Source organism: Oncorhynchus tshawytscha, unplaced genomic scaffold (assembly GCF_018296145.1).
Source record: "Oncorhynchus tshawytscha isolate Ot180627B unplaced genomic scaffold, Otsh_v2.0 Un_contig_2211_pilon_pilon, whole genome shotgun sequence".
Lineage (NCBI taxonomy): Eukaryota > Metazoa > Chordata > Actinopteri > Salmoniformes > Salmonidae > Oncorhynchus > Oncorhynchus tshawytscha.
In genome coordinates, this window is record NW_024608882.1 from 6219 (window position 1) to 72500 (window position 66282).

At 42.1% G+C, this 66282-nt stretch overlaps 2 protein-coding genes across 2 annotated transcripts; both read right to left on the reverse strand.

Moving 5' to 3' along the window:
• Nucleotides 1–11344: 11344 nt before the first annotated feature.
• On the reverse strand, nt 11345–11860 carry LOC121843919 (stonustoxin subunit beta-like; the record flags this gene model as incomplete). Its single annotated transcript, XM_042313793.1, has 1 exon — nt 11345–11860. A coding segment is annotated over one exon (516 nt), but the record flags the coding sequence as incomplete, so codon positions are not given.
• A 19089-nt stretch (nt 11861–30949) lies between these two features.
• On the reverse strand, nt 30950–53271 carry LOC121843920 (NLR family CARD domain-containing protein 3-like). The gene is made up of 10 exons (XM_042313794.1): nt 53219–53271; nt 43040–43156; nt 42682–42766; nt 42324–42552; nt 40161–41952; nt 39701–39874; nt 38432–38605; nt 32792–32965; nt 31864–31910; nt 30950–31510 (listed from the first exon to the last, which is right to left on the reverse strand). Exons 1-10 carry the CDS (start codon nt 53254–53256, stop codon nt 30972–30974), a joined length of 3369 nt encoding a protein of 1122 aa, XP_042169728.1. The 5' UTR covers nt 53257–53271; the 3' UTR covers nt 30950–30971.
• Nucleotides 53272–66282: the final 13011 nt, after the last annotated feature.

Sequence of the window (66282 nt, forward strand, 5' to 3'; positions counted from 1 at the left end):
TCAGTACATGAAGAGATGGGAGCATCTATACATGAAGAGATCAAATATTACATGAAGAGATGGGAGCATCTAGTACATAAAGAGATGGGAGCATCTAGTACATGAAGAGATGGGAGCATCTAGTACATGAAGAGATGGGAGCATCTAGTACATGAAGAGATGGGAGCATCTAGTACATGAAGAGATGGGAGCATCTAGTACATGAAGAGATGGGAGCATCTAGTACATGAAGAGATGGGAGCATCTAGTACATAAAGAGATGGGAGCATCTAGTACATGAAGAGATGGGAGCATCTAGTACATGAAGAGATGGGAGCATCTAGTACATGAAGAGATGGGAGCATCTAGTACATGAAGAGATGGGAGCATCTAGTACATGAAGAGATGGGAGCATCTAGTACATGAAGAGATGGGAGCATCTAGTACATGAAGAGATGGGAGCATCTAGTACATGAAGAGATGGGAGCATCTAGTACATGAAGAGATGGGAGCATCTAGTACATGAAGAGATGGGAGCATCTAGTACATGAAGAGATGGGAGCATCTAGTACATGAAGAGATGGGAGCATCTAGTACATGAAGAGATGGGAGCATCTAGTACATGAAGAGATGGGAGCATCTAGTACATGAAGAGATGGGAGCATCTAGTACATGAAGAGATGGGAGCATCTAGTACATGAAGAGATGGGAGCATCTTGCAGTGAAAGGATCATCTCTTTATCAAATCCTCCTTCAGAGTCACAAACAGTTAAACCTTGTGATTTCTATATAATACTGTATCAGAGTTTAAACATTGTGGTTTCTATATAATACTGTATCTGAGATCAGATTCTGCAGGTTAAACATTGTGATTTCTATATAATACTGTATCTGAGATCAGATTCTGCAGGTTAAACATTGTGATTTCTATATAATACTGTATCAGAGGTTAAACATTGTGGTTTCTATATAATACTGTATCAGAGATCAGATTCTGCAGGTTAAACATTGTGGTTTCTATATAATACTGTATCAGAGATAAGATTCTGATTTCTATATAATACTGTATCAAATAACTCTCAACATTCAGGAGGTGCAGCTTTATTTCCAAGGTTAAACATTTTTTCTATAACATTCTGTTGTCCAGGTATTTATCAGATTCTGCAGCAGCAGTTATCAACATTGTGTTATTCCAGGTATTTATCACAGGACCCCTGCAGCAGCAGTATTGATCAACATCCGTGTTGTCCAGATATTTATCACAGGACCCCTGCAGCAGCAGCATTGATCAACATCCGTGTTGTCCAGGTATTTATCACAGGACCCCTGCAGCAGCAGTATTGATCAACATCCGTGTTGTCCAGATATTTATCACAGGACCCCTGCAGCAGCAGCATTGATCAACATTCGTGTTGTCCAGGTATTTATCACAGGACCCCTGCAGCAGCAGCATTGATCAACATCCGTGTTGTCCAGGTATTTATCACAGGACCCCTGCAGCAGCAGTATTGATCAACATCCGTGTTGTCCAGATATTTATCACAGGACCACTGCAGCAGCAGTATTGATCAACATCCGTGTTGTCCAGATATTTATCACAGGACCCCTGCAGCAGCAGTATTGATCAACATCCGTGTTGTCCAGGTATTTATCACAGGACCCCTGCAGCAGCAGTATTGATCAACATCCGTGTTGTCCAGATATTTATCACAGGACCACTGCAGCAGCAGTATTGATCAACATCCGTGTTGTCCAGGTATTTATCACAGGACCCCTGCAGCAGCAGCATTGATCAACATCCGTGTTGTCCAGGTATTAATCACAGGACCCCTGCAGCAGCAGCATTGATCAACATCCGTGTTGTCCAGGTATTAATCACAGGACCCCTGCAGCAGCAGTATTGATCAACATCCGTGTTGTCCAGGTATTTATCACAGGACCCCTGCAGCAGCAGCATTGATCTGCAACTAAGCAGAAACTAGTACCACATCAAATTAAAATCTGATATTCTGTCGTCAATGGATGAATGGCCAATAGAAACCAGATAGAAACTGATAATAGTGCATGTGACTTCAGTTCTGGTTAGCCACAGACTTGCTGAATGTCTTTCCATGTCTGGGGAAAGATGAAACCAGGCCAGTGGTGGTTGAGTGTCTGAGACTGTGGTTTTGAGTCATGTGGAGCCTGACATGGACAAAGGCAGACATGTGACCATGGACAACATCTTCACATCAATTTCCCTGTCAGACAAGTTGATTGCAAACAAGACTAGCCTGCTATGAACAGTGAACACACAAACAAGACTAGCCTGCTATGAACAGTGAACACACAAACAAGACTAGCCTAGCCAGGTGATTACAGTTTATACAGTATCTCTACCATATACAGACAGCAACTAGTATCCCCTTTATGATATAGCCAGGTCATTACAGTTTATACAGTATCTCTACCATATACAGACAGCAACTAGTATCCCCTTTATGATATAGCCAGGTCATTACAGTTTATACAGTATCTCTACCATATACAGACACCAACTAGTATCCCCTTTATGATATAGCCAGGTCATTACAGTATATACAGTATCTCTACCATATACAGACACCAACTAGTATCCCCTTTATGATATAGCCAGGTCATTACAGTTTATACAGTATCTCTACCATATACAGACACCAACTAGTATCCCCTTTATGATCTAGCCAGGTCATTACAGTATATACAGTATCTCTACCATATACAGACACCAACTAGTATCCCCTTTTATTATGGAAATAGGCTGAAATGACTGGTAGATGGGTGTTCTGATAGGCTGAAAGACCAGGTGGTTCTAGTGTTAATGACTGGTAGATGGGTGTTCTGATAGGCTGAAAGACCAGGTGGTTCTAGTGTTATTAAGGACTGGTAGATGGGTGTACCTATTCATACTACCTATACCCATTCATACTACCTATACCCATTCATACTACCTATACCCATTCATACTACCTATACCTATTCATACTACCTATACCTATTCATACTACCTATACCTTTTCATACTACCTATACCTATTCATACTACCTATACCCATTCATACTACCTATACCTATTCATACTACCTATACCTATTCATACTACCTATACCTATTCATAGTACCTATATCATTGTCTGCACTGATGGCCAGTCCAGTGTGATTCTTTAAGATGGCAGGTAGGTCTGTCATTGTCTGCACTGATGACCAGTCCAGTGTGATTCTTTAAGATGGCAGGTAGGTCTGTCATTGTCTGCACTGATGACCAGTCCAGTGTGATTCTTTAAGATGGCAGGTAGGTCTGTGTCTTCATGTGTCATTGTCTGCACTGATGGCCAGTCCAGTGTGATTCTTTAAGATGGCAGGTCGGTCTGTCATTGTCTGCACTGATGGCCAGTCCAGTGTGATTCTTTAAGATGGCAGGTCGTGTCCTTACCTCAGCATGTAGAAGGCTGATGTCCCACCTTGCCACAGGCTGGATCATGTCCTTACACCAGCATGTAGAAGCCTGATGTCCCACCTTGCCACAGTGGAAGCATGTGACTTGATTTCCTGTCTCCGATTTTCAGTTGAAACACTGTGCACTTCTATTTTTTTGTGATCAACTTAATATTTATTTGAAAGGAAAACAGATAAGAACAAATAGCAGCAGGAATGGTTATACATCTAGAGACACAATACTGTTAATATATATATCAGAACAAATAGCAGCAGGAATGGTTAACCAGCTAGAGACACAATACTGTTAATATATATATCAGAACAAATAGCAGCAGGAATGGTTAACCAGCTAGAGACACAATACTGTTAATATATATATATATATATATATATGTATGTTTATATATACAGTGGGGCAAAAAAGTATTTAGTCAGCCACCAATTGTGCATGTTCTCCCACTTAAAAAGATGAGAGAGGCCTGTAATTTTCATCATAAGTACACTTCGACTATGACAGACAAAATGAGAAACAAAAATCCAGAAAATCACATTGTATATTTTTAATGAATTTATTTGCAAATTATGGTGGAAAATAAGTACTGGGAACACTCCAACCCTACTGGGACCACCCCAACCCACCCAACCATTAAATTAAATACTAAATGAAGTTGTGATAAAATCAGTAAGGCCACATTTGGACTAAAATTATAATGAAGGTCAATATGTTGAATAAAAACACACTTTATGGTTTCAGCTGCAGAGAACCAGCTGGCAATTGTTGTTTGGCCCCAAAGATCCTAACAGTGGAAGGTTGTTAATAAATTATATCTATAAAGGTGCTGATCCAATGAGGTGTGGTGGTAGACCCATGGATCCTAACAGTTTTCTGATCATGAGGTGTGGTGGTGGACCCATGGACAACAGTGGAAAATGCTGAAATGAGGTGGTAAAATCTAACAGAAAATCACAATGATAGGTTTTTAACAGTGGATAAAGTTTGCAATGAGGTGTGGTGGAAAATGGATCCTAACAGTGGATAAAGGTGCTGATCCAATGAGGTGTGGTGGAGACCCATGGATCCTAACAGTGTATAAAGTGCTGATCCAGACCCATGGATCCTAACAGTGTATAAAGTGCTGATCCAATGAGGTGTTGTGATAGACCCATGGATCCTAGCAGATATATAAAGTGCTGATCCAATGAGGTGTGGTGGTAGACCCATGGATCCTAGCCAATTTGGACTAAACAGTGTATAAAGTGCTGTCAATATGTGGTGAATAAACCCATGGACCTAATGGTTTCAGCTGCAGAGAACCAGCTGGCAAGTGTGTGTTTGGCCCCAAAGATCCTAACAGTGGAAGGTTGTTCCAAATTATATCTATAAAGGTGCTGATCCAATGAGGTGTGGTGGTAGACCCATGGATCCTAACAGTGTATAAAGTGCTGATCCAATGAGGTGTGGTGGTAGACCCATGGATCCTAACAGTGTATAAAGTGCTGATCCAATGAGGTGTGGTGGTAGACCCATGGATCCTAACAGTGTATAAAGTGCTGATCCAATGAGGTGTGGTGGTAGACCCATGGATCCTAACAGTGTATAAAGTGCTGATCCAATGAGGTGTGGTGGTAGACCCATGGATCCTAACAGTGTATGAAGTGCTGATCCAATGAGGTGTGGTGGTAGACCCATGGATCCTAACAGTGTATAAAGGTGCTGATACAATGAGGTGTGGTGGTAGACCCATGGATCCTAACAGTGGATAAAGTGCTGATCCAATGAGGTTGTAATCATCTTAGTTCCAACATATTTTTAGTTGCTGTCAAACCTGACAACATGAAAGCTATTTTCTGTAATGATAGTGGTGAATGATCATTACGTGATAACAGTTTGGGGGAACAAGGTATGATGACATTCACTACAGCAGATAAGACAGAGGGAACCTCTTTCCAAAACATGTCCCCTGGTCACTCCCAGTACATATGTCCCCTGGTCACTCCAAGGCACCTTGATTACATAGATCACACAGAGAAGAGGTTATGATTTTCATTAAATTATGTTTTCTAGGTGGAAGGTGAACCCTGTTTCATGAGATTACAATGTATCAGCTGGTGATTAGGCTTGTTAGATGAACCCACTAAGTTCCTGATGAACTCAACTGGTTGAGCCTCTTCAGCAGCTAGTTCCATGAACACAGTGATTTCAATGTCCTTCACCAAGGTCAGATGACTTTCAGTCAACAGTCTCTTTGGTGCATCTTCACTCCGTAGCCACATTCTAGTCCGTCTCTTATGATGTCATTTAGAACACCATTCAACTCAGTGTTCTGATAGTTTCTTTACTGCAGCAGCAAACATTGGTACTGATTCTCCCTCTTCCTGATGTCTCCTGTGGAACCTGAACCTTTCAGCATTAACTAGTGGTTCTGGTAAAAAATGTCCTTTAAGTATCTCCACAATATCCCCATACGTCTTATTACCTGTTCTGTCTGGATGTAACAGGCTGACTAGTAAATTACATGTCTTTGGCCCCATTACACTAAAACCAGTAAGCACAATGTTGTCCTCAACCATGTAATTTACAAGAATAAAATATTCAAACTGTTCTGTATATGAGGTCCCCTGCTCAATACTTTCATCAAACTGTCCTATGTTTCCAACAATTAGAGACATGTTTCATTTCTCAATAGGATCCTGATTGTCACTCACTTCAGTATTGTCCTCAACCACAGCAATATTTTCCTCAGTCACGTGATCTTCATTCACTTCGCTCATTTATCAGTTTTTTATTCCTAAATTCGTCTTCACAGTTGAATAAATGTCCTTTCCTTTAATCAATATATACTGCTTAAACAACACAATGTAACTCCAAGTCAATCACACTTCTGTGAAATCAAACTGTCCACTTAGGAAGCAACACTGATTGACAATAAATTTCACATGCTGTTGTGCAAATGGAATAGACAACAGGTGGAAATTATAGGCAATTAGCAAGACACCCCCAATGAAGGAGTGATTCTGGAGGTGGTGACCACAGACCACTTCTCAGTTCCTATGCTTCCTGGCTGATGTTTTGGTCACTTTTGAATGCTGGCGGTGCTTTCACTCTAGTGGTAGCATGAGACGGAGTCTACAACCCACACAAGTGGCTCAGGTAGTGCAGCTCATCCAGGATGGCACATCAATGCGAGCTGTGGCAAGAAGGTTTGCTGTGTCTGTCAGCGTAGTGTCCAGAGCATGGAGGCGCTACCAGGAGACAGGCCAGTACATCAGGAGACGTGGAGGAGGCTGTGGGAGGGCAACAACCCAGCAGCAGGACCGCTACCTCCGCCTTTGTGCAAATTCACCACTGGTGCCCTGTGCTCTTCACAGATGAAAGCAGGTTCACACTGAGCACGTGACAGACGTGACAGAGTCTGGAGACGCCGTGAAGAACGTTCTGCTGCCTGCAACATCCTCCAGCATGACCGGTTTGATGGTGGGTCAATCATGGTGTGGGGTGGCATTTCTTTGGGGGCGCACAACCTTCCATGTGCTCGCCAGAGGTAGCCTGACTGCCATTAGGTACCGAGATGAGACCATATGTGAGACCATATGCTGGTGCGGTTGGCCCTGGGTTCCTCCTAATGCAAGACAATGCTAGACCTCATGTGGCTGGAGTGTGTCAGCAGTTCCTGCAAGAGGAAGGCATTGATGCTATGGACTGGCCCGCCCGTTCCCCAGACCTGAATCCAATTGAGCACATCTGGGACATCATGTCTCGCTCCATCCACCAACACCACGTTGCACCACAGACTGTCCAGGAGTTGGCGGATGCTTAAGTCCAGGTCTGGGAGGAGATTCCTCAGGAGACGATCCGCCACCTCATCAGGAGCATGCCCAGGCGTTGTAAGGAGGTCATACAGGCACGTGGAGGCCACACACACTACTGAGCCTCATTTTGACTTGTTTTAAGGACATTACATCAAAGTTGGATCAGCCTGTAGTGTGGTTTTCCACTTTAATTTCGAGTATGACTCCAAATTCAGACCTCCATGGGTTGATAAATTTGATTTCCATTGATAATTTTTGTGTGATTTTGTTGTCAGCACATTCAACTATGTAAAGAAAAAAGTATTTAAGAAGAATATTTCATTCATTCAGATCTAGGATGTGTTAGTGTTCCCTTTATTTATTTTAATCACTGTACATTCCTCCCTTTTTAATCACGTTGTTTTCCCGCTCCGACATCCATCTCGAATCCTTTTCTGCCCTTCATGACGATGTTAACTCTCTCTGTTAGCTACACTTCCCTTCATGATGATGTTAACTCTCTCTGTTAGCTCCACTTCCCTCCATGATGATGTTAACTCTCTCTGTTAGCTCCACTTCCCTCCATGATGATGTTAACTCTCTCTGTTAGCTCCACTTCCCTCCATGATGATGTTAACTCTCTCTGTTAGCTCCACTTCCCTTCATGATGATGTTAACTCTCTCTGTTAGCTCCACTTCCCTTCATGATGATGTTAACTCTCTCTGTTAGCTCCACTTCCCTCCATGATGATGTTAACTCTCTCTGTTAGCTCCACTTCCCTTCATGATGATGTTAACTCTCTCTGTTAGCTCCACTATGCACTTCCCTCCATGATGATGTTAACTCTCTCTGTTAGCTCCACTTCCCTCCATGATGATGTTAACTCTCTCTGTTAGCTCCACTATGCACTTCCCTTAGATGATGTTAACTCTCTCTGTTAGCTCCACTTCCCTCCATGATGATGTTAACTCTCTCTGTTAGCTCCACTTCCCTCCATGATGATGTTAACTCTCTCTGTTAGCTCCACTTCCCTCCATGATGATGTTAACTCTCTCTGTTAGCTCCACTTCCCTCCATGATGATGTTAACTCTCTGATGTTAACTCTCTCTGTTAGCTCCACTTCCCTCCATGATGATGTTAACTCTCCCTCTGATGTTAACTCTCTCTGTTAGCTCCACCACTTCCCTCCATGATGATGTTAACTCTCTCTGTTAGCTCCACTTCCCTCATGATGATGTTAACTCTCTCTGTTAGCTCCACTTCCCTTCATGATGATGTTAACTCTCTCTGTTAGCTCCACTTCCCTCCATGATGATGTTAACTCTCTCTGTTAGCTCCACTTCCCTCCATGATGATGTTAACTCTCTCTGTTAGCTCCACTATGCACTTCCCTCCATGATGATGTTAACTCTCTCTGTTAGCTCCACTTCCCTCCATGATGATGTTAACTCTCTCTGTTAGCTCCACTTCCCTCCATGATGATGTTAACTCTCTCTGTTAGCTCCACTTCCCTCCATGATGATGTTAACTCTCTCTGTTAGCTCCACTATGCACTTCCCTCCATGATGATGTTAACTCTCTCTGTTAGCTCCACTTCCCTCCATGATGATGTTAACTCTCTCTGTTAGCTCCACTATGCACTTCCCTCCATGATGATGTTAACTCTCTCTGTTAGCTCCACTTCCCTCCATGATGATGTTAACTCTCTCTGTTAGCTCCACTTCCCTCCATGATGATGTTAACTCTCTCTGTTAGCTCCACTTCCCTCCATGATGATGTTAACTCTCTCTGTTAGCTCCACTTCCCTCCATGATGATGTTAACTCTCTCTGTTAGCTCCACTTCCCTCCATGATGATGTTAACTCTCTCTGTTAGCTCCACTTCCCTCCATGATGATGTTAACTCTCTGTTAGCTCCACTTCCCTCCATGATGATGTTAACTCTCTCTGTTAGCTCCACTTCCTTCATGATGATGTTAACTCTCTCTGTTGCTCCACTTCCATGATGATGTTAACTCTCTCTGTTAGCTCCACTTCCCCATGATGATGTTAACTCTCTCTGTTAGCTCCACTTCCCTCCATGATGATGTTAACTCTCTCTGTTAGCTCCACTTCCCTCCATGATGATGTTAACTAGCTCCACTTCCCTCCATGATGATGTTAACTCTCTCTGTTAGCTCCACTTCCCTCCATGATGATGTTAACTCTCTCTGTTAGCTCCACTATGCACTTGCCTCTGCTAGTAACACACTGTGTTAACTAGCCTGGACTGAACTTCCCTCCATGATGATGTTAACTCTCTCAGTTAGCTCCACTTCCCTCCATGATGATGTTAACTCTCTCTGTTAGCTCCACTTCCAGACCATGATGATGTTAACTTTCTGTTAGCTCCACTTCCCTCCATGAGGTCTGTTAACTTCAATCTGTTAGCTCCACTTCCCTTCATGATGATGTTAACTCTCTCTGTTAGCTCCATTTCCCTCTGATGATGCTAGCCACTTCCCTCCATGATGATCTCTGTTAGCTCCACTCCCTCATGATGATGTTAACTCTCTCTGTTAGCTCCACTTCCCTTCATGATGATGTTAACTCTCTCTGTTAGCTCCACTTCCCTCCATGATGATGTTAACTCTCTCTGTTAGCTCCACTTCCCTCCATGATGATGTTAACTCTCTCTGCTCCACTTCCATCATGATAGTTAACTCTCTCTCTCCACTTCCCTTCCTTAGAGGATTTAAATGTTCAGTTCTGATGATGTTAACAGGGTCAGAAAGCTCACTTATAACCTCCATGATGATGTCATTTAACCACTTCCCTAGAACCTGATGTTAAAGCTCCACTTATCATGATGATGTTAGGGCCTCTCTGTTAGCTCCATTCTGCACAGTGAAGTGCCATGGGACCTCTGCTAGTCATTATAACACTGTGTTAACATGGGACAGGGTTAGCCTAGTGACTGAACCACAGAAAATAACCGTTTTAAAAGTTGTTAAAACATACTTCTTCCAGACAGAATAGTTCCTGTAGATTCAGACTCATCGCCAATCTTTTGTTATGTTTTGTGGGTTTCATAACCAGGTCTGTATAACAATTCAATAATGATGAGACGGGAGACAGGAATCAGTTCAACCATTTTATCTGGAACGTGATCATCTCAACACATACAAACCCCCATGATGCTCTGCGGCACAACCCCAATACACATCAAATTCATACGTAAATGGACACTAAGCAAAACTCAGAGGACTTTAAATGTTCAGTTCTAGAAAGTAGGACCATGGGACAGGGTCAGAAAGGTCAGTATGTTTGATACCTGGTTACAGAGGTGACATAACAAGCATAAGGTCCATTATAACACAGTGAAGTAGAGGTGGGAGCTGAAAGCAGACATGGACAGTGAGACGGTGTGAGGAGGTCAGTGGTCAAACACTAGATCAGGACAGGTAGAAATGGCAGGGCTGGAAATAGACAGAGACACATTCTGATCATGGCTCAGACCTGAACTGAGACACCCAATCAGAAGATGTCATAACAAAGTCCTGACCTGAGACACCCAATCAGAAGATGTCATAATAAAGTCCTGACCTGAGACACCCAATCAGAAGATGTCATAACAAAGTCCTGACCTGAGACACCCAATCAGAAGATGTCATAACAAAGTCCTGACCTGAGACACCCAATCAGAAGATGCCATAACAAAGTCCTGACCTGAGACACCCAATCAGAAGATGTCATAACAAAGTCCTGACCTGAGACACCCAATCAGAAGATGTCATAACAAAGTCCTGACCTGAGACACCCAATCAGAAGATGCCATAACAAAGTCTTGGCCAGTAGGCTTTATGGGAGTGTGTTTCCAGTGTGTGTGTGTGTGTGTTTGTCATCAAACTGTTCTGTGTGTGTGTCCAGTGTGGGTGTTGGTGTGTGTGACCACACACACCATTGTGTGTGTCTGAACATTTAAATGAGTCATCTGTTTCAATAAAAAGTGTGTGGAATGTGTGTGTGTTACTTTAGTCCAGTGTGTGTTTCCAGTTTAGTTGTTGTGTCCAGTGTGCATGTGTCACTGTCCAGTGAGTAGTGTTACTAGGTGTGATTCAGTGTGTGTGTGTCAGGTCATTATTTACAGGGACAAAGGAGTCCATGAACATGAAACCCTGGATAGAGGGGCTCAGTGAATGTGGAGGTGAATGTGTACAGGTGGGTCAGTGTGTCAGAGGAGACTCTGTAGAAGGATAGAGTGCCGGCTGGCCAGTCCAGATACACTCCTACTCTGTGGGAGCTGGAGGAGGGGACGTCTATGGTAGTGGGATTATTATTGTGACAGGCAGTGTAACTGTTGTCATAGCAGAAAAGAGTCCAGGACTTGTCATTAAATCCAATCAGACAGTCCTCAGCCCCTCCTCTCCTGCTGATTCCTTTATATGTCACTCCTATGCCAGCCCCCATTATCCCACTCCACTCTACCTCCCAGTAACAGCGCCCAGTCAGACCCTCTCTACACAGCACCTGTCCCCAGTCCTCAAATCTCTCTGGGTGATCAGGATACGGCTGCTCCTCTGTCCTCCATGTCACCTTTCTGTTCTCCTCAGACAGAGAGAGGTGTCTGTCTACTGTGTTTGGGTCCAGTGTGAGATCACAGACATCTGATGGATGAAACCAGACACAATATTAGAAATCATCATCATTCACATTAGAATGTTAACTCACTTTTCACTAATTCATTTAATGTAGATGTTTCTAGGTATCAAAAGGAGAAGTTAAGGTAACTTGAGACTTGTTGAATGATCATATGTTATACTGGTAATATAAAGCACATTTATTCCCATCACACACACACACACACACACACACACACACACACACACACACACACACACACACACAAATCCAATCAACTCTTTGTAAACCTTGGTGTCCCTGATTTCTGCTTCTGTAGAACTACAGCTGATATTTAATATGACCAAGTAAGTAATGATGGTGGTCTTTGACTTTGACTTAACTTGAATTAAGACTTATTCTTAGTCATATTCTTCACAGCAGTCAACACTCACATTTTCTAAGCCCAGGTTTCATTCTGTTCTCTCCACCATGTTCCACACTGTAGCGGTAAGCAGAAGAACAGACAGTCAGTGTTTCACACTGACAGGACACACACACTGAACACACAGGACACACACACACACATGACACACATTGTGTGTGTCCACACAGGACACACACACACAGGATACACTGGACACACACACACACACACACAGGACACATACACATACACACAGGACACACACAGGACACACACAGGACACACACACAGTCAGCATATAACTTTGTCCAAGTGGTGGTAAGAATGTTTGTCTTAACTAGCCTGATAAGTCAAACATGTCTGATATGAACATTGACATAAACCCTCTACATACTTGAGTTTCTCCAGTCTGCAGTGTGGATCCTCCAGTCCAGCAGAGAGCAGTCTGACTCCTGAGTCTCCTGGGTGATTGTAGCTCAGGTCCAGCTCTCTCAGGTGTGAGGGGTTTGACCTCAGAGCTGAGACCAGAGAAGCACAGCCTTCCTCTGTGACTAGACAGCCTGACAGCCTGCAGAGAGTCAAATCATATTAAAATCACACTGCTATTCTTTGGTGGTGAAAATAGTGACAGTATATTTTTCAACATATTCAGATACTTCCGTATCCTGAAACCTGCCATATATATTCATAAATTAATGAATGCATCATTATTATAAATTATCATAATATTGTTGTAGAGAGAAAAATGTATAGTACAATTATTTGAGTAGACTGACCAGACCAGTTTGAAAAGCAGTATCAGTCAAAAGACAGACAGTGAGGTATCAGATTTAGATTGTATTGAGTATACAGTCCACACCATAACTATTTAGACAGTGAGGTATCAGATTTAGATTGTATTGAGTATACAGTCCACCATATCTATTTAGACAGTGAGGTATCAGATTTAGATTGTATTGAGTATACAGTCCACACCATATATATTTAGACAGTGAGGTATCAGATTTAGATTGTATTGAGTATACAGTCCACACCATATCTATTTAGACAGTGAGGTATCAGATTTAGATTGTATTGAGTATACAGTCCACACCATATATATTTAGACAGTGAGGTATCAGATTTAGATTGTATTGAGTATACAGTCCACACCACATCTATTTAGACAGTGAGGAATCAGATTTAGATTGTATTGAGTATACAGTCCACACCATAACTATTTAGACAGTGAAGCTAACATTTTAAATGTGTCTCTATACTCCAACATTTTTCGATTTGGGATGAAATGTTTTATATGAGGTGACAGTATTTAATGTCAATGTTTATTTGAGGGTATTTTAATACATTTCTGTTTCATGTTAAGAAATAAAAGCACTTTACGTATTCAGTCCCCCTTTTGAAGAAGTCAGAAGTATTTTGACAAACTCACTCACGATGTATGAAAGTAGTCAGAAGTTCAGAATTTGGTCCAATTTTCCTTGAACGCAATGACGACATCAAGCTTGTGAATCAAACTTGTTGATTGTATTTGCAGTATGTTTTGGGTTACGATTTGCCCAATATTAAAATGGTGGATAAACGGTTACAGGAGTTAAGGTTTTCTTTTTTTTTTTCAGTTAAAGAACAAATTCTTATTTTCAATGACGGTCTAGGAACAGTGGGTTAACTGGTCTAGGAACAGTGGGTTAACAGGTCTAGGAACAGTGGGTTAACTGGTCTAGGAACAGTGGGTTAACTGGTCTAGGAACAGTGGGTTATATACCTTCCTCCTTTAACCATTACCTTCTGGTGTAGACCCTCTACTATATACCCTCCTACCTCAGATAACCATTAACTTCTGGTGTAGACCCTCCAACTGTATACCTTCCTCCTATAACCCTTACCTTCTGGTGTAGACCCTCCACTATATACCTTCCTGCTACAGAAACCCATTACCTTCTGGTGTAGACCCCCACCATATACCTTCCTCCAACAGAAACCCATTAACGTCTGGTGAAGACACTCCACTATTTACCTTCCTCCTACAGATTCCCATTAACTTCTGGTGTAGACCCTCCACTATATACCTTCCTCCTACAGATACCCATTAACTTCTGGTGTAGACCCTCCACTATATACCTTCCTCCTATAGACACCCATTACCTTCTGGTGTAGACCCTCCACTATATGCCTTCCTCCTATAACCATTTACTTCTGGTGTAGACCCTCCACTATATACCTTCCTCCTTTAACCATTACCTTCTGGTGTAGACCCTCCACTATATACCTTCCTCCTATAACCATTAATTTCTGGTGTAGACCCTCCACTATATACCTTCCCCCTCTAACCATTACCTTCTGGTTTAGACTCTCCACTATATACCCTCCTCCTATAACCATTAACTTCTGGTGTAGACCCTCCACTGTATACCTTCCTCCTACAGATACCCATTACCTTCTGGTGTAGACCCTCCACTATATACCATCCTCCTATACCCATTACCTTCTGGTGTAGACCCTCCACTGTATATTTTCCTCCTACAGATACCCATTACCTTCTGGTGTAGACCCTCCACTATATACCTTCCTCCTATACCCATTACCTTCTGGTGTAGACCCTCCACTATATACCATCATCCTCTACCCATTACCTTCTGGTGTAGACCCTCCACTGTATATTTTCCTCCTACAGATACCCATTACCTTCTGGTGTAGACCCTCCACTATATACCTTCCTCCTATAACCATTAACTTCTGGTGTAGACCCTCCACTATATACCTTCCTCCTACAGATACCCATTACCTTCTGGTGTAGACCCTCCACTATATACCTTCCTCCTACAGATACACATTACCTTCTGGTGTAGACCCTCCACGATATACCTTCCTCCTATACCCATTACCTTCTGGTGTATAACCCTCCACTATATACCTTCCTCCTACAGATACCATTACCTTCTGGTGTAGACCCTCCACTATATACCTTCTCCTACAGATACCCATTACCTTCTGGTGTAGACCCTCCACTATATACCTTCCTCCTATAACCATTACCTTCTGGTGTAGACCCTCCACTATATACCTTCCTCCTATAACCATTACCTTCTGGTGTAGACCCTGCACTATATACCTTCCTCCTATAACCATTACCTTCTGGTGTAGACCCTCCACTATATACCTTCCTCCTATAACCATTACCTTCTGGTGTAGACCCTCCACTATATACCTTCCTCCTACAGATACCCATTACCTTCTGGTGAAGACCCTCCACTATATACCTTCCTCCTACAGATACCCATTACCTTCTGGTGAAGACCCTCCACTATATACCTTCCTCCTTTAACCATCACCTTCTGGTGTAGACCCCCCACTATATACCTTCCTCCTACCACCCTTAACGTCTGGTGTAGACCCTCCAGTATATACCTTCCTCCTACAGATACGCATTACCTTCTGGTGGAGACCCTCCACTATATACCCTCCTACCTCCTATAACCCTTACCTTCTGGTGTAGACCCTCCACTATATACCTTCCTCCTACAGATACCCATTACCTTCTGGTGTAGACCCTCCGCTATATACCTTCCTCCTTTACTCATTACCTTCTGGTGTAGACCCTCCACTATATACCTTCCTCCTATAGATACCCATTACCTTCTGGTGTAGACCCTCCACTATATACCTTCCCCCAACAGAAACCCATTAACATCTGGTGAAGACACTCCACTATTTACCTTCCTCCTACAGATTCCCATTAACTTCTGGTGTAGACCCTCCACTATATACCTTCCTCCTACAGATACCCATTAACTTCTGGTGTAGACCCTCCACTATATACCTTCCTCCTATAGACACCCATTACCTTCTGGTGTAGACCCTCCACTGTATACCTTCCTCCTATAACCATTACCTTCTGGTGTAGACCCTCCACTATATACCTTCCTCCTTTAACCATTACCTTCTGGTGTAGACCCTCCACTATATACCTTCCTCCTTTAACCATTACCTTCGGGTGTAGACCCTCCACTATATACCTTCCTCCTATAACCATTAATTTCTGTTGTAGACCCTCCACTATATACATTCCCCCTCTAACCATTACCTTCTGGTTTAGACCCTCTACTATATACCCTCCTCCTATAACCATTAACTTCTGGTGTAGACCCTCCACTGTATACCTTCCTCCTACAGATACCCATTACCTTCTGGTGTAGACCCTCCACTATATACCTTCCTCCTATACCCATTAACTTCTGGGTGTAGACCCTCCACTATATACCTTCCTCCTACAGATACCCATTACCTTCTGGTGTAGACCCTCCACTATATACCTTCCTCCTACAGATACCCACTACCTTCTGGTGTAGACCCTCCACGATATACCTTCCTCCTATACCCATTACCTTCTGGTGTATAACCCTCCACTATATACCTTCCTCCTACAGATACCCATTACCTTGTGGTGTAGACCCTCCACTATATACCTTCCTCCTACAGATACCCATTACCTTCTGGTGTAGACCCTCCACGATATACCTTCCTCCTATACCCATTACCTTCTGGTGTATAACCCTCCACTATATACCTTCCTCCTACAGATACCCATTAACTTCTGGTGTAGACCCTCCACTATATACCTTCCTCCTATAGACACCCATTACCTTCTGGTGTAGACCCTCCACTGTATACCTTCCTCCTATAACCATTACCTTCTGGTGTAGACCCTCCACTATATACCTTCCTCCTTTAACCATTACCTTCTGGTGTAGACCCTCCACTATATACCTTCCTCCTTTAACCATTACCTTCTGGTGTAGACCCTCCACTATATACCTTCCTCCTATAACCATTAATTTCTGTTGTAGACCCTCCACTATATACATTCCCCCTCTAACCATTACCTTCTGGTTTAGACCCTCTACTATATACCCTCCTCCTATAACCATTAACTTCTGGTGTAGACCCTCCACTGTATACCTTCCTCCTACAGATACCCATTACCTTCTGGTGTAGACCCTCCACTATATACCTTCCTCCTATACCCATTAACTTCTGGTGTAGACCCTCCACTATATACCTTCCTCCTACAGATACCCATTACCTTCTGGTGTAGACCCTCCACTATATACCTTCCTCCTACAGATACCCACTACCTTCTGGTGTAGACCCTCCACGATATACCTTCCTCCTATACCCATTACCTTCTGGTGTATAACCCTCCACTATATACCTTCCTCCTACAGATACCCATTACCTTCTGGTGTAGACCCTCCACTATATACCTTCCTCCTACAGATACCCATTACCTTCTGGTGTAGACCCTCCACTATATACCTTCCTCCTACAGATACCCATTACCTTCTGGTGTAGACCCTCCACTATATACCTTCCTCCTATAACCATTACCTTCTCGTGTAGACCCTCCACTATATACCTTCCTCCTATAACCATTACCTTCTGGTGTAGACCCTGCACTATATACCTTCCTCCTATAACCATTACCTTCTGGTGTAGACCCTCCACTATATACCTTCCTCCTATAACCATTACCTTCTGTTGTAGACCCTCCACTATATACCTTCCTCCTACAGATACCCATTACCTTCTGTTGAAGACCCTCCACTATATACCTTCCTCCTTTAACCATTACCTTCTGGTGTAGACCCCCACTATATACCTTCCTCCTACCACCCTTAACATCTGGTGTAGACCCTCCAGTATATACCTTCCTCCTACAGATACCCATTACCTTCTGGTGTATAACCCTCCGCTATATACCTTCCTCCTATACCCATTACCTTCTGGTGTAGACCCTCCACGATATACCTTCCTCCTATACCCATTACCTTCTGGTGTATAACCCTCCACTATATACCTTCCTCCTACAGATACCCATTACCTTCTGGTGTAGACCCTCCACTATATACCTTCCTCCTACAGATACCCATTACCTTCTGGTGTAGACCCTCCACGATATACCTTCCTCCTATACCCATTACCTTCTGGTGTATAACCCTTCACTATATACCTTCCTCCTACAGATACCCATTACCTTCTGGTGTAGACCCTCCACTATATACCTTCCTCCTATAACCATTACCTTCTGTTGTAGACCCTCCACTATATACCTTCCTCCTACAGATACCCATTACCTTCTGTTGAAGACCCTCCACTATATACCTTCCTCCTTTAACCATTACCTTCTGGTGTAGACCCCCCACTATATACCTTCCTCCTACCACCCTTAACATCTGGTGTAGACCCTCCACTATATACCTTCCTCCTACAGATACCCATTACCTTCTGGTGTAGACCCTCCACTATATACCTTCCTCCTACAGATACCCATTACCTTCTGGTGTAGACCCTCCACTATATACCTTCCTCCTATAACCATTACCTTCTCGTGTAGACCCTCCACTATATACCTTCCTCCTATAACCATTACCTTCTGGTGTAGACCCTGCACTATATACCTTCCTCCTATAACCATTACCTTCTGGTGTAGACCCTCCACTATATACCTTCCTCCTATAACCATTACCTTCTGTTGTAGACCCTCCACTATATACCTTCCTCCTACAGATACCCATTACCTTCTGTTGAAGACCCTCCACTATATACCTTCCTCCTTTAACCATTACCTTCTGGTGTAGACCCCCACTATATACCTTCCTCCTACCACCCTTAACATCTGGTGTAGACCCTCCAGTATATACCTTCCTCCTACAGATACCCATTACCTTCTGGTGTATAACCCTCCGCTATATACCTTCCTCCTATACCCATTACCTTCTGGTGTAGACCCTCCACTATATACCTTACTCCTATAACCCATTACCTTCTGGTGTAGACCCCCACTATATACCTTCCTCCTACAGATACCATTAACGTCTGGTGTAGACCCCCACTATATACCTTCCTCCTACAACCCTTAACGTCTGGAGTAGACCCGCCACTATATACCTTCCTCCTACAATTACCTATTACCTTCTGGTGTAGACCCTCCTCTATATACCTTCCTCCTACAGATACCCATTACCTTCTGTTGTAGACGCTCCACTATATACCTTCCTGCTACAGATACCCATTACCTTCTGGTGTAGACCCTCCACTATATACCTTCCTCCTACAGATACCAATTACCTTCTGGTGTAGACCCTCCACTATATACCTTACTCCTATAACCATTACCTTCTGGTGTAGACCCTCCACTATATACCTTCGTCATATAACCATTAACTTCTGGTGTAGACCCTCCACAATATACCTTCCTCCTAAAGATATCCATTAACTTCTGGTGTTGACACTCCACTATATACCTTCCTCCTATACCCATTACCTTCTGGTGTAGACCCTCCACAATATACCTTCCTGCTACAGAAACCCATTACCTTCTGGTGTAGACCCTCCGCTATATACCTTCCTCCTATAACCCATTACCTTCTGGTGTAGACCCCCACTATATACCTTCCTCCTACAGATACCCATTACCTTCTGGTGTAGACCCTCCACTATATACCTTCCTCCTATAACCATTACCTTTTGATTTATGATTTGTAACTTTCAAACTCACCATTTTTCGTGAATGATTTTTGGTTTGTATTAATATTCATCAGGACAGAATATTGCTCCGTTCATCATCCACCATTAAATTGGGCAAAACATAACCTAAACAAACTGAAAATGCACAAATACATTTACAACCAAATACTAAACTTTTGACTACTTTAATACACTTTGAGTGAATTGGTCAAAATACTTATGACTTCTTCAAATAGGGGAACTGGATAAAATGCTTTTATTTTTCTAAATGGTGAAACAGATATGTATTCACATATCCTCAAATTAAAAGTGACATTATATACTGTCACCTCATATGAAACATTTGATCTGAAATCCAAACCGTTGGAGTAGAGAGACACATTTAAAATGTTAGCTTCACTGTCTAAATATATTTGGTGTGGACTGTATACTCAATACAATCTAAATCTGATACCTCACTGTCTAAATAGATATGGTGTGGACTGTTTTCTCAATACAATCTAAATCTGATACCTCACTGTCTAAATAGATATGGTGTGGACTGTATACTCAATACAATCTAAATCTGATACCTCACTGTCTGTCTTTTGACTGATTCTGCTTTTTAAACTGGTCTGGTCTGTCTACTCAAATAATTGTACTATACATTTTTCTCTCTGCAGGCAATACTTTGATGATTTGTCATTTCTAATAGTGAAACATTAATTTATGAATAGATATGGCAGGTTTCAGGATACTGATGTATCTGAACATTTAGAAAAATATGATATGATAATATTAATATGATTTGACTCTTTGCAGGCTGTCAGGCTGTCTAGTCACAGAGGAAGGCTGTGCTTCTCTGGTCTCAGCTCTGAGTCAAACCCCTCACACCTGAGAGAACTGGACCTGAGCTACAATCACCCAGGAGACTCAGGAGTCAGACTGCTCTCTGCTGGACTGGAGGATCCACACTGCAGACTGGAGAAACTCAAGTATGTAGAGGGTTTATGTCAATATTCATATCAGACATGTTTGACTTTAACATTCTTACCATCACTTGGACAAAGTTATATGCTGACCGTGTGTGTGAGTTCAGGTGTATCCCTCAATGACTGTCTGTTCTTCTGCTTACCGCTACAGTGTGGAACATGGTGGAGAGAACAGAATGAAACCTGGGCTTAGAAAATATGAGTGTTGACTGCTGTGAAGAATATGACTTAAAACCTCTTGGCAGTATTTTAATTTTTGGGAAAAAAACGTTCCCGTTTTAAACGGGATATTTTGTCAGGAAAAGATGCTAGAATATGCTCACTGTTCTGCAAGGCCCCAGAGTCTACAACACCACTAAGCAAAGGACACCATGAAGACCAAGGAGCTCTCCAAACAGGTCAGGGACAGAGTTGTGGAGAAGTACAGATCAGGGTTATAAAAAAATATCTGAAACTTTGAAAATCTCCTGGAGCACCATTAAATCCATTATTAAAAAATGGAAAGAATATGACACCACAACAAACCTGCCAAGAGAGGGCCGCCCACCAAAACTCATTGACCAGGCAGGAAAAGATGCTAGAATATGCATATAATTGACAGCTTTTGATAGAAAACACTCTAATGTTTCCAAAACTGTAAAGGTATTGTCTGTGAGTATAACAGAACTGATGTTGCAGGCGAAAGCCTGAGAAAAATCCAATCCGGAAGTACCCCAGGTTTTGAAAGTGCTGCGTTCCAATGACTCCCTATTCAGCTGTGAATGTACCATCAACGAGCTTACGCTTTCTACGTATTCCCCAAGGTGTCTACAGCATTGTGACGTAATTTTACGCATTTCTGTTGAAGAAGAGCCATAGGCGGCCACATTGCGTAAGTGGTCACATGGTGGCTCCGAGAGAGATTCTCTCGTAAAATACAGAGGTAGCCATTATTCCAATTGGTCCTAGTGAAAAACGAATTGTCCCAACGGATATATTATCGAATAGATATTAGAAAAACACCTTGAGGATGGATTCTAAACAACGTTTGCCATGTTTCTGTCGATATTATGGAGCTAATTTGGAATATTTTTCGGCATTGTGGTGACCGCAATTTCGGGCGATTTCTCAGCCAAACGTGAAGAACAAACGGAGCTATTTCGCCTACAAAAATAATATTTGGGGAAAAAATGAACTTTGGCTGTCTATCTGGGAGTCTCGTGAGTGAAAACATTCAAAGTTCATCAAAGGTAAACGATTTAATTTGATTGCTTTCTGATTTCCGTGACAAGGTTGCCTGCTGCTAGCAAGGCATAATGCTATGCTAGGCTATCGATAAACTTACACAAATGCTTGTCTTGCTTTGGCTGTAAAGCATAATTTCAAAATCTGAGATGACAGGGTGATCAACAAAAGGCTAAGCTGTGTTTCAATATATTTCACTTGTGATTTTCATGAATAGGAAGATTTATGTCCGTTGCGTTATGCTAATTAGTGTCAGATGATGACAACGGTCCCGTGCACGGGATGGGGTGTCACTACAGGTTAATTCAAGTTAAGTCAAAGTCAAAGACCACCATCATTACTTACTTGGTCATATTAAATATCAGCTGTAGTTCTACAGAAGCAGAAATCAGGGAGTGTGTTTTATGTTATCACATATGATCATTCAACAAGTCTCAAGTTACCTTAACTTAACTTCTCCTTTTGATACCTAGAAACATCTACATTAAATGAATTAGTGAAAAGTGAGTTAACATTCTAATGTGAATGATGATTAATAATATTGTGTCTGGTTTCATCCATCAGATGTCTGTGATCTCACACTGGACCCAAACACAGCACACAGACTCCTCTCTCTGTCTGAGGAGAACAGAAAGGTGACATGGAGGAGAAAGAAGCAACAGCCGTATCCTGATCACCCAGAGAGATTTAAGGACTGGCAGCAGGTGCTGTGTAGAGAGGGTCTGACTGGGCGCTGTTACTGGGAGGTAGAGTGGAGTGGGAGAGGTGCTGTTATAGGAGTGACATATAAAGGAATCAGCATGAGACGAGGGGTTAATGACTGTTGTTTTGGATACAATGACAAGTCCTGGAGTCTGGACTGCTATGACAACAGTTACACTGCCTGGCACAATAATAATTACACTACCATAGACGTCCCCTACTCCAGCCCCCACAGAGTAGGAGTGTATCTGGACTGGCCAACCGGCACTCTGTCCTTCTATAGAGCCTCCTCTGACACACTGACCCACCTGTACACATTCACCTCCACATTCACTGAACCCCTCTATCCAGGGTTTTATGTTTGGTATGTTGACTCTTCAGTGTCCCTGGAAATAATAACCTGACACACACACACACACTGGACACACACACACACTGGACACACACACACACACACACACACACACTGGACACATATACACACACATTGGATACACAATCACACAATGGACACACACACACACACACACACACTGGACACATATACACACACATTGGATACACAATCACACAATGGACACACACACACACACTGGACACATATACACACACATTGGATACACAATCACACAATGGACACACACACACACACACACACTGGACACACACAATAAAACTGGACACACACACACTGGACTCTGGACACACAGACACTGGACACACTCACACACACACACACACACACACACACACACACACAAACAAACACAATATTGTAAAGCTAATCATGTGGGAACATACAATTCAGTCCCATTCAAAATCCTATTTTCCCTTACCCTAAACCTAACCCTAACCCATATCCTTACCTTAACGCTAACCCTAAACCTTAGCCCCTAACCCTAAACATGTGCTTAATGTGCCCCAGCTGTGGGCCAAGATGTGACAAATTGGGCTGGAGGGAAATTTGAACCCGTACCTCACCTCGGTACCTCTTTGTCCATCAAAGGGCCATGGCTCAACGTGTAGTACACAAGCCTCATCTGCCAACCCAGGTTTGATCCCCACCTAGGATATCCCCAAGGTGTAAGGTTGGACATAGTCTCTGGAGCAAAAGTTCAAGTTTGGACTATGTCCAGCCTGTGCACCTGGTGATTGTACGGGTTACCAGGCGCACATTTTTAAAATGTTTTTTTTTAATGCCTTTAGGGGGTTCCAGGGCTCCATGCCTGGGTAGGGAATCCCCCAACCGGGATTGTCCACAAGGAGGTGCCACTTGCCATTTTAAGCCGTTTTTAATCACTAATGTACAGTGGGGCAAAAAAGTATTTAGTCAGCCACCAATTGTGCAAGTTCTCCCACTTAAAAAGATGAGAGGCCTGTAATTTTCATCATAGGTACACTTCGACTATGACAGACAAAATGAGAAAAAAAATCCAGAAAATCACATTGTAGGATTTTTTATGAATTTATTTGCAAATTATGGTGGAAAATAAGTATTTGGTCACCTACAAACAAGCAAGATTTCTGGCTCTCACAGACCTGTAACTTCTTCTATAAGAAGAGAGAGAGAGACACACACACATTGGACACACACACACTGGGACACACACACACTGGAGACACACACATTGGACACACACACACACACACACTGGAGACACACACACACACTGGACACACAGAGACTGTAAATTAAAATGTTAATTGTATGTGTCCACATAACTGAGTATTAGACTAACCTTGTGAAACTGTCATGTTATAATCTCCTGTTCTTCTGAGTATAATTCTGTGTTGCAAACCAGTTTGCTCCTGTGTCCTGGTATAGAATAAAAGGGAACAGAGTTCCTCCCAACAATAGGAACTATAAAGATATGTGCTGATCAATGTTTCTGAATTCAGACTGTCTACACTGTGGAACTCTGTTATTCTCTCTGAGATCACAATGCTTCTGAATTCAGACTGTCTACACTTTGTATTCTTTCTGAGCTCAGAAATAAATATTCTTGGTTTGACTTGGACTCCAGGAGATCCTCATTTTTATATATCCATGACAACACACACACACATACACCTTAGACACACAAACACATACACTGAACACACACAAAACACACACTGGACACACACACAAACACACACACTAGACACACACACTAGACACACACACACCAGTTTGAGTTTATTCCTGTAAATACTAGAATAGAAAGGCAACATGTAAAGTGTTGGTCCCGTGTTCCATGAGCTGAAATTAAAGATTCACAGAAATGTTCCATTAGGCACAAAAAGCGTATAAGTTTTACATTAGTGAGCATTTCTCCTTTACCAAGATAATCCATCCACCTGACAGGTGTTGCATATCAAGAAGCTGATTAAACAGCATGATCATTACAAAGGTGCACCTTGTGCTGGGGACAATAAAAGGCCAATCTAAAATGTGCAGTTTTGTCACAGAACACAATGCCAGATGTCTCACGTTTTGAGGGATTGTGCAATTTGCATGCTGACTGCAGGAATGTCCAACAGAGCTGTTGCTAGAGAATTGAATGTTCATTTCCCTAAACCACCTTGAATGTTGTTTTAGAGAATTTGGCAGTACGTCCAACCGGCCTAAAAACCGCAGACCACATGTATGGAGTCATTTGCTGATGTAAATGTTGTGAAGAGTTGCCCCATGGTGGCAGTGGAGTTATGTTATGGGCATTAGCTACGGACAATGAACACAAGTGCATTTTATCGATGGCAATTTGAATGCACAGAGATACCGTGATAAGATCCCATTGTGGTGCCATTCATCTGCTGCCATCACCTCATGTTTCAGCATGATAATGCACAGAGATACCGTGATAAGATCCCATTGTGGTGCCATTCATCTGCTGCCATCAGCTCATGTTTCAGCATGATAATGCACAGAGATACCGTGATAAGATCCCATTGTCGTGCCATTCATCTGCTGCCATCAGCTCATGTTTCAGCATGATAATGCACAGAGATACCGTGATAAGATCCCATTGTGGTGCCATTCATCTGCTGCCATCACCTCATGTTTCAGCATGATAATGCACGGCCCGATGTGGCAAGGATCTGTACACAATTTCTGGGAGCTGAAAAAACACAGTTCTTCCATGACCTGTATACTAACCAGACATGTCACCCATTGAGCATGTTTGGGATGCTCTGGATAGACATGTCACCTATTGAGCATGTTTGGGATGCTCTGGATAGACATGTCACCCATTGAGCATGTTTGGGATGCTCTGGATAGACATGTCACCTATTGAGCATGTTTGGGATGCTCTGGATAGACATGTCACCTATTGAGCATGTTTGGGATGCTCTGGATAAACATGTACAACAGCATGTTCCAATTCCCGCCAATATCCAGAAACGTTGAACAGACATTGAAGAGGACTTTCCCTCTGTTCTGACTCTCTACCCTCCCTCTCTCTCTCTTTCCCTCTGTTCTGACTCTCTACCCTCCCTCACTCTCTCTTTCACTCTGTTCTGACTCTCTACCCTCCCTCTCTCTCTTTCCCTCTGTTCTGACTCTCTACCCTCCCTCTCTCTCTCTTTCACTCTGTTCTGACTCTGTTCTGAATCTCTACCCTCCCTCTATCTCTCTCTCTTTCCCTCTGTTCTGACTCTCTACCCTCCCTCTCTCTCTCTTTCCCTCTGTTCTGACTCTCTACCCTCCCCTCTCTCTCTCTTTCCCTCTGTTCTGACTCTCTACCCTCCCTCACTCTCTCTTTCACTCTGTTCTGACTCTCTACCCTCCCTCTCTCTCTTTCCCTCTGTTCTGACTCTCTACCCTCCCTCTCTCTCTCTTTCCCTCTGTTCTGACTCTCTACCCTCCCCTCTCTCTCTTTCCCTCTGTTCTGACTCTCTACCCTCCCTCTCTCTCTCTTTCCCTCTGTTCTGACTCTCTACCCTCCCTCTCTCTCTCTTTCCCTCTGTTCTGACTCTCTACCCTCCCTCTCTCTCTCTTTCCCTCTGTTCTGACTCTCTACCCTCCCTCTCTCTCTTTCCCTCTGTTCTGACTCTCTCCCCTCCCTCTCTCTCTCTTTCCCTCTGTTCTGACTCTCTACCCTCCCTCTCTCTCTCTTTCCCTCTGTTCTGACTCTCTACCCTCCCTCTCTCTCTCTTTCCCTCTGTTCTGACTCTCTACCCTCCCTCTCTCTCTTTCCCTCTGTTCTGACTCTCTACCCTCCTCTCTCTCTCTTTCCCTCTGTTCTGACTCTCTACCCTCCCTCTCTCTCTCTTTCCCTCTGTTCTGACTCTCTACCCTCCCTCACTCTCTCTTTCACTCTGTTCTGACTCTCTACCCTCCCTCTCTCTCTTTCCCTCTGTTCTGACTCTCTACCCTCCCTCTCTCTCTCTTTCCCTCTGTTCTGACTCTGTTCTGAATCTCTACCCTCCCTCCCCCTCAGGGCTCCAGATCCTCTATCAGTTCTGACTCTCTACCCTCCCTGGACAACAGGACTGGACAGGACTGGACAACAGGACAGGATCACAGGACAATGATCCTAAGCCCGGACTTGAACCTGATCGAACATCTCTGGAGAGACCTGAAAATGTGTAGCTGTGTAGCGACGCTCCCCTCCAACCTGACAGAGCTTGAGAGGATCTGCAGAGAAGAATGGGAGAAACTCCCCAAATACAGGTGTTCCAAGCTTGTAGCCTCAAACCCAAGATGACTCAAGGTTGTAATCACTGCCAAAGGTGCTTCAACAAAGTACTGAGCAAAGGGTCTGAATACTTATGTCAATGTGATATCTAATTATTAATTAATTAATCTATGTTTTTTTAAAATATACATTTGCACACCTAAAATAAACAGTTTTTGCTTCGTAATTATGGGTTATTGTGTGTAGATTGATGAGGGAAAAATAACAATTTAATCCATTTTAGAATAAGTCTGTAACGTGACAAAATGTGGAAAAAGTAAAGGGGTCTGAATACTTTCTGAATACCCTGTATATCAGTATATTAGACTCTCTCTCTCTCTCTCTCTCTGCAGTGATGTTGTTTTCATCACTTCTGGTTTAACACTGACATCAAGTGGTGATTGTCCAAACTGCACCCCTGTTAAGATACAAAAAGCAAGACAGATTGGAGGAGAGAGATAGAGAGAGAGCGCAGAAGAGAGAGAGAGAGCACAGAGAGAGAGAGAGAGAGAGAGTAGAGAGAGAGCGAGAGAGCAGAGAGAGAGAGCGAGAGAGCAGAGAGAGCAGAGAGAGAGCAGAGAGAGCAGAGAGAGAAAAATCAGAGAGAGAAAATCAGAGAGAGCAGAGAGAAAGAGCAGAGCAGAGAGAGCAGGGAGAGAGAGAGAGCAGAGAGATAGAGAGCAGAGAGACAGAGAGAGACAGAGAGACAGAGCAGAGAGAGAGCAGAGACAGAGCAGAGAGAGAGCAGAGAGAGACAGAGCAGAAAGAGAGCAGAGACAGAGCAGATAGAGAGCAGAGAGAGACAGAGACAGAGCAGAGAGAGCAGAGAGAGAGCAGAGAGAGCAGAGAGAGACAGAGACAGAGACAGAGCAGAAAGAGAGCAGAGAGAGAGAGAGACAGAGAGAGAGCAGAGAGAGAGACAGAGAGAGAGCAGAGAGAGAGCAGAGAGAGAGCAGAGAGAGAGCAGAAAGAGAGCAGAGAGAGAGCAGAGAGAGAGCAGAGAGAGAGCAGAGAGAGAGCAGAGAGAGAGCAGAGAGAGAGCAGAGAGAGAAGAGAGAGAGAAAGCAGAGCAGAGACAGCAACACATTCTCTGTCTCCCCTCCCTCTCTCTCTTTCCCTCCGTGACATGCATTAAGACACTATGTTGCTACAGCATCACACCATTCTGTTGCTATAGCGACCTTGCATTACAACACTCTGTTGCTATAGTCACCCTGCATTACAACACTATGTTGTACAAAGGCAACGTAAAATCAATAACCAAACTGTTTTCACAAATAACCTCAAAACAAGTTTCTCCCTCCCTCTCTCGCTCTTCCTTGTTCTGACTCTCTACTCTCCCTCTGTTCTGACCTTCCTCTGTTGCTATAGTAACCCTGCATCACAACACTCTCCCTCTATTCTGACCTTCCTCTGTTGCTATAGTAACCCTGCATCACAACACTCTCCCTCTATTCTGACCTTCTGTTGTACTAATTGTACAATTTGTTTAATTCTATTCCACATATTTCATTGTTTTGTATTTCATTTCATATTTGTTTCATGTTTCAACCAGTCGCAGGTTAACATCAACCTGACAGAGGAAACGTAAAATCAATAAACAAACTGTTTTCACAATTAACATGCTTTTCTTGTTTCAAGTATGTTTTATTATGAAAAGTACAATATATCCTTGTATACTTGTACAACTATGGAGCGTATGTCCATATATAATTATATAATTGTACAATTTGTTATGTGTGTTTGTCCAGTGAGTGTGTGTTTGTCCAGTGTGTCAGTGTGTGTGTGTGTGTGTCCTGTGTGTGTGCCCACTGTGTTTGTGTGTGTGTTTGTTTGTCTAGTGTGTGTCCAGTGTGTGTCTGTGAGTGCATTGTGTGTGTGTGTCCAGTGTTTGTCCAGTGTTTGTGAGTGTGTGTGTGTCCAGTGTGAGTGTGTGTGTGTCCAATGTGAGTCCAGTGTGTTTGTCCAGTGTGTGTGTTTTTGTCCATTGTGAATGTGTGTGTTTGTCCAGTGTGAATGTGTGTGTTTGTCCAGTGTGTGTGTGTGTGTGTGTGTTTATCCAGTGTTTGTGTGTGTAATGTGTGTGTGAGTTCAGTGTGTGTTTGTTTGTCCAGTGTGTGTCCAGTGTGTGTCTGTGAGTGCATTGTGTGTGTGTGTCCAGTGTTTGTCCAGTGTTTGTGAGTGTGTGTGTGTCCAGTGTGAGTGTGTGTGTGTCCAATGTGAGTCCAGTGTGTTTGTCCAGTGTGAGTGTGTGTGTGTCCAATGTGAGTCCAGTGTGTTTGTCCAGTGTGTGTGTTTTTGTCCAGTGTGAATGTGTGTGTTTGTCCAGTGTGAATGTGTGTGTTTGTCCAGTGTGTGTGTGTGTGTGTGTGTTTATCCAGTGTTTGTGTGTGTAATGTGTGTGTGAGTTCAGTGTGTGTGTGTGAGTCCAGTGTGTGTGAGTGTGTCCAGTGTGTGTGTGTGTGTGTGTGTGTTTGTCCAGTGTGAATGTATGTGTGTGTGTTTATCCAGTGTTTGTGTGTGTAATGTGTGTGTGAGTTCAGTGTGTGTGTGTGAGTCCAGTGTGTGTGTGTGTCCAGTGTGTGTGTGTGTGAGTTCAGTGTGTGTGTGTTCAGTATGTTGTGTGTGTTTGTCCAGTGAGTGTGTGTTTGTCCAGTGTGTCAGTGTGTGTGTGTGTGTGTCCTGTGTGTGTGTCCTGTGTGTGTGCCCACTGTGTTTGTGTGTGTGTTTGTTTGTCTAGTGTGTGTCCAGTGTGTGTCTGTGAGTGCATTGTGTGTGTGTGTCCAGTGTTTGTCCAGTGTTTGTGAGTGTGTGTGTGTCCAGTGTGAGTGTGTGTGTGTCCAATGTGAGTCCAGTGTGTTTGTCCAGTGTGTGTGTGTTTGTCCAGTGTGAATGTGTGTGTTTGTCCAGTGTGAATGTGTGTGTTTGTCCAGTGTGTGTGTGTGTGTGTGTGTGTGTGTTTATCCAGTGTTTGTGTGTGTAATGTGTGTGTGAGTTCAGTGTGTGTTTGTTTGTCCAGTGTGTGTCCAGTGTGTGTCTGTGAGTGCATGTGTGTGTGTGTGTCCAGTGTTTGTCCAGTGTTTGTGAGTGTGTGTGTGTCCAGTGTGAGTGTGTGTGTGTCCAATGTGAGTCCAGTGTGTTTGTCCAGTGTGAGTGTGTGTGTGTCCAATGTGAGTCCAGTGTGTTTGTCCAGTGTGTGTGTTTTTGTCCAGTGTGAATGTGTGTGTTTGTCCAGTGTGAATGTGTGTGTTTGTCCAGTGTGTGTGTGTGTGTGTGTGTGTTTATCCAGTGTTTGTGTGTGTAATGTGTGTGTGAGTTCAGTGTGTGTGTGTGAGTCCAGTGTGTGTGAGTGTGTCCAGTGTGTGTGTGTGTGTGTGTTTGTCCAGTGTGAATGTATGTGTGTGTGTTTATCCAGTGTTTGTGTGTGTAATGTGTGTGTGAGTTCAGTGTGTGTGTGTGAGTGTGTGTGTGTGTGTGTGTGTATCCAGTGTGTGTGTGTGTGAGTTCAGTGTGTGTGTTTATCCAGTGTTTGTGTGTGTAATGTGTGTGTGAGTTCAGTGTGTGTGTGTGAGTCCAGTGTGTGTGTGTGTGTATCCAGTGTGTGTGTGTCCAGTGTGTGTGTTTGTTCTGTGTGTGTATCACTGACAGAGAGACACTGAGTCACCATCATTAAACCAAACCCCAAACCCTGGATAGAGGGACTCAGTGAATGTGGAGGTGAATGTGATCAGGTGGGTCAGTGTGTCAGAGGAGGCTCTATAGAAGGACAGAGTGCCGGCTGGCCAGTCCAGATACACTCCTACTCTGTGGGATCTGGAGGAGGGGACGTCTATGGTAGTCCGATTATTATTGTGCCAGGCAGTGTAACGGTTGTCAGTGCAGAACAGACTCCAGGACATGTCATTGTATCCAAGATAACAGTCATCACCCCTTCCTCTCCTACTGATTCCTTTATATGTCACTCCTATAATAGCCCCCATTATCCCCCTCCACTCTACCTCCCAGTAACAGCGCCCAGTCAGACCCTCTCTACACAGCACCTGTTCACAGCCCTCAAATCTCTCTGGGTGATCAGGATACGGCTGCTCCTCTCTCCTACATGTCACCTTTCTGTTCTCCTCAGACAGAGAGAGGAGTCTGTTTACTGTGTTTAGGTCCAGTGTGAGATCACAGACATCTGATGGATGAAACCAGACACAATATTAGAAATCATCATTCACATTAGAATGTTAACTCACTTTCCACTAATTCATTTAATGTAGATGTTTCTAGGTATCAAAAGGAGAAGTTAATGTAACCTGAGACTTGTAGAATGATCATATCTAATACTGTATGGTAATATAAAACACACAAATACACACATTGTCAAATCAACTCTTTGTAAACTTTGGTGTCCCTGATTTCTGCTTCTGTAGAACTACAGCTGATATTTAATATGACCAAGTAAGTAATGATGGTGGTCTTTGACTTTGACTTAACTTGAATTAAGACTTATTCTTAGTCATATTCTTCACAGCAGTCAACACTCACATTTTCTAGGCCCAGGTTTCATTCTGTTCTCTCCACCATGTTCCACACTGTAGCGGTAAGCAGAAGAACAGACAGTCATTGAGGGATACACCTGAACTCACACACACACACACACACACACACACACACACACACACACACACACAGGAGACACTCACACAGTGGTGACACACACACACACACACTGGAGACCACACACACACACACACACACACACACACAGGAGACACACACACACTGGAGACACACACACACACACACACTGGAGACACACACACAGAGACACTGGAGACACACACACACTGGAGACAGACACACACACAGGAGACACACACACACACACTGGAGACACACACACACACACACACACTGGAGACACACACACAGAGACACTGGAGACACACACACACTGGAGACAGACACACACACACGAGACGCACACACACACAGGAGACATTCACACACTGGAGACACACACACACTTGAGACTGGAGACACACACACAGGAGTCACACACACACACACCAGATGCTGGAGACACTAACACACACACACTGGAGAGGCACACACACTCGAGACTGGAGACACACACACACACACACACACACTGGAGATACACACACACACACACACTGGAGACACACACACTGGAGATACACACACTGGAGACACACACACACACACACACAGGAGACACACACTGGTGACACAAACACACACTGGAGACACACACACACACACAGATGCTGGAGACACACACACACTCGAGACTGGAGACACACAAACACACACACACACAAACACACTGGAGACACACACACACAGTCAGCATATAACTTTGTCCAATCGGTGGTAAGAATGTTTGTCTTAACTAGCTTGATAAGTCCAACATGTCTGATATGAACATTGACATAAACCCTCTACATACTTGAGTTTCTCCAGTCTGCAGTGTGGATCCTCCAGTCCATCAGAGAGCAGTCTGACTCCTGAGTCTCCTGGGTAATTGTAGCTCAGATCCAGCTCTCTCAGGTGTGAGGGGTTTGACCTCAGAGCTGAGACCAGAGAAGTACAGCCTTCCTCTGTGACTAAACAGCCTGACAGCCTGCAAAGAGTCACATCATATTAAAATCACACTGATATTCTTTGGTGGTGAAAATAGTGGCAGTATATTTTTTCAACATTTTCAGATACAACAGTGTCCTTAAACCTGCCATATCTATTCATAAATGAATGGAATTATTATAAATAACAAATGATCAAAGTATTGCCTGCAGATAGAAACATGTATAGTACAAATATTATAGTAGACTGACCAGACCAGTTTAAAAAGCAGTATCAGTCAGAAGACAGACAGTGAGGAATCAGATTTAGATTTTATTGAGTATACAGTCCACACCATATCTATTTAGACAGTGAGGTATCAGATTTAGATTGTATTGAGTATACAGTCCACACCATATCTATTTAGACAGTGAGGTATCATTTTAAATGTTTCCAAGATTTTGTATTGAGTATACAGTCCACACCATATCTATTTTGACAGTGATATAACATTTTAAATGTGGCTCTATACCATATCATATTTCAACATTACCAATACAGAGAACAAAACATGTTCTCATATAACAGAGGTACAGTAATAATGTCACCTTTTATTTGAGGGTATTTTAATACATTTCTGTTTCAACATTACCAATAACAGAGGCTACAAAAAAACAACAAAACAGGCTACAACAAAACATGCTAACCATTCTCAGAGGCTACAACAAAACCATTACCCAATAACAGAGGCTATAACAAAACAGGCTAACCTCTCACTATTACCAATAACAGAGACTACAACAACATGCTAACCTCTCACCATTACCAATAACAGAGACTACAACAACATGATAACCTCTCACCATTACCAATAACAGAGGCTACAACAACATGATAACCTCTCACCATTACCAATAACAGAGGCTACAACAAAACCTGCTAACCTCTCACCATTACCAATAACAGAGGCTACAACAAAACATGCTAACCTCTCACCATTACCAATAACAGAGGATACAACAACATACTAACCTCTCACCATTACCAATAACAGAGGCTACAACAAGACATGCTAACCTCTCACCATTACCAATAACAGAGGCTACAACAAAACATGCTAACCTCTCACCATTACCAATAACAGAGGCTACAACAAAACATGCTAACCTCTCACCATTACCAATAACAGAGGCTACAACAAAACATGCTAACCTCTCACCATTACCAATAACAGAGACTACAACAAAACATGCTAACCTCTCACCATTACCAATAACAGAGGCTACAACAAAAACATGCTAACCTCTCACCATTACCAATAACAGAGACTACAACAAAACATGCTAACCTCTCACCATTACCAATAACAGAGGCTACAACAAAACATACTAACCTCTCACCATTACCAATAACAGAGGCTACAACAAAACATGCTAACCTCTCACCATTACCAATAACAGAGACTACAACTAAACATGCTAACCTCTCACCATTACCAATAACAGACGCTACAACAAAACATGCTAACCTCTCACCATAACCAATAACAGGGGAGGTCAGCATTTATTCTGATCTTTGTGCCTCAGTAAGTTTCTCATTTATCATCATTCAAGACTCATTCATTATTATTCATAATCATGGTAGCATCCACATGAATGTAGAAGTGTTCAGAAACATCTTCTATTCTTACTGACAATACAAGTGAAGTGACTCCAAAATGACAGGACACTATTCACCATTCAGTTTCTATGGTGAAAAACACCCAAAACACAACCAAGACAAACTGCAAATTAATTCAACAAGTTAGTAGAATCACAAGCTTGATGTAATCACTACAGGCATGGAATATGGTCCCAACACTAAACGTTTGACTAAATTAATTAGTCCAAATAATTAAGACTTCTTCAAATGGGAGAACTCAACTCAGCAAAAAAAAGAAACGTCCTCTCACTGTCATTTGCGTTTATTTTCAGGAAACTTAACATGTGGAAATATTTGTATGAACATAACATTCAACAACTGACACATAAACTGAACAAGTTCCACAGACATGTGACTAACAGAAATGGAATAATGTGTCCCTGAACAAAGGGGGGTCAAAATCAAAAGTAAGTCAGTATCTGGTGTGGACACCAACTGCATTAAGTACTGCAGGGCATCTCCTCCTCATGGACTGTACCAGATTTGCCAGTTCTTGCTGTGAGATGTTACTCCACTCTTCCACAAAGGCACCTGCAAGTTCCCGGACATTTTTGGGGGGAATGGCCCTAGCCCTCACCCTCCGATCCAACAGGTCCCAGATGTGCTCAATGGGATTGATAACCGGGCTCTTCGCTGGCCATGGCAGAACACTGACATTCCTGTCTTGCAGGAAATCACACACAGAATGAGCAGTATGGCTGGTGGCATTGTCATGCTGGAGGGTCATGTCAGGATGAGCCTGCAGGAAGGGTACCACATGAGGGAGGAAGATGTCTTCCCTGTAACGCACAGCGTTGAGATTGCCTGCAATGACAACAAGCTCAGTCCGATGATACTGACACACCGCCCCAGACCATGACGGATCCTCCACCTCCAAATCGATCCCGCTCCAGAGTACAGGTCTCGGTGTAACGCTCATTCCTTCGACGATACATGCGAATACGACCATCACCCCTGGTGAGACAAAACCGTGACTCGTCAGTGAAGAGCACTTTTTCCCAGTCCTGTCTGGTCCAGTGACAGTGGGTTTGTGCCCACCTGCTTTACACCAGGCAAGCCCTCACAGTTGTTGCCACTGATGATGTCTCGGGCAGGGGAGTACCTGCAGGTGTGATGTTTACACCAGGTCTGCCACAACCCTCAGTCCAGCTCTGTCTTAGGCATCTCAGCAGACATCACAATTTATTTCCATGGACAATCTATCTTTCTTTCTGTGTATCTTTCTTTCTGTTTTTCAGAGTCAGTGGAAAGACCTCTTTAGTGTCCTAAGTTTTTATAACTGTGACCTTAATTGCCTACGGTCTGTAAGCTGTTAGTGTCTAAACGACCGTCCCACAGCTGCATGTTCATTCATTGTTTATGGTTCATTGAACAAGCAGGGAAACAGTGCTTCAACCCTTTTCAATATAGATCTGTGAAGTTATTTGGATTTTTACAAATTATCTTTGAAAGACAGGGTCCTGAAAAAAAGGGATGTTTCTTTTTTTGATGAGTTTAGATACATAAAGTGCTTTCATATCTAAACGGTAAAATATACAGTCGTGGACAAAAGTTTTGAGAATGACACAAATATTAATATTCACAAAGCCTGATGCCTCAGTTTGTATGATGGCAATTTGTGTATACTCTAGAATGTTATGAAGAGTGATCAGATGAATTGCAATTAATTGCAAAGTCCCTCTTTGCCATGCAAATGAACTGAATCCTCCCAAAACATTTCCACTGCATTTCAGCCCTGCCACAAAAGGACCAGCTGACATCATATCAGTGATTCTCTTGCTAACACAGGTGTGAGTGTTGACAAGGACAAGGCTGGAGATAACTCTGTCATGCTGATTGAGTTTGAATAACAGACTGGAAGTTTCAAAAGGGGGGTGGTCCTTGGAATCACTGTTCTTCCTCTGTCAAACACGGTTACCAGCAAGGAAACACGTGCCATCATCATTGCTTTGCACAAAAAGGGCTTCACAGGCAAGGATATTGCTGCCAGTAAGATTGCACCTAAATCAACCATTTATAGGATCATCAAGAACTTCAAGGAGAGTGGTTCAATTGTTGTGAAGAAGGCTTCAGGGTGCCCAAGAAAGTCCAGCAAACACCAGGACGATCTCCTAAAGTTGATTCAGCTGCGGGATCGCGGCACCACCAGTACAGAGCTTGCTCAGGAATGGCAGCAGGCAGGTGTGAGTGCATCTGCATGCACAGTGAGGCAAAGACTTTTGGAGGATGGCCTGGTGTCAAGAAGGGCAGCAAAGAAGCCACTTCTCTCCAGGAACAACATCAGGGACAGACTGATATTCTCCAAAATGTACAGGGATTGGACTGCTGAGGACTGGGGTAAAGTCATTTTCTCTGATGAATCCCCTTTCCGATTGTTTGGGGCATCTGGAAAAAAGCTTGTCCGGAGAAGACAAGGTGAGCACTACCATCAGTCCTGTGTCATGCCAACAGTAAAGCATCCTGAGACCAATCATGTGTGGGGTTGCTTCTCAGCCAAGGGAGTGGGCTCACTCACAATTGTTCCTAAGAACACAGCCATGATTAAAGAATGGTACTAACACATCCTCCAAGAGTAACTTCTCCCAACCATCCAGGAACAGTTTGGTGATGAACAATGCTTTTTCCAGCATGATGGAGCACCTTGCCAGAAGGCAAAAGTGAAAACTATGTGGCTCGGGGAACAAAACATCGATATTTTGGGTCCAGGGCCAGGAAACTCCCCAGACCTTAATCCCATTGAGAATTTGTGGTCAATCCTCAAGAGGCAGGTGGATAAACAAAAACCCACATATTCTGACAAACTCCAAGCATTGATTATGCAAGAATGGGCTGCCATCAGTCAGGATGTGGCCCAGAAGTTAATTGACAGCATGCCATCAGTCAGGATGTGGCCCAGAAGGTAATTGACAGCATGCCATCAGTCAGGATGTGGCCCAGAAGTTAATTGACAGCATGCCATCAGTCAGGATGTGGCCCAGAAGTTAATTGACAGCATGCCATCAGTCAGGATGTGGCCCAGAAGGTAATTGACAGCATGCCATCAGTCAGGATGTGGCCCAGAAGGTAATTGACAGCATGCCATCAGTCAGGATGTGGCCCATGCCATCAAGATGTAATTGACAGCATGCCATCAGTCAGGATGTGGCCCAGAAGGTAATTGACAGCATGCCATCAGTCAGGATGTGGCCCAGAAGTTAATTGACAGCATGCCATCAGTCAGGATGTGGCCCAGAAGTTAATTGACAGCATGCCATCAGTCAGGATGTGGCCCAGAAGGTAATTGACAGCATGCCATCAGTCAGGATGTGGCCCAGAAGGTAATTGACAGCATGCCAGCAGTCAGGATGTGGCCCAGAAGTTAATTGACAGCATGCCATCAGTCAGGATGTGGCCCAGAAGTTAATTGACAGCATGCCAGGGCAAATAGACACTTTGCATCAACTTCATGTAATTATCAATAAAAGCCTTTGACACTTATGAAATGCTTGTAATTATACTTCAGGATTCCATTGTAACATCTGACAAAAATATCTAAAGACACTGAAGCAGCAAACTTTGTGGAAATTACTATTTGTGTCATTCTCAAAACTTTTGGCCACGACTGTATATGGATGAATACCTTTAAATAAAAGGTGACATTCTGTACTGTCACCTAATATGAAACATTATATTATATCTCAAATCCTAAATGCTGGAGCATAGTGACAAATTTAAAACTGTAAGCTTCACTGTCCAAACACATATGGTGTGGACTATGTGTGTCTGGTAAACACATGTGGATCTGGTGAACAGTTATCACTTGTTGACCAACTACAGGAATACTGACCTCAGAGTCTCCAGTTTACAGTGGGGATTCCCCAGTCCAGCAGAGAGCAGCTTCACTCCTGAATCCTTCAGGTCATTGTTACTCAGGTCCAGCTCTCTCAGGTGTGAGGGGTTTGACTCCAGAGCTGAGACCAGAGAAGCACAGCCTTCCTCTGTGACTAGACAGCCTGACAGCCTGTAAAGAGTCAAATCATATTAAAATCACACTGCTATTCTTTGGTGGTGAAAATAGTGGCAGAATATTTTCAGATATATCAGTGTCCTGAAACATGTCATATATTCATAAATGAATGCATCATTATTAGAAATGACAAATTATCCAAAGTATTGCCTGCAGATAGAAACATGTATAGTACAAATATTATAGTAGACTGACCAGACCAGTTTAAAAAGCAGTATCAGTCAAAAGACAGACAGTGAGGTATCAGATTTAGATTGTATTGAGTATACAGTCCACACCATATCTATTTAGACAGTGAGGAATCAGATATAGATTGTATTGAGTATACAGTCCACACCATATCTATTTTGACAGTGAAGCTAACATTTTAAATGTGTCTCTATACTCCAACATTTTGGATTTCAGATCAAATGTTTAATTTGAGGTGACAGTATATAATTTCACCTTTTATTTGAGGGTATTTTAATGCATATCTGTTTCACCATTTAGAAAAATAAAAGCACTTTATGTATCTAGTCCCCCTATTTGAAGAGGTCATACGATTTCTGACCAATTCACTCAGTGTATTAAAGTAGTTTAGTATTTGTCTGAAATTCTGATATTACTTGAACACAACGACTACATCAAGCCTGTGACTCAAACTCGTTGATTGCTTTTGCAGTTTGTTTTGGATGAGTTTTGGGTTATGTTTTGCCCAATAGTTACTGAATGGTGGGTGATGACTGAAGTCATTTTATTTATAATTGAGTAGATAACATGTTTTTAAACACTATTAAATTCACCCTGAGGATCCATGATTAGGAAAAATCATGAATAATAATGAGTGCGAAAGTTACAGAGACTACAACAAAACATGCTAACCTCTCACCTTTAACCTCAAATAAAAGGTGACATTCTGTACTGTAATAATGACTTGTCTCCTAATATGAAACATTGTATCTCAAATCCAAAATGCTGGAGTAGAGCACTACATTTAAAACTGTAAGCTTCACTGTCCAAACACATATGGTGTGGACTATGTGTGTCTGATAAACACATGTGGATCTGGTGAACAGTTATCACTTGTTGACCAACTACAGGAATACTGACCTCAGAGTCTCCAGTTTACAGTGGGGATTCCCCAGTCCAGCAGAGAGCAGCTTCACTCCTGAATCCTTCAGGTCATTGTTACTCAGATCCAGCTCTCTCAGGTGTGAGGGGTTTGACTCCAGAGCTGAGACCAGAGAAGCACAGCCTTCCTCTGTGACTCCACAGCCTGACAGCCTGACAAAGAGATCATCATGACTTCACAAACACACTGTTAATTTAACACCAGTAGTGTAGAAGGACAATGGTAGATGCATTTGGTTGATTCTCTCAAACAACATATAGATTAATCTTCTGTCTCCTAGAATTGTATGGTCATATTGTTATACTAATGTGAACATCAAAGCATTGATTCAATACGTTATTCAATATAATATTATATACATATCATATCACATATTTTTCACTAAACTGAATATTTCTTCCTGATGATTAGTTCTTATATGTCATTTTATTTACTCACAGAACAGCTCTGGAGGCTTTGACCACTGGCAGCAGCCTCAGAAGACCTTCCTCTGATCTGGAGTATTTCTTCAGGTCAAACACATCCAGCTCCTTTTCTGAAGTCAGCAACACAAAGACCAGAGCTGACCACTGTGCAGGTGACAGTTTGGGTTTTGAGAGACTTCCTGATCTCAGGTAGCTTTGGATCTCCTCCACTAGAGAATGGTCATTCAGTTCATTCAGACAGTGGAACAGATTGATGCTCCTCTCTGGAGAGGGATTCTCCCTGATCTTCTCCTTGATGTACTTGACTGTTTCTTCGTGGCTCTGTGAGCTGCTTCTTGTCTTTGTCAGTAGACCTCGTAAGTGCTTCTGATTGGACTCCAGTGAGAGGCCCAGAAGGAAGCGGAGGAAAAGGTCCAAGTTTCCTGTCTCACTTTGTAAGGCTTTATCCACAGCACTCTTGTAGAAAGTAACTTCAGGCTTGTCTCTGAACAGCGAAGCAAAGATGCTGGACTTTGTTTGCGGTTCGGCCATTAGATTCTCATTGTTGTTGATGAATGAGAGGAACACATATACAGCAGCCAGAAACTCCTGAATGCTCAGATGAACAAAGCAGTACACCTTGTCCTGGTACAGCCCACATTCCTCTTTAAAGAGCTGTGTGCACAATCCTGAGTACACTGAGGCTTCATTGACATCAATGCCAGACTCTTTCAGGTCTTCTTCATAGAAAATCAGATTGCCCTTCACAAGCTGTTGAAAAGCCAGTTTTCCCAGTGACAGAATGCTCTCTTTATTCCAGTGTGGACCTGTCTCTTCTTTCCCAAGATACTTTTCATTCTTCTGTTTGGTATGAAACTCCACAAGGTGTGTGTACATCTCAGTCAGAGTCTTGGGCATCTCTTCTCTCTTATGTTTCAGCATGTGTTCAAGGACTGTTGCAGAAATCCAACAGAAGACTGGAATGTGGCACATGATGTGGAGGCTCCTTGATGTCTTTATGTGTGAGATGATTCTGCTGGCCAGGTCCTCATCACTGAATCTCTTCCTGAAGTACTCCTCCTTCTGTGGGTCATTGAACCCTCGTACCTCTGTCACCTGGTCAACACACCCTGAAGGGATCTTATTGGCTGCTGCAGGTCGGGTAGTTATCCAGAGGAGAGCAGAGGGAAGCAGATATCCCTTGATGAGATTTGTCAGCAGAACATCCACTGAGGTTGACTCTGTGACGTCCCAACAGATCTTGTTCTTCTGGAAGTCTAGGGGCAGTCGGCACTCATCCAGACCATCAAAGATGAACAGAACTTTGTACTTGTTGTAGTTGGAGATTCTTGATTGTTTGGTTTCCATTGAGAAGTGATTGAGAAGTTCAATCAAAGTGTGTTTGTCCCCTTTCATCAAATTCAGCTCCCGGAAAGGGAATGAAAATACAAATTGGACATCCTGATTTGCTTTTCCTTCAGCCCAGTCCAGAATGAACTTCTGCACAGAGACTGTTTTTCCAATGCCAGCGACTCCCTTTGTCAGCACAGTTCTGATAGGTTTGTCTTGTCCAGTTAAGGGTTTGAAGATGTCGTTACATTTGATTGCAGTCTCTGGTCTTGCTTGTTTCCTGGTTGTTGTCTCAATCTGTCTCAGCTCATGTTCATTATTGACCTCTCCTGTTCCACCCTCTGTGATGTAGAGCTCTGTGTAGATCTTATTGAGAAGTGTTGGGTTTCCTTGTTTAGCGATCCCCTCAAATACACATTGAAACTTCTTCTTTAGATTAGATTTGAGTTCACGTTGGCAAATCACAGCAAGCTCATCTGAATGAAGAAATAACACAGAGGATATTAATATTACATCTGTTTTACAGTATTGAAGGACTGTTATAAAGTTTCAAATTATAATAATTTATTCTCTTAACTGACTGTATAAATGTGTAAATGTTTTCATAATGCATTACAGACTGGTGTGACTGATTATATTATTATTGGTATTATTGATGGTATTATTAATGTTCTCTCTCTCTAAATTAATCACCACAACACATCCCTGCTGCTACTTGATGAGGTCACTAGGTGTTGTGTTAAGGCTGCTACAATATCATTGAGTTACACAGCTACTTTAGCTGTACTTTAGCTACAGCTTTTAAATGTTATAAAACATCATTCAACATGAGGCAGACAGATCTTACATTTCTCCAGTGTGTCAGCAAGCTCCTTCTGGTTCATTTTCCTCAGGATGTGCAGTGTGATCTTCAGAGCCCCCTCTCTGGCACTGCTCTCCTGCTTCTCATCTTCAGCATCCACCACTTCCTTATCCTGCTTCTGACTCTCAAAGCCTTCTGGGAGTTCTGGACTAAGAATCCTCTTGAACATCTTAATCTCGTTCTTCACGAATGTCACAATATTCTCTTCAAGCAACTGAAATAAATCAAGTAAATAAGTTAAGCAAGAGAATAGATGCTTTCTCATTAACACATTAATGAATGATTGACAGATCAACTTTGCTTGAGGTAAACAAAAACAAATATACATAACAGGACCACATACACTGAATATGGAGTCCAGGTCTGTTTGATGACTCTGGGAAGACTGACCACTGAGAATCTCTGACTCTGATCTCTCCTGTTGGTTTCTGTGGACAAAACATGAGATTACATCTCCTCATCCAGAGAGTACACACACACACACGCACGTGCGTGTGCACACACAAACACGCACACACACACACACACACACGGAGGGAATGTTGTGTTTGTTTAATATTGTTTTAGGACTATGAAAATGGAAAAAAGGATGAGCCTATGGATTACGAAAACAACAAAAATAAATGGGAAAATGGGAGAGGAGAAATGACTAGAGACAGTGTTGTTTAACTCACTGACCAGGACCCATGAGTTCTTCTTACCTTTGTTCAGTAGAAAAGTCTCCCTCTCTAAAGTTTATAGGTAGAATCATAGACTGGTCACTCTTCATGGACACACAGCTGGGAACAGGGGAGGCTGGTCTCTCCTGCTTGATTGGTCTTCAACACAACAGAGACAAACATTACATCTCTCATCTTCTCTGAGCTCAGATGGGGAAACATAAGAAGAGTTTCATTCCAAAAAGCTATATATCCATTTTCAGAAATGTTCGTAAATGAGCATTTATTGTTTAAAGAAGTTATGTTTATATATTTCTTGCTAAATGAGGAGATGGCACGTGGGTACCTGGTTCTATAAACCAATGAGGAGATGGCACATGGGTACCTGCTTCTATAAACCAATGAGGAGATGGCACGTAGGTACCTGCTTCTATAAACCAATGAGGACATGGCATGTGGGTACCTGCTTCTATAAACCAATGAGGAGATCTGGGTAACCTGCTTCTATAAACCAATGAGGAGATGCTAAGCGATCTGCGTGACAAATAGAACTGACTTCCAGACGCTGTATGTGACCAATAACATGTGTCATTGTTAATACAAAATAACATTTGCTAACCGAGCGTGTATGTGACCTGTCACCCTGCTAAAAGGCTGGGGTCGTTACTCTGCCTTCTCCGGGGGCATGTTGAGTTAAATTTACTAACCGGGAGGGTTGAATGGTGTAATTTATTGGAGGGCTGGAAGACGCACTCTCGAGGTTGTTTACTCACAATATCAGATATTAAGATGATTTTTTATAATGAATGTATATTGAGGTTGAGGTTCTGACTAGTGATTTCCCCGGGGTTCAATACCTGCAATTGAGGCGCCCTGAAAATAATATTCAAAAGTTCGGTCCTTGGACACAGACGGGTTAAACACTAAAGTTACCGTCCATCTAGTGAAGAGAGGAGAACCGGACAGAGGTAGCCAGCATCCGTCAACGAGAGAGGGAGAAGCCTCACCGGGATTTAACAGGTGGAAGAAACAACCGGGGAGCTCCATCGGTCCACAAGAAATGCAGGCAGCCGGTGATGATGTAGTGGTAGCTATGGTAACTAGGATGCTGCTGGTAGAGTAGCTATGGTAACTAGGATGCTGCTGGTAGAGTAGCTAGCTACCTTACCGAGCTGTACCGACTAGCTAGGATAACTAGGATGCTGCTGGTAGAGTAGCTAGCTAGCTTACCGAGCTGTACTGAATAGCTAGGATAACTAGGATGCTGCTGGTAGAGTAGCTAGCTAGCTTACCGAGCTGTACCGAATAGCTTGGTTAATTAGCAGGTAGTTCTGTCACATGGTTAGCAGATGTTATTGGATATATACAGAGGGTTAGCAGATGTTATTGAAACATAACATCTGCTAAGATGTTATTGGAACAAAGAGATCTGGTTACATATGTGACCACACTGTTCTGACCATGTTATTGGTCACATAACAGTGTTAAGATGTTATTGACCACATGGTTGCTAACCATGTTATTGGTCACATAACATTAAAGCAGATGTTAGTGACCAGTAACATACACAGGGTTAGCAGATGTTATTGGTCACATACACAGGGTTACACATCAGATCATCGATGATGTGACTCCGGTGAAACACAAAATTAAACAAGGATAGAGAGTGAAAAGGATCTGGCATGTGTATGGGACTCATACTGTCCCTGACCACAGTGTACGGGGAAGGCTAAGAAAAAGCAAATTGAACAATAAACTGTATGGACCTCAACACTGTAACAAACTCCGTCGTATGGACCACGCGGACAGTTCTGTACGGGGACTGAGGACAGTTCTGTACGGGGACGCGGACAGTTCTGTACGGGGACACGGACAGTTCTGTACGGGGACGCGGACAGTTCTGTACGGGGACGCGGACAGTTCTGTACGGGGACACGGACAGTTCTGTACGGGGACGCGGACAGTTCCATAACGCGGACATGACCAGTGCAACACAATAATCTAAACCCAGTCTTTACAGTGGGTTACATTAGTAATATTCATTTTTTATTATTATGTTAAACAAACATTCTAAGTTTTTTATAACAATATGTTGAGATCTGGGACCATATCGCCAAAGTGTCTCAGAGTAGAAAAGTGGTCATATAAGTGCTGAGAATAAAGACATTTGACACTTATGGGTATAAATTAAAGCTATGTATGAAGTCTCTAGTCCCCCCTAGTCGACAGATATTTAGGACACCTCGTGGGCTGTCCTAAGTAGTTAAGAGTTAAGAGCAGGTGTCTTGATAATACTATAGAATAATGCAGTGAGTCAGTGGTTCCTGCGCCACATGTAAACAATAACTGAATGATTGCTTGATAGGATCCCTAAGCTGACAAGGTAAAAAATCTGCCCCTGAACAAGGCATTCAACACACTGTTCCAAGGCTGTTATTGTAAATATCATCTGCTAAATATGTGTATGTAACCAATAACATCTGCTAACCCTATGTATGTGACCAATAACATATGCTAACCATGTGTGTGTGACCAATAACATCTGCTAACCCTGTGTATGTTACCAATAACATTGCTAACCATGTGTGTGTGACCAATAACATTGCTAACCATGTCTATGTGACCAATAACATCTGCTAACCATGTGTATGTGACCAATAGCATCTGATAACCATGTGTATGTAACCAATAACATCTGCTAACCATGTGTATGTGACCAATAACATCTGCTAACCATGTGTATGTGACCAATAGCATCTGATAACCATGTGTATGTAACCAATAACATCTGCTAACCCTGTGTATGTGACCAATAACATCTGCTAACCCTGCGTATGTGACCAATAACATCTGCTAACCCTGTGTATGTGACCAATAACATCTGCTAAATGTGTATGTGACCAATAACATCTGCTAACCATGTGTATGTGACCAATAACATCTGCTAACCCTGTGTATGTGACCAATAACATCTGCTAACCATGTGTATGTGACCAATAACATCTGCTAACCATGTGTATGTGACCAATAACATCTGCTAACCCTGTGTATGTGACCAATAACATCTGCTAACCATGTGTATGTGACCAATTACATCTGCTAACCATGTGTATGTGACCAATAACATCTGCTAACCATGTGACCAATAACATCTGCTAACCATGTGTATGTGACCAATAACATCTGCTAACCATGTGTATGTAACCAATAACATCTGCTAACCATGTGTATGTAACCAATAACATCTGCTAAACCTGTGTATGTGACCAATAACATCTGCTAACCATGTGTATGTTACCAATAACATCTGCTAACCCTTTGTATGTGACCAATAACATCTGCTAACCATGTGTATGCAACCAATAACATCTGCTAACCCTGTGTATGTGACCAATAACATCTGCTAATCATGTGACCAATTACATCTGCTAACCATGTGTATGTGACCCATAACATCTGCTAACCATGTGTATGTGACCCATAACATCTGCTAACCATGTGTATGTGACCAATAACATCTGCTAACCATGTGTATGTGACCAGTAACATCTGCTAACCATGTGTATGTGACCAATAACATATGCTAACCCTGTGTATGTGACCAATAACATCTGCTAACCATGTGACCAATAACATCTGCTAACCATGTGTATTTGACCAATAACATCTGCTAACCATGTGTATGTGACCATTAACATCTGCTAACCATGTGACCAATAACATCTGCCCTCCATGTGTATGTGACCAATAACATCTGCTAACCATGTGACCAATAACATCTGCTAACCATGTGTATATGACCAATAACATCTGCTAACCATGTGTATGTGACCAATAACATCTGCTTACCATGTGTATGTGACCAATAACATCTGCTAACCATGTGTATGTGACCAATAACATCTGCTAACCATGTGTATGTGACCAATAACATCTGCTAACCATTTGTATGTGACCAATAACATCTGCTAACCATGTGTATGTGACCAATAACATCTGCTAACCATGTGTATGTGACCAATAACATCTGCTAACCATGTGTATGACCAATAACATCTGCTAACCATGTGTATGTGACCAATAACATCTGCTAACCATTTGTATGTGACCAATAACATCTGCTAACCATGTGTATGTGACCAATAACATCTGCTAACCATGTGTATGTGACCAATAACATCTGCTAACCATGTGTATGTGACCAATAACATCTGCTAACCATGTGTATATGACCAATAACATCTGCTAACCATGTGACCAATAACATCTGCTAACCCTGTGTATGTGACCAATAACATCTGCTAACCATGTGTATGTGACCAATAACATCTGCTAACCATGTGTATATGACCAATAACATCTGCTAACCATGTGTATGTGACCAATAACATCTGCTAACCATGTGTATGTGACCAATAACATCTGCTAACCATGTGTATGTAACCAATAACATCTGCTAACCATGTGACCAATAACATCTGCTAACAATGTGTATGTAACCAATAACATCTGCTAACCCTGTGTATGTGACCAATAACATCTGCTAACCATGTGTATGTGACCAATAACATCTGCTAACCATGTGTATGTGACCAATAACATCTGCTAACCATGTGACCAATAACATCTGCTAACCCTGTGTATGTGACCAATAACATCTGCTAAACCTGTGTATTTAACCAATAACGTCTGCTAACCATGTGACCAATAACATCTGCTAACCATGTGTATGTAACCAATAACATCTGCTAACCCTCTGTATGTATCCAATAACATCTGCTAACCATGTGTATGTGACCAATAACATCTGCTAACCATGTGACCAATAACATCTGCTAACCATGTGTATGTGACCAATAACATCTGCTAACCCTGTGTATGTAACCAATAACATCTGCTAACCATGTGTATGTGACCAATAACATCTGCTAACCATGTGACCAATAACATCTGCTAACCATGGTTACACTGGTAGAACAGCTGATCGATCTAACACCTGCATCAGACCACTAGAACAGCTGATTGATCTAACACCTGCCTCAGACCACTAGAACAGCTGAGTAATCTAACACCTGCCTCAGACCACTAGAACAGCTGATTGATCTAACACCTGCCTCAGACCACTAGAACAGCTGATTGATCTACCACCTGCCTCAGACCACTGGTAGAACAGCTGATTGATCTAACACCTGCCTCAGACCACTAGAACAGCTGATTGATCTAACACCTGCCTCAGACCACCGGAACAACAGCTGATTGATCTAACACCTGCCTCAGACCACTAGAACAGCTGATTGATCTAACACCTGCCTCAGACCACTAGAACAGCTGATTGATCTAACACCTGCCTCAGACCACTAGAACAGCTGATTGATCTAACACCTGCCTCAGACCACTAGAACAGCTGATTGATCTACCACCTGCCTCAGACCACTGGTAGAACAGCTGATTGATCTAACACCTGCCTCAGACCACTAGAACAGCTGATTGATCTAACACCTGCCTCAGACCACTTGTCGAACAGCTGATTGTGTTCTTAGATGTTTTTTTGCCTTCCATATGACTTTATAGCAGCAGATCGAATCACGTGGTAAATCCGTTTCTCAGTGACCTCCGACAAATTCAGAAAGTAATAACTAATAGAAGCTGATCTGGGGTCAGTATTGTGAACTAATTATAATGTCAATGTTAACAATTTATGTTATTCTTCAATAACACAAACTCCAAAGCAAATCAGGGAAAGAAAAATAGGTTTATTCAGAGAGGACAAATCAAGATGTTAAGCTGGGAGGTAGATGTTCAGATCTTCAGTCTCCCCTGTCCTCAGCTTTTCTCCACAGAACAAATAAACAATTCTGGACAAGGACATGGGGGGAACAGAGGGTTAAATACACAACATGTAATGATGGATTTGAAACCAAGTGTGTGGGAAGACAAGACAAAACAAATGGAAAATGAAAAGTGGATCGCGATGGCGAGAAGACCGGTGACGTCGACCGCTGCCCGAACAAGGAGAGGGACCGAAGTCATGACAACACCCCTGAAACTCGGCTATGAAAAGCTGACATTTAACTGACATTTACTCCTGAGGTACTGACCAATTGCACCCTCTATAACCACTGTGATTATTGTTTGTCATGTATGAACATTTGAACATCTTGAAGAGTGATTTGAACTTAATGGCCATGTTCTCTTATAATCTCTCCCCAGCACAGACAGAAGAGGACTGGTCACCCCTCAGAGCCTGGTTCCTCTCTACCCAGTACAGACAGAAGAGGACTGGTCACCCCTCAGAGCCTGGTTTCCTCTCTACCCCCAGCACAGACAGAAGAGGACTGGTCACCCCTCAGAGCCTGGTTCCTCTCTACCCAGTACAGACAGAAGAGGACTGGTCACCCCTCAGAGCCTGGTTCCTCTCTACCCAGTACAGACAGAAGAGGACTGGTCACCCCTCAGAGCCTGGTTCCTCTCTACCCAGTACAGACAGAAGAGGACTGGTCACCCCTCAGAGCCTGGTTCCTCTCTACCCAGTACAGACAGAAGAGGACTGGTCACCCCTCAGAGCCTGGTTCCTCTCTACCCAGTACAGACAGAAGAGGACTGGTCACCCCTCAGTACAGCCTGGTTCCTGGTTCTCTCTAGGTTCCTTCCTAGGTTCCTGCCTTTCTAGGGAGTTTTTCTAGCCACCGTGCTTCAACATCCTAACATGATCTCTTCAACACGAGACGATCGTTACACCCAACAACGTGTTTCTGCCAATGAGCTTCAAATCAAATCAAATTGTATTTCTCACATGCGCCGAACAAAAATGAGACTATAAGGAGAATCAGTACTGAGTCAATATGCAGGGTACCACAGGTAGTTGAGGTAATAATGAGACTATAAGGAGAACCAGTACTGAGTCAATGTCCAGGTAGTTGAGGTAATAATGGGACTAAATCAAATCAAATTGTATTTGTCACATACACATGGTTAGCAGATGTTAATGCGAGTGTAGCGAAATGCTTGTGCTTCTAGTTCCGACAATGCAGTAATAACCAACAAGTAATCTAACTAACAATTCCAAAACTACTGTCTTATACACCGAAGTGTAAGGGTAAAAAGAATATGTACATAAAGATATATGAATGAGTGATGGTACAGAGCAGCATCGGCAAGATGCAGTAGATGGTATCGAGTACAGTATATACATATGAGATGAGTATGTAAACAAAGTGGCATAGTTAAAGTGGCTAGTGATACATGTATTACATAAAGATGCAGTAGATGATATAGAGTACAGTATATACGTATACATATGAGATGAGTAATGTAGGGTATGTAAACATTATATTAGGTAGCATTGTTTAAAGTGGCTAGTGATATATTTTACATCATTTCCCATCAATTCCCATTATTAAAGTGGCTGGAGTTGAGTCAGTGTGTTGGCAGCAGCCACTCAATGTTAGTGGTGGCTGTTTAACAGTCTGATGGCCTTGAGATAGAAGCTGTTTTTCAGTCTCTCGGTCCCAGCTTTGATGCACCTGTACTGACCTCGCCTTCTGGATGATAGCGGGGAGAACAGGCAGTGGCTCGGGTGGTTGTTGTCCTTGATGATCTTTATGGCCTTCCTGTAACATCGGATGGTGTAGGTGTCTTGGAGGGCAGGTAGTTTGCCCCCGGTGATGCGTTGTGCAGACCTCACTACCCTCTGGAGAGCCTTACGGTTGTGGGCGGAGCAGTTGCTGTACCAGGCGGTGATACAGCCCGCCAGGATGCTCTCGATTGTGCATCTGTAGAAGTTTGTGAGTGCTTTTGGTGACAAGCCAAATTTCTTCAGCCTTCTGAGGTTGAAGAGGCACTGCTGCGCCTTCTTCACGATGCTGTCTGTGTGGGTGGACCAATTCAGTTTGTCTGTGATGTGTATGCCGAGGAACTTAAAACTTGCTACCCTCTCCACTACTGTTCCATCGATGTGGATAGGGGGGTGTTCCCTCTGCTGTTTCCTGAAGTCCACAATCATCTACTTAGTTTTGTTGACGTTGAGTGTGAGGTTATTTTCCTGACACCACACTCCGAGGGCCCTCACCTCCTCCCTGTAGGCCGTCTCGTCGTTGTTGGTAATCAAGCCTACCACTGTTGTGTCGTCGTATAAGGAGAACCAGTACTGAGTCAATGTGCAGGGTACCAGGTAGTTGAGGTAATAATGAGACTATAAGGAGTACCAGTACTGAGTCAATGTGCAGGGTACCAGGTAGTTGAGGTAATAATGAGACTATAATTGAGATAATATGTACATGTAGGTAGAGGTAAAAGTGACGAGGCAATCAGGATAGAGATTACTTCTCCTCATCCAGGGAGTGCACACACACACACACACACACACGAAGGGAATATATTGTTTAGGACTATGAAAATGGACAAAAGGATTATCCTATGGATTATGAAAACAACAACAATAAATGGGAAAATGGGAGAGGAGAAATGACTAGAGACAGTGTTGTTTAACTCACTGACCAGGACCCATGAGTTCTTCTTACCTTTGTTCAGTAGAAAAGTCTCCCTCTCTAAACTATACAGGTAGACCCATAGACTTGTCACTCTTCATGGACACACAGCTGGGAACAGGGGAGGCTGGTCTCTCCTGCCTGATTGGACTTCAACACAACAGAGACAAACATTACATCTCATCTACTCTGAGCTCAGAAACATAAGAGAGTTTCATTCCAAAACGCTGTTTCTACTTTCAGAAATGTTGATAAATTATATTTGATTGTTTATAGAAATTATTAAATGACATCAAGTCTTTATAAAGGCTTCTAAAGTGGGTAAATTTCACTTAAAAAAGACTTGATTTGATGAAAAATGGATCAACAACAAAACAAATCAAAATCTAGAACAGTTACAGTATATAGAATGTACAAATAAGTATATAGAATGTAGTATATAGTATATAGTTACAGTATATAGAATGTAGTATATAGTATATAGTTACAGTATATAGAATGTAGTATATAGTATATAGTTACAGTATATAGAATGTAGTATATAGTACATAGTTACAGTATATAGAATGTAGTATATAGTACATAGTTACAGTATATAGAATGTAGTATATAGTATATAGTTACAGTATATAGAATGTAGTATATAGTATATAGTTACAGTATATAGAATGTAGTATATAGTATATAGTTACAGTATATAGAATATAGAATGTTACAGTATAGAATAGTATATAGTTACAGTATATAGAATGTAGTATATAGTACATAGTTACAGTATATAGAATGTAGTATATAGTATATAGTTACAGTATATAGAATGTAGTATATAGTATATAGTTACAGTATATAGAATGTAGTATATAGTACATAGTTACAGTATATAGAATGTAGTATATAGTATATAGTTACAGTATATAGAATGTAGTATATAGTATATAGTTACAGTATATAGAATGTAGTATATAGTATATAGTTACAGTATATAGAATGTAGTATATAGTACATAGTTACAGTATATAGAATGTAGTATATAGTATATAGTTACAGTATATAGAATGTAGTATATAGTATATAGTTACAGTATATAGAATGTAGTATATAGTATATAGTTATAGTATATAGAATGTAGTATATAGTATATAGGTACAGTATATAGAATGTAGTATATAGTATATAGTTACAGTATATAGAATGTAGTATATAGTACATAGTTACAGTATATAGAATGTAGTATATAGTATATAGTTACAGTATATAGAATGTAGTATATAGTATATAGTTACAGTATATAGAATGTAGTATATAGTATATAGTTATAGTATATAGAATGTAGTATATAGTATATAGTTACAGTATATAGAATGTAGTATATAGTATATAGTTACAGTATTTAGAATGTAGTATACAGTATATAGTTACAGTATATAGAATGTAGTATATAGTATATAGTTACAGTATATAGAATGTAGTAAATAGTTACAGTATATAGAATGTAGTATATAGTATATAGTTACAGTATATAGAATGTAGTATATAGTATATAGTTACAGTATATAGAATGTAGTATATAGTATATAGTTACAGTATATAGAATGTAGTATATAGTATATAGTTACAGTATATAGAATGTAGTATATAGTATATAGTTACAGTATATAGAATGTACACATAAGCAATATTTTCTGATTTAAAAACGTTTTAGAATATACATTCTTAAACAATACTGTCATCTCACCTCTTAGTTTTGGTGTCATGTTCCCCAGAGAGACTCATTTTAGAGCACTGACTCCTAAACAGAGATCCAACATGTTGGTTATGGTTAACACAGTGTCAACTAAACAGAGATCCAACATGTTGGTTGTGGTTAACACAGTGACAACTAAACAGAGGTCCAACATGTTGGTTGTGGTTAACACAGTGACAACTAAACAGAGGTCCAACATGTTGGTTGTGGTTAACACAGTGACAACTAAACAGAGATCCAACATGTTGGTTGTGGTTAACACAGTGACAACTAAACAGAGATCCAACATGTTGGTTGTGGTTAACACAGTGACAACTAAACAGAGATCCAACATGTTGGTTGTGGTTAATACAGTGACAACTAATTATTAAATGTCAATTATTCTCTTTTATTCATTATCTCTTAGAAATAAAACATTTACTAACAGACACATCCAAACAGTCAGGTGATTTAATACATCACATGAACATGTAGTTGTGACTGATATTTGTCACCTCATCTCCATGTTTGGTGTCAGTAATAATTATAATAACGATAATATAATGTGTCACTGTTTGTTAAGGCTCCCAGACGTGACCAACTGAGTTTCTTTTTGAGGATGAACGGAGGGAAATGAATACACCAGTTGCCATGGTTACTCCTGTGATCTTATGCTCCAACATTATAACAACATCAGTGGGGTCTAATTGTCCAGCTTTTATTTAGTTGAATGAACATTCTCAAAGATGATATGCTGTTATTGAAATATGTTTCAGTCCATTGTCTTTTATACATACTTCCTATTTGGTTTTAGTCATTTAAGTTAATACTGAAAACATTTGTTTTGGTGATGTCATCCCCCGACCCACCTGGAGCCCTGCCGTGACCCACAAGTGGTCCTGACAGAGTTTACATAGACTATCCCCCGACCCACCTGGAGCCCTGCCGTGACCCACAAGTGGTCCTGACAGAGTTTACATAAAGATATTTATAAACCCCCGACCCACCTGGAGCCCTAAACCGTGACCCACAAGTGGTCAATGACAGAGTTTACATAGACTATCCCCCGACCCACCTGGACCCCTGCCGTGACCCACAAGTGGTCCTGACAGATTTACATAGACTACCATTGCCAGGACTCATCACCTTCAAATCAGTTTCATTCTAAATAACTGAGAATATAGTGATATTTCCTAAACATTTCCCACAGAGACCATCAGGTCGTTCAGCAATATAAAGGATATTTCCTAAACATTTCCCACAGAGACCATCAGGTCGTTCAGGAATATAAAGGATATTTCTAAACATTTCCCACAGAGACCATCAGGTCGTTCAGGAATATAAAGGATATTTCTAAACATTTCCCACAGAGACCACTAACTGTTCAGCAATATAAAGGATATTTCCTAAACATTTCCCACAGAGACCCTCAGGTCATTCAGGAATATAAAGGATATTTCCTAAACATTTCCCACAGAGACCAGCAGGTCGTTCAGGAATATAAAGGATATTTCTAAACATTTCCCACAGAGACCCTCAGGTCATTCAGGAATATAAAGGATATTTCCTAAACATTTCCCACAGAGACCATCAGGTCGTTCAGGAATATAAAGGATATTTCCTAAACATTTCCCACAGAGACCCTCAGGTCGTTCAGCAATATAAAGGATATTTCCTAAACATTTCCCACAGAGACCATCAGGTCGTTCAGGAATATAAAGGATATTTCCTAAACATTTCCCACAGAGACCAGCAGGTCGTTCAGGAATATAAAGGATATTTCCTAAACATTTCCCACAGAGACCATCAGGTCGTTCAGGAATATAAAGGATATTTCTAAACATTTCCCACAGAGACCATCAGGTCGTTCAGGAATATAAAGGATCATATCTCAGCCTATTCTGTCTATTGAATGTATGACGACCTCAGTTCATAATAATTATAGTCTCTTAGTAGACTTACTAGACTTACTAACTGTATAACTGTATAATAGTTCTATGTAGTCTATAGTAGACTTACTAGACTTACTAACTGTATAACTGTATAATAGTTCTATGTAGTCTATAGTAGACTTACTAGACTTACTACTGTATAACTGTATAACTAGTATAATAGTTCTATGTAGTCTATAGACTTACTAGACTTACTAACTGTATAACTGTATAATAGTTCTATGTAGTCTATAGTAGACTTACTAGACTTACTAACTGTATAACTGTATAATAGTTCTATGTAGTCTATAGTAGACTTACTAACTGTATAACTGTATAATAGTTCTATGTAGTCTATAGTAGACTTACTAGACTTACTAACTGTATAACTGTATAATAGTTCTATGTAGTCTATAGTAGACTTACTAACTGTATAACTGTATAATAGTTCTATGTAGTCTATAGTAGACTTACTAGACTTACTAACTGTATAATAGTTCTATGTAGTCTATAGTAGACTTACTAGACTTACTAACTGTATAATAGTTCTATGTAGTCTATAGTAGACTTACTAGACTTACTAACTGTATAATAGTTCTATGTAGTCTATAGTAGACTTACCAGTCTGCCCGTCTTCCCTTCAAATCAACACATTTATCCCACTTCTAGTTGTGCAGACAAATCTGTGCCACAGTTTCTACAGCCAGTAACTGCCTTAAGCTACACACTTATTTACCATTTCATGAGGAAATCCCATATTTTCTGACGCTGTTGCAGAGGAAGTGGTCTATATTACAGACTTCAAAAACCTTTTTATATTAATCTCAAAAACAAAAACACTACAAGTTTAAAAGTCCCTACATTGCAGGAAAGTTCTCATGCAAAAGGTTATAAATTCAGATCCTGAACAGAGATTGTCTTTGGTTTTGGGAAGGTAGACAGATAACAGTGAATATGAGACATGGAGGAAGGTAGACAGATAACAGTGAATATGAGACATGGAGGATTGGGAAGGCTGAAAGATAACATTGAATTCCCCTCAAGTATTGAAAACAGGAAGTGAACTTAGTCACAAGGTTGTGCCATCTTCAGTAGTGTTGAAAATCCTTTACACCCCACTCTTCCCCATCTGTCTTAAGAACAGAACCTGTGGTTTAATGTAGATCATGCTATGACAACATGCTATGAGTTGCAGTCTTTAGAATAATGACAACATGCTATGAGTTGCAGTCTTTAGAATAATGACAACATGCTATGAGTTGCAGTCTTTAGAATAATGACAACATGCTATGAGTTGCAGCCTTTAGAATAATGACAACATGCTATGAGTTGCAGTCTTTAGATTAATGACAACATGCAATGAGTTGCAGTCTTTAGAATAATGTAAAACATGTCCTAATGACAACTCTATCAAGTTGATGACAACATGAAAGTTGCAGCCTTTGAATAATGACAAGATTGCATCTTTACAATAATGTAAAACATGATGAGTGACAATATTAGGCCTCGACACTACAGTTTTCACATATGAAGACAAGATTACACATGAAGAGATGGGAGCATCTAGAACATGAAGAGATGGGAGCATCTAGTACATGAAGAGATGGGAGCATCTAGTACATGAAGAGATGGGAGCATCTAGTACATGAAGAGATGGGAGCATCTAGTACATGAAGAGATGGGAGCATCTAGTACATGAAGAGATGGGAGCATCTAGTACATGAAGAGATGGGAGCATCTAGTACATGAAGAGATGGGAGCATCTAGTACATGAAGAGATGGGAGCATCTAGTACATGAAGAGATGGGAGCATCTAGTACATGAAGAGATGGGAGCATCTAGTACATGAAGAGATGGGAGCATCTAGTACATGAAGAGATGGGAGCATCTAGTACATGAAGAGATGGGAGCATCTAGTACATGAAGAGATGGGAGCATCTAGTACATGAAGAGATGGGAGCATCTAGTACATGAAGAGATGGGAGCATCTAGTACATGAAGAGATGGGAGCATCTAGTACATGAAGAGATGGGAGCATCTAGTACATGAAGAGATGGGAGCATCTAGTACATGAAGAGATGGGAGCATCTAGTACATGAAGAGATGGGAGCATCTAGTATGAAAGATGGGAGCATCTAGTACATGAAGAGATGGGAGCATCTAGTACATAAAGAGATGGGAGCATCTAGTACATGAAGAGATGGGAGCATCTAGTACATGAAGAGATGGGAGCATCTAGTACATGAAGAGATGGGAGCATCTAGTACATGAAGAGATGGGAGCATCTAGTACATGAAGAGATGGGAGCATCTAGTACATGAATTTGGGAGCATCTAGTACATGAAGAGATGGGATACATCTGAGATTCTGAAGAGATGGGAGCATCTAGTATGAAGAGATGGGAGCATCTAGTACATGAAGAGATGGGAGCATCTAGTACATGAAGAGATGGGAGCATCTAGTACATGAAGAGATGGGAGCATCTAGTACATGAAGAGATGGGAGATGAAGAGATGGGAGCATCTAGTACATGAAGAGATGGGAGCATCAGTACATCTGGGAGCATCAGTACATGAAGAGATGGGAGCATCTAGTACATGAAGAGATGGGAGCATCTAGTACATGAAGAGATGGGAGCATCTAGTACATGAAGAGATGGGAGCATCTAGTACATGAAGAGATGGGAGCATCTAGTACATGAAGAGAGCATCTAGTACATGAAGATGGGGAGCATCTATTTATTAAATCCTCCTTCAGAGTCATCAGGTACATGAAGAAGCAGCATCAGATTCTGCAGGTTAAACATTGTGGGATTTCTATATAATACTGTATCAGAGATCAGATTCTGCAGGTTAAACATTGTGATTTCTATATAATACTGTATCTGAGTTTAAACATTGTGATTTCTATATAATACTGTATCAGAGATAAACATTGTGATTTCTATATTCTGCAGGTTAAACATTGTGATTTCTATATAATACTGTATCTGAGGTTAAACATTGTGGTTTCTATATAATACTGTATCAGAAAGAGCAGATTCTGCAGGTTAAACATTGTGGTTTCTATATAATACTGTATCTGAGATCCGATTCTGCAGGTTAGACATTGTGATTTCTATATAATACTGTATCAGAGTTTAAACATTGTGATTTCTATATAATACTGTATCTGAGATCAGATTCTGCAGGTAAAACATTGTGATTTCTATATAATACTGTATCTGAGATCAGATTCTACAGGTTCATTGACACGTACCTTTATCAAATAACTCTCAACATTCAGGAGGTGCAGCTTTATTTCCAAAGTTCACTTTTTCTTCAACAACATCCGTGTTGTCCAGGTATTTATCACAGGACCCCTGCAGCAGCAGCATTGATCAACATCCGTGTTGTCCAGGTATTTATCACAGGACCCCTGCAGCAGCAGTATTGATCAACATCCGTGTTGTCCAGGTATTTATCACAGGACCCCTGCAGCAGCAGCATTGATCAACATCCGTGTTGTCCAGGTATTTATCACAGGACCCCTGCAGCAGCAGTATTGATCAACATCCGTGTTGTCCAGGTATTTATCACAGGACCCCTGCAGCAGCAGTATTGATCAACATCCGTGTTGTCCAGGTATTTATCACAGGACCCCTGCAGCAGCAGCATTGATCAACATCCGTGTTGTCCAGGTATTTATCACAGGACCCTGCAGCAGCAGCACTGATCTGCAACTAAGCAGAAACTAGTAACACAATCAAATTTCAAATCTGATATTTCTGTCGTCAATGGATGAATGGCCAATAGAAACCAGATAGAAACTGATCATGTGACTTCAGCTCTGGTTAGATGTCGAAACCAACTTGCTCAATGTCTTTCCAAGTCTGGGGAAATGAAACCAGGCCAGCGGCTGACTGTCTGAGACTGTGGTTTTGAGTCATGTGGAGCCTGACATGGACAAAGGCAGACATGTGACCATGGACAACATCTTCACATCAATTTCCCTGTCAGACAAGTTGATTACAAAAGACTAGCCTGCTAGAACAGTGAACACACAAAGAAGAAGCTAGTAACAATCACAATGGAAGCTGTGGTAAAGACACTCACAGTGTGATGGAGAGCCAGGTATTAAGCATCACTCACAGTGTGATGGAGACCAGGTACAGACACTCACAGTAGTATCCCCTTTATATGATATAGCCAGGTCATTACAGTATATACAGCATCTCTCACAGTATAGAGATGGAGAGAGGTAAAGCATACATCTCACAGTGTGATGGAGAGAAAAGCACTTCCAGTGTGATGGAGACAGGTAAAGCATCACTCACAGTTGATATTACAGGTATATTAACACTCACAGTGTGATGGATACTCTGTAAAGCAACACTCACAGTGGTCTGTTGGTAAAGTTCTCACAATGTGATAGACATGGCTGCACTCACAGTGTGATGGAGCAAGGTCAAGACAGTCACAGGAGAGATTTCACAGTGTGATCTGGAGAGAGGTTCAGCAACACTCACAGTGTGATGGAGAGAGGTAAAGCACAGTCACTCACAGTGTGATGGAGAGAGGTCCCCGAGCACCACAGCACTCACAGTGTGAGGGAGAGGTCCTGCTCTCCCTCTTCCCCAAGCACCACAGCACCAAGCAGGCAGCAGGTCCTGCTCTCCCTCTTCCCCAAGCACCACAGCACCAAGCAGGCAGCAGGTCCTGCTCTCCCTCTTCCCCAAGCACCACAGCACCAAGCAGGCAGCAGGTCCTGCTCTCCCTCTTCCCCAAGCACCACAGCACCAAGCAGGCAGCAGGTCCTGCTCTCCCTCTTCCCCAAGCACCACAGCTCCAAGCAGGCAGCAGGTCCTGCTCTCCCTCTCCCCAAGCACCACAGCACCAAGCAGGCAACAGGTCCTGCTCTCCCTCTCCCCAAGCACCACAGCACCAAGCAGGCAGCAGGTCCTGCTCTCCCTGTTCCCCAAGCACCACATCTCCCACTGGGGAGAAAGGAGAAACAATGTCAAGTCGGCAGATTCACACCAAACAAGGCCGATGAAAACTGTGTGCAGGGCAACCGATTTGACTTGTTTGTGGACCTGAAGCATAAAGAGAAGAGGGGATTGATTCATGTGTAAAGGAGCTACAGTGTCTGATAGCATAAAGAGAAGAGGTGATCTACAGTGTCTGATAGCATAAAGAGAAAGGGATTGTGAGGAGCTACAGTGTCTGATAGCATAAAGAGAAGAGGTGATCTACAGTGTCTGATAGCATAAAGAGAAGAGGTGATCTACAGTGTCTGATAGCATAAAGAGAAGAGGTGATCTACAGTGTCTGATAGCATAAAGAGAAGAGGTGATCTACAGTGTCTGATAGCATAAAGAGAAGAGGTGATCTACAGTGTCTGATAGCATAAAGAGAAGAGGTGATCTACAGTGTCTGATAGCATAAAGAGAAGAGGTGATCTACAGTGTCTGATAGCATAAAGAGAAGATTGGTGAGCTACAGTGTCTGATAGCATAAAGAGAAGAGGATTGATTCATCTACAGTGTCTGATAGCATAAAGAGAAGAGGTGATCTACAGTGTCTGATAGCATAAAGAGAGGTGATCTACAGTGTCTGATAGCATAAAGAGAAGAGGTGATTGATTCATGTGTAAAGGAGCTACAGTGTCTGATAGCATAAAGAGAAGAGGTGATCTACAGTGTCTGATAGCATGAAGAGAAGAGGTGATCTACAGTGTCTGATAGCATAAAGAGAAGAGGGGATTGATTCATGTGTAAAGGAGCTACAGTGTCTGATAGCATACAGAGAAGAGGTGATCTACAGTGTCTGATAGCATAAAGAGAAGAGGTGATCTACAGTGTCTGATAGCATACAGATAGTAAGAGGTGATCTAGAGTGTCTGATAGCATAAAGAGAAGTGGTGATCTACAGTGTCTGATAGCATGAAGAGAAGAGGTGATCTACAGTGTCTGATACAATCAACACATTATTGTTTTAATATCTTGTCATAAATATTTTTCCACAAATATTTATTTATGCAATTCATCCTTTACAATTGTTCATGCACTGGTGCTTCTGTTTAGGAATACAAAATACATTCCTCCTGTGCACCTGGCTGGTTATATTATTCAAATATGATATATTTTTGTCAAAATAAAGTAAATGGACTTATTAAGTACTATAACTGTATTACTAATCAAATATACAAATAAAGTTGATCAAATGGATTACACTGTAATGTTTTTATTGTCAGGGAAACAGAAATAGGCTGTAGGACGATTTATTTTCTACTTTGTAGAATTAACAATTGTTATTTTATTGATATATTTCCACTAATATGTCTTCATGTAATTAATCCTTTACAAAAGTGTATACACTATTTATCAAGTGTTTATTTAACAAACCATGCCTTCACACCTGGCACCTTGCTGGTTGATATGCATCTGATGCATGTGATAAAGTGGACGCCTGGCAACTTTCTCTAGCGTGGACTTATATGCTGAAAGACCAGGTGGTTCTAGTGTTATTAAGGACTGGTAGATGGGTGTTCTGATAGGCTGAAGACCAGGTGGTTCTAGTGTTATTAAGGACTGGTAGATGGGTGTTCTGATAGGCTGAAAGACCAGGTGGTTCTAGTGTTAAGGAAAGGTAGATGAGTGTTGGTCATGCATTCACTCATGCTGACCGGCTCCAGTACTTTGTTCTTGACTAATGCCTCCAAGTCAGCATTGACTTTTGGTCGTGGTAAAGACTTATACAGGTGAATCTGTCGCTGTGAGAGGCATCACTGATGTCACAGTTCAGGTAAACAGACCAACTCTATGTTGTGAAGGGAGACTATCCATCACTACTGGGATGTTCATAGTTGAACTGTGTGCAGGGCAGGTCCTGCTTTCAGAACCTTTGGTTTGTTGTCTGACTTAATGCCAAGCTTCCCTGTAATGTCATTCATACTACCTATACCCATTCATACTACCTATACCCATTCATACTACCTATACCCATTCATACTACCTATACCCATTCATTCTACCTATACCCATTCATACTGCCTATACCTATTCATACTACCTATACCCATTCATACTACCTATACCTATTCATACTACCTATACCTATTCATACTACCTATACCTATTCATACTACCTATACCTATTCATACTACCTATACCCATTCATACTACCTATACCCATTCATACTACCTATACCTATTCATACTACCTATACCTATTCATACTACCTATACCCATTCATACTACCTATACCCATTCATACTACCTATACCCATTCATACTACCTATACCCATTCATACTACCTATACCTATTCATACTACCTATACCTATTCATACTACCTATACCTATATCTATCTATTCATACTACCTATACCTATTCATACTACCTATACACATTCATACTACCTATACCCGTTCATACTACCTATACATATTCATACTACCTATACCCATTCATACTACCTATACCTATTCATACTACCTATACCCATTCATACTACCTATACCTATTCATACTACCTATACCCATTCATACTACCTATACCTATTCATACTACCTATACCTATTCATACTACCTATACCCATTCATACTACCTAGACCCATTCATACTACCTATACCCATTCATACTACCTATACCTATTCATACTACCTATACCTATTCATACTACCTATACCCGTTCATACTACCTATACCTATTTATACTACCTATACCCATTCATACTACCCTGCTGTCCATTAAATATGTTTCTTTAAGATGGCAGGTAGGTCTGTGTCTCCATGTGTCATTGTCTGCACTGATGGCCAGTCCAGTGTGATTCTTTAAGATGGCAGGTAGGTCTGTCATTGACTGCACTGATGGCCAGTCCAGTGTGATTCTTTAAGATGGCATAGGTCTGTCATTGTCTTCACTGATGACCAGTCCAGTGTGATTCTTTAAGATGGCAGGTAGGTCTGTCATTGTCTTCACTGATGACCAGTCCAGTGTGATTCTTTAAGATGGCAGGTAGGTCTGTCATTGTCTTCACTGATGACCAGTCCAGTGTGATTCTTTAAGATGGCAGGTAGGTCTGTCTGTCATTGTCTTCACTGATGACCAGTCCAGTGTGATTCTTTAAGATGGCAGGTAGGTCTGTCATTGTCTTCACTGATGGCCAGTCCAGTGTGATTCTTTAAGATGACAGGTAGGTCTGTGTCTCCATGTGTCATTGTCTGCACTGATGGCCAGTCCAGTGTGATTCTTTAAGATGGCAGGTAGGTCTGTCATTGACTGCACTGATGGCCAGTCCAGTGTGATTCTTTAAGATGGCAGGTAGGTCTGTCATTGTCTTCACTGATGACCAGTCCAGTGTGATTCTTTAAGATGGCAGGTAGGTCTGTCATTGTCTTCACTGATGACCAGTCCAGTGTGATTCTTTAAGATGGCAGGTAGGTCTGTCATTGTCTTCACTGATGGCCAGTCCAGTGTGATTCTTTAAGATGGCAGGTAGGTCTGTCATTTCTTCACTGATGGCCAGTCCAGTGTGATTCTTTAAGATGACAGGTAGGTCTGTCATTGTCTTCACTGATGACCAGTCCAGTGTGATTCTTTAAGATGGCAGGTAGGTCTGTCATTGTCTTCACTGATGACCAGTCCAGTGTGATTCTTTAAGATGGCAGGTAGGTCTGTCATTGTCTTCACTGATGACCAGTCCAGTGTGATTCTTTAAGATGGCAGGTAGGTCTGTCATTGTCTTCACTGATGGCCAGTCCAGTGTGATTCTTTAAGATGACAGGTAGGTCTGTGTCTCCATGTGTCATTGTCTGCACTGATGACCAGTCCAGTGTGATTATTCATTTTCTGTTCTCTTTTTGTTTCTAGAGGTTTTGTCAAATGTGCATTTTCTTACCACAGGCTGGACCATGTCCTTACCTCAGCATGTAGAAGGCTGATGTCCCACCTTGCCACAGGCTGGACCATGTCCTTACCTCAGCATGTAGAAGGCTGATGTCCCACCTTGCCACAGTGGAAGCATGTCCTTACCTCAGCATGTAGAAGGCTGATGTCCCACCTTGCCACAGTGGAAGCATGTCTCCTTACCTCAGCATGTAGAAGGCTGATGTCCCACCTTGCCACAGTGGAAGCATGTCCTTACCTCAGCATGTAGAAGGCTGATGTCACACCTTGCCACAGTGGAAGCATGTCCTTACCTCAGCATGTAGAAGGCTGATGTCCCACCTTGCCACAGTGGAAGCATGTCCTTACCTCAGCATGTAGAAGGCTGATGTCCCACCTTGCCACAGTGGAAGCATGTCCTTACTCCAGCATGTAGAAGGCTGATGTCCCACCGTGCCACAGTGGAAGCATGTCCTTACTCCAGCATGTAGAAGGCTGATGTCCCACCGTGCCACAGTGGAAGCATGTCCTTACCTCAGCATGTAGAAGGCTGATGTCACACCTTGCCACAGTGGAAGCATGTCCTTACCTCAGCATGTAGAAGGCTGATGTCCCACCGTGCCACAGTGGAAGCATGTCCTTACCTCAGCATGTAGAAGGCTGATGTCCCACCGTGCCACAGTGGAAGCATGTCCTTACCTCAGCATGTAGAAGGCTGATGTCCCACCGTGCCACAGTGGAAGCATGTCCTTACCTCAGCATGTCCTTACCTCAGCAGAAGGCTGATGTCACACCGTGCCACAGTGGAAGCATGTCCTTACCTCAGCATGTAGAAGGCTGATGTCCCACCGTGCCACAGTGGAAGCATGTCCTTACCTCAGCATGTAGAAGGCTGATGTCCCACCGTGCCACAGTGGAAGCATGTCCTTACCTCAGCATGTAGAAGGCTGATGTCCCACCGTGCCACAGTGGAAGCATGTCCTTACCTCAGCATGTAGAAGGCTGATGTCCCACCTTACCACAGTGGAAGCATGTCCTTACCTCAGCATGTAGAAGGCTGATGTCCCACCTACCACAGTGGAAGCATGTCCTTACCTCAGCATGTAGAAGGCTGATGTCCCACCTTGCCACAGTGGAAGCATGTCCTTACCTCAGCATGTAGAAGGCTGATGTCACACCTTGCCACAGTGGAAGCATGTCCTTACCTCAGCATGTAGAAGGCTGATGTCCCACCGTGCCACAGTGGAAGCATGTCCTTACCTCAGCATGTAGAAGGCTGATGTCCCACCGTGCCACAGTGGAAGCATGTCCTTACCTCAGCATGTAGAAGGCTGATGTCCCACCGTGCCACAGTGGAAGCATGTCCTTACCTCAGCATGTAGAAGGCTGATGTCCCACCTTGCCACAGTGGAAGCATGTCCTTACCTCAGCATGTAGAAGGCTGATGTCCCATCTTGCCACAGTGGAAGCATGTCCTTACCTCAGCATGTAGAAGGCTGATGTCCCATCTTGCCACAGTGGAAGCATGTCCTTACCTCAGCATGTAGAAGGCTGATGTCACACCTTGCCACAGTGGAAGCATGTCCTTACCTCAGCATGTAGAAGGCTGATGTCCCACCTTACCACAGTGGAAGCATGTCCTTACCTCAGCATGTAGAAGGCTGATGTCCCACCTTGCCACAGTGGAAGCATGTCCTTACCTCAGCATGTAGAAGGCTGATGTCCCACCGTGCCACAGTGGAAGCATGTCCTTACCTCAGCATGTAGAAGGCTGATGTCACACCTTGCCACAGTGGAAGCATGTCCTTACCTCAGCATGTAGAAGGCTGATGTCACACCTTGCCACAGTGGAAGCATGTGACTGACACTCTGATTTTCAGTTGAAACTCTTTTCCTTTTTTTGTGATCAACTTATTATTTATTTTAAAGGAACAAAGACAAGAACAAATAGCAGCAGGAATGATTATACAGCTAGAGACACAATACTGTTAATATATATATATCAGAACAAATAGCAGCAGGAATGGTTATACAGCTAGAGACACAATACTGTTAATATATAAATATATATATGTATTTTTATATATGATGTATATATATATATATATTTTTTTTTTTGGGGGTATATATATATCAGTGTGTTATGTAAACCAGTTATTTTGGGAAATACAAAAATATAATTAACCACATATACAATCACTCACCTGGGACCAAACCAACCCACCCTCCAACCCCTCCTGGGACCAACCCAACCCACCCTCCAACCCCT

What these genes read in the sequence shown, in the direction of transcription:
- LOC121843920 (XM_042313794.1), bottom strand. Translation starts at nt 53,256, where the DNA reads ATGAGTCTCTCTGGGGAACATGACACCAAAACTAAGAG. An exon ending in GACTTTTCTACTGAACAAAG is followed by an intron (nt 42,767 to 43,039) that starts GTAAGAAGAACT and finishes TTTTGTCCACAG; the next exon opens with AAACCAACAGGAGAGATCAG. An exon ending in ACCTGGACTCCATATTCAGT is followed by an intron (nt 42,553 to 42,681) that starts GTATGTGGTCCT and finishes GATTTATTTCAG; the next exon opens with TTGCTTGAAGAGAATATTGT.